Source organism: Lithobates pipiens, unplaced genomic scaffold, assembly GCF_037356315.1.
Source record: "Lithobates pipiens isolate NorthernLeopardFrog02 unplaced genomic scaffold, aLitPip1_a1.2 Scaffold_22, whole genome shotgun sequence".
Classification (NCBI taxonomy): domain Eukaryota; kingdom Metazoa; phylum Chordata; class Amphibia; order Anura; family Ranidae; genus Lithobates; species Lithobates pipiens.
Window position 1 is genome coordinate 27,664,731 of NW_027507784.1, and position 72,089 is coordinate 27,736,819.

General features: G+C 44.1%; 1 protein-coding gene across 1 annotated transcript; it reads left to right on the forward strand.

Moving 5' to 3' along the window:
• Nucleotides 1-4,275: 4,275 nt before the first annotated feature.
• Nucleotides 4,276-36,890, forward strand: LOC143923477 (interferon-induced very large GTPase 1-like). Its single transcript, XM_077447164.1, has 3 exons — nt 4,276-4,366; nt 18,028-18,338; nt 31,728-36,890. The coding sequence occupies exons 2-3, from the start codon at nt 18,047-18,049 to the stop codon at nt 36,452-36,454; spliced, it is 5,019 nt and encodes a 1,672-aa protein (XP_077303290.1). The 5' UTR covers nt 4,276-4,366; nt 18,028-18,046; the 3' UTR covers nt 36,455-36,890.
• Nucleotides 36,891-72,089: the final 35,199 nt, after the last annotated feature.

The window sequence follows — 72,089 nt, forward strand, 5'->3', positions numbered from 1 at the left end:
GGCAAGAACGCGGTGACGTACAACACCTACGACGAGACGAGAAAAATGAAGTTCAATGAACTTCTGCTTGATTCAGAGCATGCATGGACTTGTGTGCGTCAGAATTGTGTACACACGATCGGAATTTCCGACAAGTTTTGTTGTCAGAAAATTTGAGAGCCCGCTCTCAAACATTTTTTGTCGGAAATTCTGACAGCAAATGTCTGATGGAGCATACACAGCTTCACCATATTCACTAATTTCAGTGTAAATTCTTTATTCCTTTATTAATTAAACCCCATTATCTTCCGGTAGTTCAGTTGATGCTTTGCTTGTCCCATTGTGTTATTTGAATGTAAGGGAATGCCTTAAAAAAATTAATCTAGAGGTGGGGCGGGTACCATCATCCTGCTACCACCAAATATTTCACGTTCTGACCCCTCAGTCCAGAGCACCAGCTGCCATTTTCTGCACCCCAGTTCCTATGTTTTCCTCCATAGTGGAGTCACTTAGCCTCGCTTCCACATCAATAGAAAGGCTTTTTAACTACAATTCTTCCATGAAGACCACTTCTGGCCAGACTTCTCCGGACAGTAGATGGGTGTACCTGGGTCCCACTGGCTTCCACCAGTTCTGTGCTGATGGCACTGCTGGACATCTTCCCATGTTGAAAGGAAGTAAGCATGATGCGTCTTTCATCTTATGAATTGGTTTCCTTGGCCAACCACTATATCTACGGTTCTCAGTGTTGACTGGACCTTTGTGCTTCTTCAGAGCTTGAACAGCACATTTTGAAAGCCCAGTTTACTGGAAGCTGATTGGTTTCTACTCAGAACTGCACGGTATTGTGCACTCTCTAGTTTTAGTAAATCAACCTACATATGAAATTGATGATCATTAGCACCTTCTTGGTAAAATTGGTTAATCATACACCTGAATCTAATCCTACAAAATCCCTGACTTTGTGCAAGTGTAAAAATTGTTGCTGGTCTGAAGTCAAAGGGTAGTCACACCAAATAATGAACATTTCATTTAGATTCTCCTTACATTTGCTCACTTTGCATTTTGTAAATTGATTAAAAAAAAAACAACTAAAATACATATTCTTGAATGCATTCTTACTTTACATATGACAAGGAAATCGCATACGGTGCTGGTGTTTTGGATTTATGTGCACTATAAAGTAGAATTAGAGTAAATCTAAAACACCAGCACCGTATGCGATTTCCTTGTCATATGCGATTTTCGATATAATCGCCACCGGTTGTCGCACAAGTTTGAATGGACACATTTTGATATATGTCATTGTGCAATCTATATAATTTTTTTATATTTGTTTATATAGTTTTCAATTATTGTGCACAACCTTTTTGGATTATTTCTAGAGAGATTTTATTTTTTTCCCCTTTCTCTAACACTAATATTGTTTATGCGTTTTTTATTTTTTATCTTCTGCCAATTTTGCACAATTGTATTTGCTTCACCGTACTTATACTATTTATTATATGGTAGAAAGACACCCACACGTATTTATTTTATAACCTCTTCCTAGCACTGGCACTTTATGCGATTTCTGTCAGTCACAATCAACCACTCTCTGCACAAAATTGATTCATTGAGTTAGTGACTGTTTTATGTATATTGTTTTTATTTTATGGTGTAGTAGATATTTCCACAGACCTATTTACTGTCTAGCACTGGCACTTTTTATGCGATTTTGTTAATCTTAACAAATCGCATCAATTATCACTATATATTTTGTTGATTGCTTTATGCATATTATTTAATTCACTTTATGATGTAGGAGACATTTACACGGACCTACTCATTGTCCAGCACTATCACTTTATACGATTATGCCAATTCTAAAAAATCGCATTGGGAATCACTAGGTTTAATTATTAGATCTTTTCTCGTTTATGCCCTTATATTCACTTGATGCTTATTCCAAACACTATTATATTATAGTAGTGAGGGTCTCTTACCATTCCCTCACAAAACACGCACATTGGTTTCTTATACACCACCCTTCCAGTCTGGGCGGTAGTACACTTATCACCTAATAACCTTGGTGCCTATAGAATCTATTAGCCTTTCAGGCTAAATTTCCCAATTTAGTACTGCGCATCACTACTCCTTGCCTTTTTTATCCTGTAATTCGGGTTCAAGTACCCCATTTTCAGTGTGTGCAGCGGTACAAAAACTACATTTCTTCCTGATTAGGCGCAGGGATAACTCCTTTTATACTTATCTCTCATTGCTGGCTTTCCCTCCTCACACAGACAGCATGTGAGGAGGGAGAGATTAGCGGCTACAGCGGCCGTAAGTAATCTGTCCCCAGTGTGCCAATAAATCTGTGCCCAGTGTGCCATCTTTCCCCAGTGTGCCAATAAATCTGTCCCCAGTGTGCCATCTGTCCCCAGTGTGCCACCTGTCAGTGCCATCTGTCCCCAGTGTGCCACCTGTCAGTGCCATTTGCCCCAGTGCCACCTGTCAGTGCCATTTGCCCCAGTGCCACCTGTCAGTGCCATCTGTCATCAGTGCCACGTATGCCATATGTAATCAGTGCCACATCAGTGCCACGTGTCATCAGTGCCACATAGTGCCATCTGTCATCAGTGCTATATCACTGTCACGTGTCATCAGTGCCACATATTAGTGCCATCTGTCATCAGTGCCATGTATCAGTGCCATCTGTCATCAGTGCCACCTGTCAGTGTCACGTGCCATCTGTTGTCAGTGTCACGTGCCATCTGTTATCAGTGTCACGTGTCATCTGTCATCAGTGTCACATGTCAGTGCCATGTATTGGTGCCATCTGTCATCAGTGCCACGTATTAGTGCCATCTGTCAGTGCCACGTATTGGTGCCATCTGTCATCAGTGTCACGTGTCATCAGTGCCACGTATAAGTGCCATCTGTCATCAGTGCCACGTATAATGCCATCTGTGATCAGTGCCACATCAGTGCCACGTGTCATCAGTGCCACATAGTGCCATCTGTCATCAGTGCCATATTACTGTCACGTGTCATCAGTGCCACATATTAGTGCCATCTGTCATCAGTGCCATGTATCAGTGCCATCTGTCATCAGTGCCACCTGTCAGTGTCACGTGCCATCTGTTATCAGTGTCACGTGTCATCTGTCATCAGTGTCACATGTCAGTGCCATGTATTGGTGCCATCTGTCATCAGTGCCACGTATTAGTGCCATCTGTCAGTGCCACGTATTAGTGGCATCTGTCATCAGTGCCACATCAGTGCCATCTGTCATCAGTGCCACGTCGGTGTCACTGTCCTGGTGCTCCAGGGCCTTCAAAAGTGTAATAGGTAGTCAACAATTTAGATGTGTAATTTATGCTCCTAGAACACGTGACGGTGCTCCCTGCATGTTGGGTCTCTCTAAGTGGCCAGGCTGTGGAAAAGTCCCACACATGTGGTATTGTAATACTCAGGAGGAGTAGCAGAATTTATTTTGGGGTGTCATTTGTGGTATACACATGCCATGTGAGAGAAATAACCTATTACAATGAAAAGTTTGTGAAAAAAAAATAAAATAAAATAAAAATCTTCATTTTGCAAAGAATTGTGGGAAAAAAATGACATCATCAAAAACCTCACTATGCCTCTTACTAAATACTTTGGAATGTCTACTTTCCAAAAAAAGGGTCATTTGGGAGGTATTTGTACTTTCCTGGCTTGTTCGGGTCGCAAGAAATGAGATCGGCCACCAGTACATCAGATGTGATCAATTTTGTATGATTTGCACCACAGCTTGTAGACTCTCTAACTTTCACAAAGACAAAATAATATCCACTAATTTGGGTTATTTTTTATCAAAGATATGTAGCAGTATAAATTGTGGCCAAAATTCATGAAAAAAAATTAATAATTTGCATAATTTTATAACAGAAACAAAGAAAAATGTGTTTTTTTAAAAAAAAACGGTCTTTTTTCATTTATAGAGCAAAAAATACAAAACGCCAGAGGTGATCAAATACCACCAAAAGAAAGCTCTATTTATGGGGAGAAAAAAAGGACAAAAAATAAATTTGGGAACAGTGTTACATAACTGAGTAATTGTCATTCAAAGTGTGAGAGCACCGAAAGCTGAAAATTGGTCTGGTCACGAGGGGTGTTTAAGTGCCCAGTTGTCAAGTGGTTACGGTGAAAAAAAATCAGATGCTTACTTACTTTTTATTCAAACCTTTAGTACCACTTTAAGTGTGTATAAGTGAAAGTGAAAGCAGCACTCTTGGCTTGGCTCCTCTGAAAGCCTGCCCTGCCCCGCCCAAAGCCTGATTCTTGTTATAGAACAGTGCCATATCATCATAAAGGAGTTTACCGAGCCTCTGCTAGGAGCTCATAGATGTTCATGGAATAAAAGGTAGGTACAGTGGGGGCATTTATCAATCCTTTTGCAAGGCACAATTAAGTAAACAGGGGCAGTTCGATGGGCTTATTGCAAGGTCTGAGTTATAAATTTCTCTTTTGACTCAAACTCACAACTGCACTGAAAGTTAACAAACAACTTTCTAATTCTGCGTCTGTTTAGAGCAAAAATCTGAACTTATTTTCAGTTATGCCGCGTACAAAAACACGACCGGACTTTCCATCAGATTAAGCTCTAACGGTCTTCCCGACGGAGTGCTAAACGAACGGACTTGCCCCCACACAATCACACCAAAGTCTGTTTCAAACGTGATGACGTACAACAGGACTAGAAAAGGAAGTTCAATAGCCAGTAGCCAATAGCTGCCCTTGCGTCGTATTTGGTCCGTCGGACTAGCATACAGACGAACGGTTTTCCCCCGATAGAAATTGATTCCATCGTAAAGATTTAAACCATGTTCTATTTCTAGGTCCGTCTGAATTTTTGAAGAAAAAAGTCAGATGAAGCCCACACAGGATTGGAATATGATTCTGTCGGATCTTTTCTGCCGGAAAGTCCGGTCGTGTGTACGCGGCATAAGAAATCTGTCTTAGAACTTTGCAAATGACTGTCCATGAACTTAAACAAGCAGGTCTGTTAGGACACTAATCATGTCAGTAATGTGCTTGGTAAATGTCCCCCCAATTTATTGTAGTTCGCTTTGCCTAATATCTGCTAACATCTGTAGTGCTATAATAAGACAGTATTTTTCTGTGTAATACTTACTGTATATTTTGTGTGTTTTGGATGTGATGAAAACTTTCAGGTGTTGAATGGAGAGATTGTTGCGCCTGGAATATTGCTGCAATGTATAGAATTCCAATTTTATAAAGAAGCTTGACATTAATGCGTTGCCAGTGTTCTATCAGAATATTGCTACCCATCAGACTATCCACTTTGGCATTCACACCTGTTTACCCCCTATGGACCAGACCATATTTCACATTTCTGCTATGTGTCCGTTCATGAGTTTATAACTTTGCAATTACTTATGATAGAATTTATACATATATTGTTTTTTGGAAGACTTAGCCCTTGTACACACGGTCGGAGATTCCGACAACCAAATCCGTCGGAGTTATTCCGACGGATTAATTCTGGACCAGGTTTGGAAGTGATGTCGGACAAAGTTGTCGGAAAATCCGATTGTACATAACGTGATGACGTTATTTCGTTACGACGGGACTACGTTCAGGCTAGTAGCCAATAGCTTTGGTCTAGGAATTTGATCTCAGCCTGTGTGGCACTTTGTCCATCGGAGTAGGGTACACATGATCGGAGTATGTCCGATTGGAGCATTTTGTTGGAAAATATTTCCGGCAAGTTGGAAAAGTTGGTCCGACGGATATTCAGACGGAAACAGTCCGATGGAGACCACACACAGTCAGAATATCAGACAAAACGCTCCGATCGGACACCTTGTACACACGTAATCTCCGACCGTGTGTACAAGGGCAAACAGAGCTTTCTCGTGACCCTAAAGTCCGCTGAGAATTGTTTACATTTATTTGCATTTTAAGGAGAGAAAAAAAAGAGTAAAAATTGAAATAAATTTGTATTTTCAAGTTTGATTAGTAATATTTTGAACACAAGTACCATTAATGTGAGGAAAACATATACATTTTATGCTGCTGCTTGTTCCATTTACTGCAACATTTGCATACATTTCATATTTCTTACAATGCATCATTAACCACTTGCTTACTGGGCACTTAAACACCCCTCGTGCCCAGACCAATTTTCAGCTTTCGGTGCTCTCACATTTTGAATGACAATTACTCAGTCATGCAACACTGTACCCAAATGAATTTTCTGTCCTTTTTTCCCCACAAACAGAGCTTTCTTTTGGTGATATTTGATCACCTCGGGGTTTTTTATTACATTTTGCAAATTATTTTTTTTTCATAAATTTTGGCCACAATTTATACTGCTACATATCTTTGGTAAAAATAACCCAAATTAGTGGATATTATTTGGTCTTTGTGGAAGTTAGAGAATCTACAAGCTGTGGTGCAAATCATACAAAATTGATCACATCTGATGTACTGGTGGATTATCTCATTTCTTGTGACCCGAACAAGCCAGGAAAGTACAAATACCCCCCAAATGACCCCTTTTTTGAAAGTAGACATTCCAAGGTATTTAATAAGAGGAATGGTGAGCTTTTAGATGTTGTCATTTTTTTCTCACAATTCTTTGCAAAATGAAGATTTTTTTTTATTTTTACTTTTTTCACAAAATTGTCATTGTAATAGGTTATTTCTCTCACATGGCATGTGTATACCACAAATAATGCCCCAAAATAAATTCTGCTACTCCTCCTGAGTATTACAATACCACATGTGTGTGACTTTTCCACAGTCTAGCCACATACAGAGGCCCAACATGCAGGGAGCACCGTCGCGTGTTCTAGGAGCATAAATTACATCTAACTTATTGACTACCTATTATACTTTTGAAGGCCCTGGAGCACCAGAACAGTGACACTGACATGGCACTGATGACAGATGGCACTGATACGTGGCACTGATGACTAGTGGCACTGATGACAGATACCACTAATATGTGGCACTGATGACACGTGACACTGATGACAGATGACACTAATATGTGGCACTGATGACACGTGGCACTAATACGTGGCACTGACAGATGGCACTAATACGTGGCACTGATGACAGGTGGCACTAATATGTGGCAATGACAGATGGCACTAATACGTGGCACTGATTTAAGATGGCACTAATACGTGGCACTAACAGATCACACTAATATGTGGCACTGACAGATGGCACTAATACGTGGCACTGACACGTCACACTGATGACAGATGGCACTGATACGTGGCATTGGTGACACTGATAACAGATGGCATGTGGTGACACTGATAGGGGGCACTGATGACAGATGGCACTGATACGTGGCACTGATGACAGATGGCACTAATATGTGGCATTGATGACACGTGACAGTGATATGGCACTGATGACACATGGCACTGATGACACGTGGCACTGATGACAGATGGCACTGATGACAGATGGCACTTATACATGGCACTGGGGACAGATGGCACTGACAGGTGGCATTGGGGCAGGTGGCACTGGGGCAAATGGAGCTGGGGACAGATGGCACTGACAGGTGGCACTGGGGACAGATGGCACTGACAGGTGGCACACTGGGGACAGATGGCACTGGCACACTGGGGACAGATGGCACACTGGGGACAGATGGCACTGGCACACTGGGGACAGATGGCAATGACAGGTGGCACACTGGGGACAGATGGCACTGGCACACTGGGGACAGATGGCACACTGGGGACAGATGACACACAGGAGACAGATGGCACACTGGGGACAGATGGCACACTGGGGACAGATGGCACACAGGGGACAGATGACACACAGGGGACATTACTTACGGCCGCTGCAGCCGTTCCTCTCTCCCTCCTCACACGCTGTCTGTGTGAGGAGGGAGAGCGGCACTGAGAGATGATCTCATATGTTTACTTTTGAGATAATCTCTCATTGGGCACGCCGATCGTGCTGTAAATGGCCACTGTGATTGGCCGTTTACAGCGATCTGTGACTGGCTGTGTCCGGGGGACACAGCCAGCACAGAACTTCCCCGATCCGCGCTCGCGGGAGCGTGCATTACGGAAGTAAACAGGAGGATGTCCAGGGACGGCCTCCCGGCAATTGGCATCTGCGCTGCAGGCGTCTTTCGGCTATAGGGCGGACACCTAGTGGTTAATTTATCGTTTTTACCAATTTAAAATAAAACAGATATACCCTAAACCACATGTTTTAACAGTAAATCCTTAAAGATAACAATGCATATATGTGCTGTATAAAAAATGTTTCCAGCAAATAATTTAAAATAGAAACATGGGACAGGAGATTAAACTGTTAAATAGTGATTATACAGGTTGAAATTAAAGGGTTAAGTAGTAAAAACAAAAAAGAGCACATCCTGGTTAATTAAGAGTTAACTCCCTGTGCATTCAATAAAAACGTTCCTTTGTCAGCTGCAGCTCTCTGCCAGAAAATCTGCCTGACAAGGAATGCAGAAGATAAGATAGTTACAGTACTATGTTACTTATTTATTGTTGTTTTGGCTTAAAATGTTACATTGAATTCTCACTGAGATTGTCTGTCTGTCAGAGTGATCATTCAGTGAGGAAGACTTCTGATGAGCTCCCAGTTATAGGATCTCACAGGGCTGTGCCCAGGAGCTGAGCAGAAAGAGATAAGAAAAGATAACAGTGCAAAGCCTCATACACACAATTGGACTTTGTACAAACTTTCCTGTGGATTTTTGTACAAAGGGCGTCGGCCGTGAACTTGTATTGCATACACATGGAGGCAGGGCAGGACTTAGGGTGGTGGGGGCCCCTGGGCTTTAGTCACTTTCGGGCCCTACCATCTATACATTACCGTATTTATCGGCGTATATCACGCACCCCAAGTTTAGGAGGGAATTTTAAGGAAAAAAACTTTTAGGAGGGAAGTTTAAGGGAAAAAAACTTACATTTAAATGCCCATCAATGCAGCCTTATCAGTGTCCATCTGCAGCCTTGCCCAGTGTCATTGCAGCCTTGAATTTAAGAAATTGTGCCGCCGTGATACGGAGTCCTGTGTATCTTGGCGGCCCTGTGGTCCTCTTGGCAGCCCTCTGGTCCTCTTGGTGGCCCTCTGGTCCTCTTGGCAGCTCTCGGGTCCTCTTGGCGACTCTTAGGTCCTCTAGGTGGCTCTCAGGTCCTCTCAATGGCTCTCGGGTCCTCTCGGTGGCTCTCAGGTCCTCTCGGTGACTCTCGGGGTCCTCTCGCAGTCCTGAGTGGAGCCGAGAGTACTCTGCTCGGTTCCGCTCACAGTCCCGCCCTATGATGGACATAACAAAGGGACTGGGCATGACTGTGAGTGGAGCCGAGTACACTTGTCTATGTATCTCTGGGGGGCCCCCTATTGGGCGAGCCCATGGGCTTGAGCCCAGTCAAGCCCAATGGTAAGTCCTGCCCTGCATGGAGGGACTTTTTCAGCCAAATTTCACCAAATCACGTGGTTTTTCTGCTCTTTACCGCCACCTTTGGTCAACTTCTGTATTGCTGTCTGATCTTTTGCATTGGTTCTGAGCATGCCTGTTTGTACTTTGTACAAAAGTCCTATGGTTTTCTATACACACGATCAGACTTTGCTCCATCGGACTTTTGTTGCCAGAAAGTTTGTCCGTTCGCACAGCCAACAAAAGTCCGATGAAAACCAAAAATGTTTGTCCGATGGAGCGTACACACGGTCAGATGTTGCTCCAAAACAGCTCATTTGCATGTTTGTTGTCAAAAAGTCTGATTGTGTGTATAGGCCTCAAGACATACAAGACACGCCCTGTGTACAGAGGAGGGGATTTTATGGGTGTTTGTAAATGCCCATACACACGATCAGACTTTTTGACAACAAACATGCAAATGAGCTGTTTTGGAGCAACCGTGTGTACGCTCCATCGGACAAACTTTTTTGGTTTTCATTGGACTTTTGTTGGCTGTGCGAATGGACAAACTTTCTGGCAACAAAAGTCCGATGGAGCAAAGTCTGTTCGTGTGTATAGAGAACCATAGGACTTTTGTACAAAGTACAATCAGGCATTCTCAGAACCAATGCAAAAGATCAGACAACAATATAGAAATTGACCAAAGGTGGCGGTAAAGAGCAGAAAAACCATGTGATTTGGTGAAAGTTGGCTGAAAAAGTCCTGCTGTGTGTATGCAATACAAGTTCAGGGCCGACACCCTTTGTACAAAAATCCACGGGAAAGTTTGTACAAAGTCCTATCGTGTGTATGTGGCTTAAGACGCCCAAGGTAGGCGACCCATCAAATTTTGTAACGGAAGTGAAGTTCCATCACGGCCATCTTGGTACACCCCGTAGTCGCCCACAGTAAAGATACAGTGAGAAGGCGGCAAGCAGAGATCTTTTTACACCCACCAGATTCTGCCTTTTCCCCCAGTAAACTGAGCCTATATATATATATATATATATATATATATATATATATATATATATATATATTAAATACAGTATTTGGAAATCCGTGACACTGTTTTGATGTTGAATTTTAAAAGCAACAGCAAGCCTGCTGATCTCACAGGTTTGCTGATCTGACAGAACACAGCTACTTTTACAATTCAGCATCAAAGCACTGTATTTATTACAATGTGAAAGTGTGAAATGCACGAGTTTGTGTGTATAACAAGAAGTCCGCTTGCCACTTCCTCACTACATCCTTACTGTGGAGGAGTATGGGGTGTATTAAGATGGCCGTGACAGAATGTAACTTGCGTTACAAAATTTTACGGGTCGCCTAATATGATGGAACACTTGCAGTCAGAAGGTGGCAGCGGACATCTTTTTACATCCAGCCAAGTCTTGCATTTCACACTAAATGCCCATACACACGATCAGACTTTTTGACAACAAACATGCAAATTAGCTGTTTTGGAGCAACATCCAACCCTGTGTACGCTCCATCGGACAAACTTTTTTGGTTTTCATCGGACTTTTGTTGGCTGTGCGAATGGACAAACTTTCTGGCAACAAAAGTCCGATGGAGCAAAGTCTGATCGTGTGTACAGAAAACTATAGGACTTTTGTACAAAGTACAAACAGGCATGCTCAGAACCAATGCAAAAGATCAGAAAGCAATACAGAAGTTGACCAAAGGTGGCGATAAAGAGCAGAAAAACCACGGGATTTAGCGAAAGTTGGCTGAAAAAGTCCTGCCGTGTGTATGCAATACAAGTTCACGGCCGGCGCCCTTTGTACAAAAATCCACAGGAAAGTTTGTACAAAGTCCGATCGTGTGTATGAGGCTTTATTTTTACCAGAAAACTCAGCTTATATAATGAAATACAGGATTCTGAAATCCATGACACTGCTTAAATGTTGAATTTTAAAAGCAGCAGCAAGCCTTACAGGTTTGTTATTCTGACAGAAAACAGCTGCTTTTAAAATTCAGCATTAAAACAGTCTGACAGATTTCAAAATACGTTATTTCACTATATAAGCTCAGTTTACTGGTAAAAATAAGTGTGAAATGTAAGAGTTTGGGTGTAAAAAGATGTCCACTGCTGCCTTCTGACTGTAGGCTTACTGCGGGCGAGTGTGGTTGCACCAAGATGGCGGTGACGGAACGTCACTTCCAGTACATTTTCTGATGGGTAGCAGTATTCTGATAGATCACCGGGTAAAAAGCCCATACACACAAATACAGTACAAAGGAAGAAAAATCTTAAAGTCTCGAAGTGTCTCTTTCTCCCGTCCGGTTCCATGTGGTATAATTCTCACCTACGTTCAATAAAAGCAGTCTTACGCCTCATGCACACAATAGGACTTTGTACAAACTTTCCCTTGGATTTTTGTACAAGGGGCACACAGCAGGACTTTTTCAGCCAACTTTCACCAAATCACGTGGTTTTTCTGCTCTTTACCGTCACCTTTGGTCAACTTCTGTATTGTTCTCTGATCTTTTGCATTGGTTCTGAGCATGCCTGTTTGTACTTTGTACAAAAGTCCTATGGTTTTCTGTACACACGATCAGACTTTGCTCCATCGGACTTTTGTTGCCAGAAAGTTTTTTCGTTCGCACAGCCAACAAAAGTCCGATGAAAACTGAAAAAGTTTGTCCCATGGAGTGTACACACGGTTGGATGTTGCTCCAAAACAGCTAATTTGCATGTTTGTTGTCAAAAAGTCCTGTCGTGTGTATGGGTCTTTACAGAGACTGGGGAGAATTTGGCACTGTTCTGGCTTGACTGTCCATTATCAAGCATGGAAACACTACTTATGTGTCTAGAAGGGTAAACTCGAGACTGCTAGTTCAAACTTTTTCTCCCATATTATAGATTTTTTTTTTTTTTTTTTTAGCAATCCTAGATATCTATTCTGCACCATTGACAGATTATTAAAACCTCACAGCCTCTCCACACTACCTGCTCCAACTCAGCACTGTAACACAAAAATTGACAAAATAAGACACCAAATTCTTACCACACCATATGTTTTATCCACATCACTTCTTGATCCGTCTTGTTTTACTGGCTCTTCTCTCTCCCACTTCTCTCTACTTGACCCTGTATCTCTAACTAAATTGGTCTCTAATATGAAATCTTCCACCTGCATACTTGACCTTATTCCCACCCATTTACTTAAATCTTGTTTTAGTTCTCTATGCCCCATTATTCTCAACATCATAAATGACTCACTTAACACCCGTTTTGTACCAACAATCCTCAAAACCGCCATCACCCCAATAGCAAAAAAACCCAACATGGCTCTGGACAATTTAACCACCTCAATACAGTGCCCTTACACCCCCTTCCTGACCAGACCAATGTTCAGCTTTCAGCGCTCTCACAGTTTGAATGACAATTACTCAGTCATGCAACACTGTACCCATTTGAAACTTGCGTCCTTTTTTCCACACAAATAGAGCTTTCTTTTAGTGGTATTTAATCACTAGTGAGTTTTTTTTTTTTTGTGTGCTATAAATAAAAAAAACTTACATTTTGTGAAAAAATGCATTTTTCTTTGTTTCTGTCATAAAGTTTTGCTAATTAGTAATTTTTCTTCATAAATTTTGGCCAAAACATATCTTTGGTAAAAATAACAAACATTAGTGTATATTATTTGGTCTTTGTGAAAGTTATATAGTCTACAAATGATGGTGCCAATCACTGATCACATCTGATGAGGCCTTCAGTACATCGGGTGTATCTCATTTCTTGAGACACTAACAAGTCAGGAAAGTACAAATACCCCCCAAATGACCCCTTTTTAGAAAGTAGACGTTCCAAGGTATTAAGTAAGTAGCATGGTGACATCTCATTTCACAGCCACCTATTATACTTTTGAAGATCCTGGAGTACCAGGACAATGGAATTGCCCATAAAATTACCCCATTTTGGAAAGCAAACACCCCAAAGTATAATCTGTGGGGAATAATGAGTCTTTTGAATGGTTCATTTTTTTTCCAGAAGTTTTTGGAAAATGTGGAAAAAATTAAAACGCTTGATGCTTGACACAAAGTTGTCAATTTATAAGATATTTCTAACTCGGGTACTCAGATGGACTGGGACAAATACTCGAGTACTCAGATGGACTGGGGCAGGTACTCGGTACTCTGATGGGCTGTGACAGGTACTCTGGTACTCTGATAGGCTGTGACAGGTACTCTGATGGACTGTGACAGGTACTCGGGTACTCTGATGGGCTGTGACAGGTGCTCGGGTACTCTGATGGGCTGTGACAGGTACTTGGGTACTCTGATGGGCTGTGACAGGTACTCGGGTACTCTGATGGACTGTGACAGGTACTCGGGTATTTTGATGGGCTGTGACAGGTACTCGGGTACTCTGATGGGCTGTGACAGGTACACAGGTATTTTGATGGGCTGTGACAGGTAATCGGGTACTCGGATGGACTGTGACATGTACTCTGGTACTCTAATGAGCTGTGACAGGTACTCTGGTACTTTGATGGACTGTGACAGGTACTCGGATGGACTGTGACTGGTACGTGGGTACTCTGATGGACTGTGACAGGTACGTGGGTACTCTGATGGACTGTGACAGGTACTCGGGTACTTTGATGGGCTGCAACAGGTACTCGGGTACTCGGATGGACTGTGACGGGTACTCGGGTACTCTGATGGGCATTGACAGGTACTCGGGTACTCTGATGGACTGTGACAGGTACTCGGGTACTCTGATGGGCTGTGACAGGTACTCTGGTACTCTTATGGGCTGTGACAGGTGCTCGGGTACTCTGATGGGCTGTGACAGGTACTCGGGTACTCTGATGGACTGTGACAGGTACTCGGGTATGTTGATGGGCTGTGACAGGTACTTGGGTACTCTGATGGGCTGTGACAGGTACACGGGTACTTTGATGGGCTGTGATGGGTACTCGGATGGACTGTGACAGGTACGTGGGTACTCTGATGGACTGTGACAGGTACTTGGGTACTCTGATGGACTGTGACAGGTACTCGGGTACTTTGATGGGCTGCAACAGGTACTCGGGTACTCGGATGGACTGTGACGGGTACTCGGGTACTCTGATGAGCATTAACAGGTACTCGGGTACTCTGATGGACTGTGACAGGTACTCGGGTACTCTGATGGGCTGTGACAATTACTCTGGTACTCTTATGGGCTGTGACAGGTGCTCGGGTACTCTGATGGGCTGTGACAGGTACTCGGGTACTCTGATGGACTGTGACAGGTACTCGGGTATGTTGATGGGCTGTGACAGGTACTTGGGTACTCTGATGGGCTGTGACAGGTACACGGGTACTTTGATGGGCTGTGATGGGTACTCGGATGGACTGTGACAGGTACGTGGGTACTCTGATGGACTGTGACAGGTACTTGGGTACTCTGATGGACTGTGACAGGTACTCGGGTACTTTGATGGGCTGCAACAGGTACTCGGGTACTCGGATGGACTGTGACGGGTACTCGGGTACTCTGATGGGCATTGACAGGTACTCGGGTACTCTGATGGACTGTGACAGGTACTCGGGTACTCTGATGGGCTGTGACAGGTACTCGGGTACTCTGATGGGCTGTGACAGGTACTCGGGTATTTTGATGGGCTGTGACAGGTACTCGGGTACTCTGATGGGCTGTGACAGGTACTCGGGTACTCTGATGGGCTGTGACAGGTACTCGGGTATTTTGATGGGCTGTGACAGGTACTCGGGTACTCTGATGGGCTGTGACAGGTACACGGGTACTCGGATGGACTGTGACATGTACTCGGGTACTCTGATGAGCTGTGACAGGTACTCGGGTACTTTGATGGGCTGTGACGGGTACTCGGATGGACTGTGACAGGTACTTGGGTACTCTGATGGACTGTGACAGGTACTTGGGCACTTTGATGGGCTGCAACAGGTACTCGGGTACTCGGATGGACTGTGACGGGTACTCGGGTACTCTAATGGGCTGTGACAGGTACTCGGGTAGACAGGTACTCTGATGGACTGTGACAAGTACTCTGATGGGTGGTGACAGGTCCTCTTTATTGGGTTTAGTGATCGGCTGTGAAACGATCATAGCTGATCACGTGGGTAAACAGCCGACCAATGGCTGTTTACCAGCGTCGGTGACGAGCACTGTTCCCGGGAATCGCGATCACACACACGCGCCGTGCACAATGGCTGTTCACCCCCCTCGGGGGCGAGCGGTGTTTCTGTGACGCGCATTCCCTGTTTAAATGGGAGGACGTCATATGACGCCACAATAGGTGCGCCGCCTGACCGCCATTTGACGGCCGGCGGTCGGCAAGAGTTTAAACAACTTTCGCCCAATATCTAACTTATCCTTCCTTGCTAAGATCCTTGAACAGCCTGTGATATCTGTTACATAATCACCTGACTTTAACCTATTTGAACCCCTCCAATCTGGTTTTCGACAACTCCAAAGCACAGAAAGCACCTTGGTCAAAGTCATTAACGACCTTCTGTTAGCTTCTGATTCCGGATCACTAACTATTCCTATTCTACCGGATCTTAGTTCTGCCTTTGATACTGTAGACCAAAATCTATTACTCTCTCAACTCAAAACCATATTTGGAGTCTCAGAATTGGCTCCGAAATTGATTCAGTCATATCTCACTGATCATTGTCACTTTGTTTCTCTTGGCGGATTTCAGTCTGAAGCTGGTCCAGTCAAGTACGGTTTTCCTCAGGGTTCAATCTTGGATCCCTTACTTTTTAGTATTTATTTTATGTTTCCACTAGGGATGAGCTTCGAGTTCGAGTCAAACTCATGTTCAACTTGAACATTGCCTGTTCGCGGGTTTGCCGAACTATGGGAGAAATCTAAAGTGCTAATTTGAAAGGCTTATATGCAAGTTATTGTCAAGTTATTGTCATAAAAAGTGTTTGGGGACCTTGGTCCTGCCCCAAGGGACATGTATCAATGAAAAGTTTTTTTTTTAAAAACTGAAATTTTTTCGGGAGCAGTGATTTTAATAATGCTTAAGGTGAAAAAACAAAAGTTAAATATTCCTTTAAATTTGGTACCTGGGGGTGTCTATAGTATGCCTGTAAAGTAGCGCTTGTTTCCCGTGCTTAGAACTGTCCCTGCACAAAGTGTAATTTCTGAAGGAAAAACAGTTTAAAAGCACTCGTGGCTATAATGAATTGTCGGTTCCCGGTAATACAGAGAACAGTCATTGAAAGTCATTGATAAAAAAAAAAATGCGTGGTAATCCACTCTCGGTATCCTGCAATGGGTGATCTCCTCCCCGTGGTCCAGCGACGGATGATCTCTCCTCTCCAGGTCCAGGGTCCAACGATGATGTCCAGCGCAGTGCATCCTGTCTCCACCGGAGACACCACGGGAATCTCGGCAGCCTGACATGTCTCTTAGCTGAGGAGGAACAGGGCCACATGTCACGTGACCCCATCCCCCTCTGACGCAAGGGGAAACCCGGGCTTCCCCAGTGACATGCGGGTGACCCCGCCCCCCTCTGATGTAGCCCCCTATGGTGTTCGCTATTCGGCGAACAGGCGAACACCCGGACACTCAGATCTACATCCACACTAAACCAGATTCTACTTTGGCTGCTTCTCTCCTATCTAACTGCATTTGTGATATAAAAACTTAGATGACCCACAAGTTCTTTCAATTAAACTGTGACAAGACTGGAGTGATGTTTATTGCCAATCCCAGCGCCCTCTGCTAAAAGAGCCATAATTGGCCAAAGGCAGGGTGCCTTTGACCAATCATGTCTCAGGAGGACTAAGTCCATGCCTCACACTATATAAGGCTGCCTAAACTGCGGCCCTGTGTAGTGTTGTTGGTGTGGAGGGAGAGATAGCTTGATTTAGATTAAGCAGGCAGGTTATTCAGTTAGTGGCAGTGTATTTGATACACATATATATATATATATATATATATATATATATATATATATATATATATATATATATATATATATATACTCTGCATCCAGTGTAGCCTATATATACAGTGCATTCTGTGATGTGCTATTTCTAATACACTTCAGGCGGTGTATTCAGCATCTCTCCTCTTGGAGATCTGTTAAATCCGAGCCATCGGTGATATTTGATGGCTTGGTTCTCAGTGCAGAGAAGGTAGGTGACAGCTGCAGCATCCACCAAGGTATGTATGCATAAAAAAAAAAATATATATATATATATATATATATATATATATATATATATATATATATATATACTTCTCTTTTAAATACCACCAAAAGAAAGCTCTATCTGTCTCACAAAAATGATAAAAATGTAATTTAGTTACAGTGTAGCATGACTGTGCAATTGTCATTCAAAATGTGAAAGTTCAAAATTGTCCTGGGCAGGAAGGGGGTGAAAGTGCCTGGTATTGAAGAGGTTAAGCAATTGTCAACCAGAACAGGTGATCCCACTGGAAGATATCCTCTCACTCCTGTTTTTGTAACAGTTTAAGATTTTTGGAATTTTCCATCAATTTTTAACAAATAAAAAGGTGAATCTCTGAAGTTCAATAATTGCAGATTAACTGGTTATGTTTTTTTATTTATTGTTTTTTTTTTTTTTAGATTCTGAAATAAAGAAATCATGACTTCTGGCAGAAAGGCCACAGAGACGATGAAACGTCTTAGATGGAAATTGTTGGAAGTGTTTGAGGAGGACGCGGAGGGTCTGTGTGATGAGTTGGGGTCTCAAGGACTCATAACCCCGGATGAGATGATTCAACTCCTACATGATGAAGATCCAAGAGGGAGAGTTGAAAAAATGATGAACATCGTACTACAGAAAGAAGAACACTGTCAGAAATTCTTATGTCATCTTGAGAACATGATCCCCAGATTTCCAGCACTGAATGATCTGTCACAGCACTTTCCAGAAAGTGAGTTATCTCAATTGTAGGAGTATTTGTGGCTGGGTGTTATTCTACTGAGCTTCCAAATTCTACCATTCTATAGCCAACAGAGAAGGTAAAGGTGGCTGAATAGAACTTGCAGAAAGTCTTGCAACTCCACTAAATATTTCTTGTGTCTCCTTTTAGTGCATCTATAATGCACTTATCCTTCAAAGCACCTCACCCGTAATCATTATGTAAGGTGTACAGTAAGGCACTTCTAAGTGCAATGATCCAGCAATTTTATTTAGAACAAATAGTTAAAAACACTTATAGACTCATGTACAGTAGTAAATCAGGCTCATCAATTCCATTCAGTGCTCATGGCATAGTATCCCATGTCTGTGCCGACCAGAGGCTGCAGGGATGGAAGGCCATGGGAGAAAGATGGCTTTTGCACTTCCGGGAACCATCGTGCAGCGCATGTGTACCATGTGGGATTGCAAGCACCGAAAGTGCCATCAGGCAGGGGGGAGGTGACATGTTTTGAAGCATGTGAAGAGGCTCCTTCTTTAAAACGGAAAGCCCCAAGGAGATAAGTTGGCTTATAAAGTGCAGGGGGGCGTGGAATATGCAGAATAAAGGATAGACTGAGGCGGGGAGAGGGCTGCACAGTATAAGGATAGGACTTTGCAAAAGTAACTAAGGCAGGGGAGTGGACGGCATAGTACATGGAATAGGCTTATGACAGTGGTCGCTGCATACATATGCATAGCAAATTTTGCAACAATTACGTAAAATCATTACAAGATGGTTGAGAAACGCACATAATCCCAGTAATAAACATTAGACAAAAAAAATAAAAAATAAAGTATATACCTGTATATGTGTGTTTGTACACACATATGCATATGTGTACATACGTGTGTGTGTGTGTGTGTGTGTGTGTGTGTGTGTGTGTGTGTGTGTGTGTGTGTGTGTGTGTGTATGTATATGTATTATTTATATATATATATATATATATTTATTATTATTATACACGATTTATATAGCACCAACAGTTTACTCTGTGCTTTACAATGTATAGGGGGCGACAACACAATTACAGTTCAATACAAAAGGTACAGGAGGGCCCTGCTCGTAGAGCTTACATTCTAAAAGGATCACCAGAGTATCCTGCCTTCCTAGATTATATTGTCTCTCAGTGACTCCACAAAGTATTCTGTATTTCCTGTGCTTCATATGCCACAACCTAGCCCCAGCTGATATTACCAAATCATGGTCATCCATTTGCCCTTAGTGGGAACAAACACCCATCATTAACATGTTTCTTGAATCACCATGTCTGAAGTACCACAGCACCCAGTGGATCCTACTGAGCATTTTGTCCAAATGCTTATTGCCTATGAGGCCACCCAAGTCTAAATAGTTCACCATATTCAGTTTAATCGTGGATCTAGATAAAATCTAAGCCTCCCTTGCTTCAGCAGTTGGAACCCCAGGCAGCTTCCTCTTTTCCCTTGCTGCCACCTTTTTGCTTCTCTGAAGACTCCAAGGCCTGTTGTGGCTTTGTGAAACAGTGCAACCTTCACTTTGAACTGCACCATTTCCCCATGCTTATGGTATCTTCATGCTCTTATGGGATGTCTTGGCATGGGCTGCTGCACACTGGAAAAAAATGTATTCAGTGACTAACAGCATTGCTGAATTTTTCTTCTCACATTCCCCAGAAAAGTCTTTGATGAGCTTGCTCAACCATTCTCCTCAGCAAATGCTTGTCCTTCTATCCTTGCCAGCTAGATTTCCATAGGAACAGTGGGAGCATTCATTGACTCAGTTGCAACAGGCAAGTTTGTTTCAGCCTCCCTTGTAAAGAAACTAGCTTGGAAATCGAAATTTATCCCCAAATCCTGCAAGTTTCAGAACCATTCTTGCATCATGATGACCTATTCTTTCCCATACTACACCTGTTAGGAAAAGTAGTACACCATAACACCATTTCCTTTCAGGCGTTACCTTAAGCCTCCTCTAAGTTTTGTCTTGGGTATCCCATGGCTTCAACTGCATTCACCTGTGTTCAATTAGTCCTCCTCTCATGTGTTAGCGTGGAGCCTTTCCTGTCAAGCTAGATGTCATGTCAAAGCACTTCCAGTTTAACCACTGACATTGGCTTTCTTCAAGGCCTTCAGTCTCATGCCAGTTCATTGTGGTTCTCTTGGACATGTTTTTTTTTCCCATACAGAAAGCAAACCAGTTTCCATCACATTGGTCTTATGATTGCACCATTAATTTGACCCCTGGATGCCAACATCTCTAGGTCAGGTCTATACTCTCAGCTTCCCAGAGACTAAGGTGATGTCTAAGTATGTAGTAGAAAACCTTAAACATGATTTTATTCTTAAATTCCCTATCTGGTACTGGAGTAGAGTTTTTCTTTGTCAAGAAAAAAATACGTTTTTGTGTCCTAAATGCAATCATGGTTAACATTTTCTACCCATTGCCGCTCATTACAGACCTGTTCGATTGACTTTGGTGGGTCCTAATTTTTACAAAACTTGATCTGCAAGGTGCCTAAAACATTATTCACATAAGGGAAGGTGTTAAAAGTTAAATGGGGTTTATAACCATTCGTGGCCATTATGAATAATTTGTAATTTTGTCTTTTGTAATGCCCCAACAATTTTCCCATACCTTGTGATTCAGATCTTCTGTGAATCAGACCTTCCCCAAAGCACCCCCCATGTTGAGGGCACGCGGCCTGGTACGGCTCAGGAGGTGGGGCACTGGCTCGTCCCCACCCCCTTTCTTGACTGGCGTGCTCGGATAAGGGTCTGCTATGGACTTTGGGGGGACCCCCATGCCGTTTTTTCGGCGTAGGGATTCCCCTTTAATTCCATACCAGGTGACAGGGGTAGCGAGGTGTCATTGACTTCCTTCTACCTGGAGACACGTTCAAAATGAATGGACTTTACTCTGTGTGTGGGCAACTCCGCTCATTTTAAAAGTCCAGCGGGCCTCTGCTGCAAAGTCCGGAGGGTTGTCCGCCGGACTAAGTCTGCCGGATAGTCTGATCGTGTGTACACGGCATTAGATTAACTATCACGACAAAGCACAAATCATGTAGATAATTAAGGAACTCTGGACGACTGCACTCCAAAGCTAAAACAGTGACTTTATTCAAAAATGTACAGGAACACAGCAAGTGACATCACAGCAAAGGGTAGTGACAGATGACGCGTTTCGCACTATGACAAGTGCTTAATAATAGCTATATCAAAGCACAAATCATACTCTGATTTGCATATGGAGACCATGCATTCACATTTTTCAACATATTGCAATTACATAATTCTTCTATTATAGATTAGTTGGAATCAGAGACAGTTTGAGGTGAAAACTAAACACTATTTCCCTTGTTGTCACAGGCATTGATAACACTCCAGAATGGAGAATTAAATAGTTTACCAGGGAATTATCCACATTGTTGTTTTCCTGCGCTTTCAGCTGAGCAAAGTAGGTTCTCAAATATATTGTACATTATAATGGGCACAAACATAGACCAATGCATTCAGTCCATTTAATGAGAGTGGCAATCTTTATATTGCAGGATGTCAATCAATGCAGGAAAAACAGTGGTTATTATGGTTAGTTCAGTAAGTCAAATGGCTAGTTAGGCAGTGTTAACTGATAGCGTTAGCAAATAAACTCAAATAGAGTATCCGTACACAAGGAGAATGTGTGCAAGAACAAAAAGTGAATGACCCTCCTTATGAAGAATAAGTGATAAACCCCCTTGGGAATGTATAAGCACTAAAAAATTGTGTATGTGGTATATACAATAATGGTGTCACCCTCTATAGATGCAAATAGCCAACCTAAATGTATAATAAATAGCCCCTAAAATGCACCAATGTGCAAAAAGATGCTCATTGACACCATTACTGTAATTTCACATTTCTTTGCACATTGGTCACATTGGTGCATGTTAGGGGCCATTTGTTATACAGTATCTCACAAAAGTAAGTACACCCTCACATTTTTCTAAATATTTTATTATATCTTTTCATGTGACAACACTGAAGAAATGACACTTTGCTACAATGTAAAGTAGTGAGTGTACAGCTTGTATAACAGTGTAAATTTTCCCCTCAAAATAACTCAACACACAGCCATTAGTGTCTAAACCGCTGGCAACAGAAGTGAGTACACCTCTAAGTGAAAATGTCCAAATTGGGCCCATTTAGCTATTTTTCCTCCCCTGTGTCATGTGACTTGTTAGTGTTACAAGGTCTCAGGTGTGAACAGGGTGCAGGTGTGTTAAATTTTGTGTTATCGCTCTCACTCTCTCATACTGGTCACTGGAATTTCAACATGGCACCTCATGGCAAAGAACTCTCTGAAGATCTGAAAAAAATAATTGTTGCTCTACATAAAGATGGTCTAGGCTATAAGAAGATTGAAACTGAGATGCAACATGGTGGCCAAGACCATACAGTGGTTTAACAGGACAGGTTCCACTCAGAACAGACCTAGCCATGGTTGACGAAAGAAGTTGAGTACACGTGCTCAGCGTCATATCCAGAGGTTGTCTTGGGAAATAGACATATGAGTGCTTCCAGCATTGTTGCAGAGGTTGAAGGGGTGGAGGGTCACCCTGTCAGTGCTCAGACCATACGCCGCACACTGCATCAAATTGGTGTCATGGTCTGGGGCTGCATGAGTGCTGCCGGCACTGGGGAGCTATAGTTCATTGAGGGAACCATGGATACCAACATGTACTGTGACATACTGAAGCAGAGCATGATCCCTTCCCTTTGGAGACTGGGCCGCAGGGCAGTATTGCAACATGATATCGACTCCAAACACACCTCCAAGATGACTACTGCCTTATTAAAGAAGCTGAGGGTAAAGGTGATGGACTGGCCAAGCATGTCTCCAGACCTAAACCCTATTGAGCATCTGTGGGGCATCCTCAAACGGAAGGTGGAGGAGCACGAGGTCTCCAACATCCACCAGCTATGTGATATTGTCATGGAGGAGTGGAAGAGGACTCCAGTGGCAACCTGTGAAGCTCTGGTGAACTCCATGCCCAAGAGGGTCAAGGCAGTGCTGGAAAATAATGGTGGCACCTGAGGGGAGATGGAGCCACATACAGATGGGGCTTTCCTGCCTGCCTTATCGCAACCAAAAATGTCCGATCCTCTACGCTGAGATTTCCGGAGAATCTCCCTGTCTTCTCTCGAGAGAGAGAGATCCGAATTCCCCCAGTCGACCTACCAGGCTGGCACAACATGCTACCAGATTTTTTGGCATCATTGGATCCTGCCTGGAAAAGCACATCGCTCAAAAAGAAGCGCACCAGCACCGGGATGGGCTCCTCTCAAAAAAATGGGTGAGATCCGCCATGTTTCTTGTCTTCCATACACATCCTGCATTCAGGCAAACATGACATTCCTGTTAGCTGCTCTTTCTGTTTGCTAAGAGATCTTTAACACAGTGATGACAGACTTGGATGCAGTTCTCCCACCAAGTGTGAAATGCGGATAATTTTCTACGTTTTTATTTCATAATATGTATGTATCCCTATCTTTTTAGTTATCTGAACAACATGCTTGTTGCCAGAGGTTCACATGTTTACATTTTTTATAGGCTATTATTGGGCCAGGCCTGGATGAATTCCCCGGTTTTTCCAGGCTTCTCAAAATATGAGTGTTACATACTAATTTTGCGGGCACACCACCCCCCCCCCCCTTTTTTTCTTCTGGGGGAAGTGGTGGAGAGTGACCCTTGTGATTTCACGGGTCCACCCCTTGCAGAGATATCTGGGTCATTCTCCCCCGTGATCCCCCACGGGAACACGGCAAGATTTTGCGTGACTCCAAAAGGTATCCCATTAGTCTGAGTACACCAACTTCAGTATGTTACCTACATGTCTCCTTTTTCCCTCCCCTGCCTTCCCATATTTCTCTCCCCCTTTCCCCACTTTGCTTTAACTTTTGCTGGTACAGATGGCACCGCAGGCTGGAAGCGCACCCTCCAATCTCCCAATGGCTGCCTTAAATATTATTTCATACAATGCTAGGGGCTTAAACCATGCCAGCAAACGACATCAAGTGTTGAAAGAATTGAAACAAGCCTCCGGCTCCATCGTGTTTCTTCAACAAACGCAACGTACCCATAACACTCCGGTCAAGCTCTCTTCTCCTCACTTTCCAAATTGGTATTATAGTCTTTCAGATACCAATAAAGCAAAAGGTGTAGCCATTGGGTTTACTGGTGGTGTGTCCTTTCAGCTTGAGGAAATGATTTCAGATGATCATGGTAGGTTTCTGTTTTTCAGGGGTTCTATAGGCAATACTCAGTGCACACTGGCAAATATTTATAACCAACCATCCATTATGTCTCAAGTCCTATCCAAATTAGCAACTTTTGTAAAAGGTATTACTATATTAGCAGGAGACATCAACATGCCACTAGACCCCATTTTGGACACATCTCAAGGCCGATCCAACATATCGTATAAACGCCTGGCCTTCATCAAGAAGAGATTGCATAAACTCCAGCTCATTGATGTCTGGCACATTCTCCACCCCAAGGATAGGGATTACTCCCTATTAGGGATGAGCCAAACACCCCCCGGTTCGGTTCGCACCAGAACTTTCGAACGGACCGAAAATTCATGCAAACTTTAGAACGCCATTGAAGTCTATGGGACTCGTACGTTGGAAATAAGAAGTGCTAATTTTAATGGCTAATATGCAAGATATTATCCTAAAAAGGGTTTGGGGACCTGGCTCCTGCCCCAAGGGACATGGGTCAATGCCTAAAATGTTTTTTAAAAATGGCTGTTTTTTCAGGAGCACTGATTTTAATGACGATTAAAGGGGAAAAAGTGAAATATTCCTTTAAATATCGTGCCTGGGGGTGTCTATAGTATGCCTTTGAAGTGGCATGTGTTTCCTGTGTTTATAACATTCCCTGCACAAAATGACATTTAATGGAAAAAAAAGTCATTTAAAACTGCTTGTGTTTTTAATGTAATATCTGGTTCAGGCAATATGGATAAAAATCATTGAGAAAAATGGCATAGGAAGCCCCCCCCCCCCCGCCCATTACCAGCCCCTTTGGGTCTTGTACAGATATTAAGGGGAACCCCATACCCATATTAAAAAAAGGAAAGGCGTGGGGCCCCCAGGCGCTATATACTCAGAACAGGAGTATACAGGAGGTGCAAACAAGACAGGGACTGCGTAGGTTTGTTGTGTTAAGTAGAATCTGTTTGTAATTTTGAACTGGTACATTTTTAAAGTGTAGCTCCAGTCAAAAAATCTATTTTTAAGCTGTATAATTTTTTTTGCAGTCCATCTTTTTTCATCTCACTTCCTGTTGTCTCCTTCCATTTGCAAGTAGGAGACGTTTGTAAGTTGGATGTTTGAAAGTAGGGGCCTGCCCTATATGCTCTGCAGAAATGGTGGAACAAGGTGCTGGTGTTGCCACAACACTGTAAGCCCTCAAAGGGACTCTTGGTGGGCGCTGGAGAGCCCTGCTGTGAACGATTATATCAAGAATTACATGCCATTGTTGAACAGTGGTAGAAAAATTGGGCTTTTGGTGGTTGTGGTGGTGGCGCTGGTGCCACAACACTATAAGTCCTCACAGTTACTCTCGGTGGGCACAGGAACGGGCCCTGCTGTGAAATATTATATCAAGAATTGTAATTACATGCCCCTGTTAAACAGGGGCTGAAAAATTGGGCCTTAGGCACTGGTGCCATAACACTGCAACCTTTCCCAGATACTCTATTGCAGGAATGAGCCCTGCTGCAAAGCATCGCATCAAAAATTGTATTACATGCCCCTGTTAAACAGGGGCTGAAAAATTGGGCCTATACACTGCAACCTCTACCATATACTCTAGTTGGAGTGCAGGAATGAGCCCTGCTGCAAAGCATTGCATCAAAAACTGTAATTACATGCCCCTGTTAAACAGGGGCTGAAAAATTGGGCCTCAGGCACTGGTGTTGGTGCCACGACACTGCAACCTCTCTTATATATGCTATTTGTAGTGCAGGAATGAGCCCTGCTGCAAAGTATTGCATCAAAAATTGTAATTACACGCCCCTGTTAAACAGGGGCTGAAAAATTGGGCTGGTGGCACTGGTGCTGGTGCCACGACACTGCAACCTCTCCTATATACTCTATTTGGAGTGCAGGAATGAGCCCTTCTGCAAAGCATTGCATCAAACATTGTAATTGCACACCCCTGTTAAACAGGGGCTGAAAAATTTGGCTGGTGGCATCACCCAGAACCAAAAATGTTCTTCCAAGATATCAGCGGAGGAGGAAGAGGATAGACAGTCAACATAACAGGACAGTCACTCAGCATCAGCATAGGCAGTCTTGAAGGGATGTGATATTTTTAAAAAAAAATATTCGGTTAAATCAGCTTCAGGTGCTTGGTAGCTGGTGGTGATCCAAGACTGATTCATCTTTATGAAGGTCAGTCGATCAACCGAGTCGGTGGACAGGCGCACCCTGTGATCGGTTGCAAAGCCACCAGCAGCACTGAAGGTGCGTTCCGAAAGAACGCTGGATGCAGGACAGGCCAGTAGCTCAATTGCATACTGTGCAAGCTCTGGCCAGTGATCCATCCTCAAGACCCAGTAAGCCAGAGGATTTTCGGTGGGAAAGGTGTCCAAGTCTGAACTTGCCCCTAGGTATTCCTGCACCATGTAAATCAGACGCTGGCGATGGTTGCTGGAACCGATCATACCTTGGGGCTGCGGACTAAAAAATTATCTGAACGCATTGGTCAGACGGCCACCTTCTCCACCGCTCCTTCTGATCGAAGCCTCAGCAACACTTTGTCCAGGACCAGGAGTTTGTAACCTTCCAGTCTCTGGAAACGTGTTGCACAGACCTTTCTGCAAGGCCTCCCGGAGATGTCTCATCCTCTGCTCCCTCTGCGATGGCAAGATAAGGTCCGCAACCTTACCCTTGTACCGTGGATCAAGGAGAGTGGCCAGCCAGTAATGGTCCCTCTTCTTGATCCAAAGAATACGAGGATCCTTCCGCAGGTTTTGCAGGATCAGGGAGGCCATGCAGTGTAGGTTAGCTGAGGCATTCGGTCCGGAGTCCTCTGGGTCACTAAGGACAACTTGATCCGCAGCCACCTCCTCCCAGCCACGTACAAGTCCACGGGTTTCTTGTGACTGTAAATCATCCCTACAAGACTGCCGCTGCTGATGCTGAGTGCCAGGCTCCACCTCCATGCTGACACAATCCTCCTCCTCCTTGTCCTCTTCCTGTGTGATGGGTGGGACAGCGGGAACACTGTCTGGATAAAGGGGGCCTTGAGAGGCAAAGAAGTCCTCCTCTTCCTGCCTCTGTTCTGCCTCAAGTGCCCTGTCCATTATTCCACGCAGCGTATGCTCCAACAGGTAGACAAGAAGTACACTGTCACTGGTGCATGCACTGTCACTGCTCACCATCCTTGTGAGGTGATAATATGCACCTTACCGCTGACCGCCCTGTCCAGCGAGGCAAGGACATTGCCTTCCCCATGTCGGTAGAGAGCCACAATCGCATTCCGTGAGAAAAAGTGGCGTTTGGGGACCTGCCACTGAGGAACCGCACATTGCACAAACTCACGGAAGGGGGCCGAGTCTACCAACTGAAAAGGCAGCAGTTTAATGGCTAGCAATTTAGCCAAGCTAGCATTCAACCGCTGGGCATGTGGATGGCTGGGGGTGAACTTCTTTCTACGGTCGAGCAGCTGGGGCAGGGAAATTTGCCTGCTACAATCGGACGTGGGTGTACTGCTAGCAGAGTGCCTGCAAGCACTTGGCTGTGACACACCTAATTCTACACCTTCATTCCTCTCAGTGCAGGTTTCAGAGAGGACTGAAGATCTAGTGGGGTTGGAGATCCCAGCTGATGAGGAGAAAGGAGAGGTCCACTTTGTTCTTTGGTGTGGGTCTTTAAGGTATGCTTGCCAATGAGCTGCATGGCAGGTCAACATATGTCTGGTCAAGCATGTGGTGCCCAAGCGGCTGATGCTTTGGGCACGCGAGATACGCTTGAGACATATGTTGCAAATAGCAGCAGTGCGATCTGATGCACTCGTCTCAAAAAAGGCCCACACCAAATAACTTTTGGAATAACGCGCAGAGGCAGCGCCCTGCACAGGCGGAGCTCTGCGGTGTGATTCAGTCGGTGTGCTGCCCCTAAGCTGGCCCCTGGAGGGCATCCTGCCTTGTTGGAGATGTACCTCTTCCTCCACCTCCTCCTCCTCTTCTCTCCTACCAGACATCCACGTGGAGTCAGTGACCTCATCATCCCCTCCCTCTTCATCACTGGAGCAAACATGGCAGTATGCTGCAGCTGGTGGAACATGACTGCCAGATTGCTGTCCTTCTTGAGCATCCCCTCTCTCTGTGCTCACGCTACTGCCTTCCTCTAGCTGAGTATCATCATCAGAGCCTTCAAAACACTGGGCATCCTCCTGGAGCATGTACCCAACATTGTGCTCAAACAGTTCGGGGGACTCCTCAGGAGGACATGGTGGGTCTAGGGAAGGAGTGACTGATGATGACATTGAGACGAGGGAAGAGGATGCGTTGGCAGCTGCTTTGCTAGTACCCTGAGCCTGGGTGAGAGATGATGAGGAGGATGAAGAGGGCTTGGTCATCCACTCTACCAAGTCTTTGGCATGATGCGGCTCAACACGTCCAGCTGCCGAAAATAAGGACAAGCGCGTCCCATGGCCACGTGCTGATGACGATGCACCGCATCCACGACTAGCACTGTTGTCTCTAGACACAGAGCCTGCTTGCCCTCTTTTATTGGCTCGTGCCTGTCTGCCTCTCCTTGTTGGCCTTCCAAACATGGTAATGGCCTGCAGGGAGATGGGAAAACCAGCAATTGGGTAGTGTATATTGTGCTGGAGGCACACAACACCCACTAACTTCTGCAGATGCCTGTATGAGAGAACACCAGCAATAAAGGGTAGATACAGGTGTATGCTGTGCTGGAGGCACACAACACCAACTAACTCCTGCAGATGGCTCTATTTGAGAACAGCAATAAAGGGTAGATACAGGTGTATACTGCGCTGGAGGCACACAACACCCACTAACTCCTGCAGATGCCTTTATTATAGAACACCAGCAATAAAGGGTAGATACAGGTGTATACTGCGCTGGAGGCACACAACACCAACTAACTCCTGCAGATGGCTGTATTAGAGAACTCCAGCAATAAAGGGTAGATACAGGTGTATACTGCGCTGGAGGCACACAACACCCACTAACTCCTGCAGATGGCTGTATTAGAGAACAGCAATAAAGGTAGATACAGGTGTATACTGCACTGGAGGCACACAACACCCACTAACTCCTGCAGATGTCTCTATTAGAGAACAGCAATAAAGGTAGATACAGGTGTATACTGCACTGGAGGCACACAACACCCACTAACTCCTGCAGATGGCTCTATTAGAGAACAGCAATAAAGGTAGATACAGGTGTATACTGCGCTGGAAGCACACAACACCCGCTAACTCCTGCAGACGGCTCTATTAGAGAACCGCAATAAAGGTAGATACAGGTGTATACTGCGCTGGAAGCACACAACACCCACTAACTCCTGCAGATGGCTCTATTAGAGAACAGCAATAAAGGTAGATACAGGTGCATACTGCGCTGGAAGCACACAACACCCACTAACTCCTGCAGATGGCTCTATTAGAGAACAGCAATAAAGGTAGATACAGGTGCATACTGCACTGGAAGCACACAACACCCACTAACTCCTGCAGATTGCTCTATTAGAGAGAGATATAATTTTGCCCCTGTTCAAATCATTAGTAAGACCTCACCTGGAATATGCAGTTCAGTTTTGGGCACCAGTTCTCAAAAAGGATATCGGTGAACTGGAGAAAGTGCAGAGAAGGGCAACCAAACTGATAAGAGGCATGGAGGAGCTCAGCTATGAGGAAAGGTTAAGGGAACTACATTTATTCACCTTTTGAGAAGAGGAGAATAAGGGGGATATGATCAACATGTTCAAATATATAAGAGGTCCATATAGTGAACTTGGTGTTGAGTTATTCTCTGTACGGTCAACCCAGAGGACACGGGGGCACTCTTTACGTCTAGAGGAAAAGAGATTTCATCTTCAAATACGGAAAGGTTTCTTCACAGTAAGAGCTGTGAAAATGTGGAATAGACCCCCGCCAGAGGTGGTTCTGGCCAGCTCAGTGGATTGCTTTAAGAAGGGCCTGGATACTTTCCTGAATGTACGTAATATAACTGGGTACTAACATTTATAGGTAAAGTTGATCCAGGGAAAATACGATTGCCTCTTGGGGGATCAGGAAGGAATTTTTTCCCCCTGCTGTAGCAAATTGGAGCATGCTCTGCTGGGTTTTTTTTTTTTGCCTTCCTCTGGATCATTTGTGGGTATAAAATTGGGTATATTGGATTGTATGATTATTTTTTATTTTATTTATTTGTTTTTAAGGTTGAACTGGATGGACTTGTGTCTTTTTTCAACCTGACTAACTATGTAACTATATAATGACTTGGCATTAAAGCACAAAATATAGTGTTGTACATCAATGTTTCTCAACTGCAGTTCTCAAGTTCCCCCAGCAGGTCATGTTTTCAGGCTTTTCATTATTTTGCACAGGTGATTTGATCAGTTTCACTGCTTTCGTAATTACCACAGCCGTTCCATCTGAGGGAAATCCTGAAAACATGACCTGTTGGGGGTTCTTGAGAAACATTGTTGTACATCACCCACCCAGGGACTTGTGACAGTTCAGCTGAAGTGTTTCCACAAGTATGGTACATTTTTTGAACCCTATTGGTTAAAGAAAATGGTGGTAGTACTGGTCCACTCATAGACTCATAATGGTGGAAACATGGTCTATATAGCTCTATGTTCATTGTAAAGTGCTGCATAAACTGTTGGCGCTATATAAATCGTGAATAATAATGTTCTATTTAGACAGCAGCTCATTATAACATTTTACAACAATATCTACTGGTCATTAGGGAACCACTCATACATGATATAGGAGCTGGCCATAAGGTCATGTAGATTTTGCAATAAACATCAACTTGTTAACAGAGGTAATAATTGGAGGACAAGAAGTAGTTGTACATCATGCGACCAGTCCATGCCCACATGGAGCAATAGATTGGTGGAGTTTTAAATCTCTGAAATATTCAGGGTTGGCACTGTGTGCGGTTCAGTAGCACGGCTTTTTTGAAACGTTTCATTGCAAAGTAGAGCCTTGTATTTCTCTAGTGAAATTAATGATTGACATTCCAAGGTAGAAAACTATTCAAACACACATTTATTATTTTAAATAATTAACAACGATAATGCTTAGAGTTAAGTTATTTGTTAACAACGGTATATTCTTTTACAGATAAATTGAAGATTTTCCATGAACTTCTTGTCAGTTTAAATATGGAGCACTTAGTTAAATCCAAACTGACATTGAGTCACATCCTAGGAATTGAAGCAGACACTCTGAGTGATGTCAATCCCCAGACCATTCAAGATGTACCATGGCATTTTCTGAGAAAGTTGATGGCCTTGAACAGAGCAGCACTTAATACTCAGTATGGAAATGATGCACAAATATACAATTTTGATGAAAACTACGTAGTGGTGGACTCCTCAAATATTGAAGAGGAAAGTAGTTCATCTGAATCTATTCACCCACTGGATGTCCTGTGTGCTCTCCTCCATTGTTCAGACAGTTTTCTACAACAAGAGATTGTAACCAAATTGTCCATGTGCCAGTTTTCAATCCCTCTGCTGCTCCCAACTGATGACGGGTCACACTGCACCCTAATGCTTTGGGCGTTGAGGGACATTGTGAAAAAGTGGAGACCTCAATCACTATCTGACAGCAAAGGCTTCAGAGAAGAAAATGTGGTGAATATTTCCATGCCAGTTTTCTCCTTCATCAGATTGGGTGACACCAAACTATCCAAATCTAAAATCCTGAATCAAGTTCTTAATCCAGCCCAACGACACCACAACTTCTTCATACACGATGAGATGGAGGGAGGAAACATTGATAGGAAAATATCTAATGGACTGGTGGAAATGTCCTGGTATTTTCCCTGTGGTAAGTCAGATGTTTTCACAGAACCTATCGCAGTGACCAACCTCCGAGGAGACCTGGAGTCCAACTGGGACCAGTTTATGTTTCTGACTCGAGTCTCATCAGCTGTATTTATATTCATTGAGAATATTTCTGAACAACAGTTCAAACTATTATCATCCTTCAGTAACACTGACACCCAGTTTTATCTTATCGTTACTCCAGAAAAGGGTAAAAAAATAAACACGGAGACCTCAAAGCACATATACAATCTAAAACCAATTTTAGAGATGAGTGCAACAAATATTATTACAAAAACCAGCACAGCAAATGATGCGGTATTGGTGAAGAAAATTCAGAATGTCATTGTCAATTTTTTAAAAACCTGTCAGAAAGAAAGACAAAATTTGTATGGTATTAAATATAACATTGAAGGACTTCGTATCTCTGTTGACGAGGATTCTGACGAATGTCAGAAAGCAAAAGAGAAAGCAAGTAGAATTACTTCTGTAATAAAAGATGTGGAAGGGTGTAAAAAGGAAATGCTAAAATTACAGGGAGATCTGTGGAAAGAATTGTCTAAAGTAGAGAAAGAACTTTGCAGGATGACGAAACAAGGGAGAAAAGATGCACAAGAATATAAATCTGAGCTCAAACAAAAGCGCAATTCACTCCACGAAAAACAATACCAGCATGATATTCCTGTAGGCATAGTGTATTTTACTGAAGCAATTACTGATCTTACCAAGGCTGAAAAACATTATTTCTTGAAATGGATGAAATTTGAATTGGATTCAGTTGCAAGAAATAACATTTCCTTGTTGCAGTCTGAATACAAAGAAAAATGTAACAGTAAATCCGATACCTCAGAACTTAAGCAGCTGGATCAGAAGATCTCAGACAGTTCTTTGGGAATAGAACATTTTCTACGTGAGCTGGGACAGTTTTATGAGGCTGAGTATTCCACGATTGATAAGAAACAGAATAATAAAACCACAAGACAATTCATTAAACTCCCAGAAATTGCTGCTGGTCTCCTACTAGATGGGTTCCCGTTAGAGCTGATTGATGGGGACGCTTCTAATATTCCTTTACAGTGGATAACTGATGTTCTGACCCAGCTAGACAATAAGACAGGAGGACAAAGCAAAATGAGAGTAATAACGGTACTGGGAGTGCAGAGTACAGGAAAGTCAACCCTTCTGAACACCATGTTTGGTCTGCAGTTCCCGGTGGCCAGTGGAAGATGTACACGAGGAGCCTTCATGACTCTTCTAAAAGTGAAAGAGAACTTCCAGGAGGAGCTGGGCTGTCACTTCATCCTGGTGATTGACACTGAGGGGCTGAAGGCTCCAGAGTTGGCCTCTTTGGAGGACAGTTATGCACATGACAATGAACTGGCCACATTAGTGGTTGGGTTGAGTGATATCACCATCATTAATATGGCCATGGAGAACACATCAGAAATGAAGGATATTTTACAGATTGTGGTCCATGCTTTTCTTCGGATGAAACAAATTGGAAAGAAACCCAGCTGCCAGTTTGTACATCAGAATGTCAGTGATGTGTCCGCTCATGAAAAGAACATGAGAGACAGGAAGAAATTTCTGGAACAACTTGATGAAATGACAAGAGTAGCTGCAAATATGGAAAAGAAACGTGGAATCACCTGTTTCAGAGATGTGATGGATTATGATCCAGAGAAACACAACTGGTACATTCCTGGACTGTGGCAAGGAGTTCCACCAATGGCTCCAGTAAACTTTGGCTACAGTGAAAATGTTTTTGAATTAAAGAAATATTTGCTGGAATTTTTAAAATCTCAAAACTCTAACAGAACTCAATGTAAAATCCCTGACTTCATAACATGGATAAAAAGTTTGTGGAGTGCAGTAAAACATGAGAAATTCATCTTCAGTTTCAGAAACAGTCTGGTGGCTGAGGCTTATACCAAACTGTCTATGCAATACTCTCAGTGGGAATGGGACTTCACCAAAAAGATCCATAGCTGGATGATCACCAAAGAAACTTACATCAGAAATCAATCCGCATCCAGTCTCAATGCTGAGATGTACAACCAGTTTAAAGGAGAACTTCAGAACTTACTGTTAAAAGAGGAAGATGCAATGCTGAAGCTACTAGAAAAATATTTTGACAGCAAATGTGAGAACGTTCATCTCATTGAGCGATACAAGGAAGATTTCTTCATGAGTGTGAGGTTCCTGAAGAAAGAACTGGAAAGGAATACTTTTAGTAAGCTCAATGAGGCAGTTTCAATCCAGAAAGGCAAATTCAAGATTCTGGATATTCAGAAGACATCTCTGGAACGGATCGAGGAAGAAATAACAAATCTTCTAAAAAGCTGCAGAGAAAGAAATTGTGAACTTGGTGACATAGAAGCAGAGAAAGAGTTTGAAGAGATGTGGAAGAAAACACTCTCTGATATACAAATAGAGGAGCTACAAAAACGTAACATTGGACAAATGATTCTTCAGCATCTCAAGAAAGAAATGGATATAAAGGGAGGTGGTATTAATGAAAACCTAAACGATGTAATGAGTTTGGATGACTATGGGATCAATCAATTTGTTACTGACAAAAGCCATGTTGACTGGACATTCTTTTCCCTAAGTCACAATGCAATCTATAAAAGTCAGGCATACCTGGACAAGATAGAAGGTCTTGCACTGACTTTGATAGATATCTGTGATACATACATCAAAGAGAAAACAGGAAACACAGGGGATTATGATGATACTTACTTTCAGGAGTTGCTACAAATGATCAACTCTAAACTCAAAGACAAAACTACAAAAAAACTAAATTTTTCTTCCAAATTTGAGCTAGATATAAAGCTTTTTATCTTTGGAAAAGCATCTAGAGCATTTCAGGACTTACATAACGGCTTCATTGAAGAAAATGACCCCAAAATTTGCCTTCAAAAATTAAAACCTCAATATTTGGCTACATTTGAGAGCATATTCCATGAGAAAGATGAGTGTCAGATCAGAGCCAAAAAATTCTGTGAGCTCTGCCTGAAGCCAGCGCTAACTGATTATATTCTGCAACATCTCGGCAAGGAAATCATTGAGGACATTCTGCAAAGTCCTGACAGCCACATATTTAGCAGCAGAAGTGCTTTACAGTTTGTTGTTCTAGAGGACTTGCTAAACAAAAAGGATGTTGATCGCTATTTGTTGTACATTAATAATTATAGGATCTTTTTGAAACGCTGGATCCGTCAGTACATTACCAAGAAATATCAGAATCCATCAACTCTAAAAACCTTAGAAAGAAAAGTTTTACCTCCCATCATTCAAAAAATTGAAGAAGTCCTGAAGAGTGAGGAATGTGTGAAAGCAGAAACCATAGTAACATTTCTGGAAAGTTTCTGCAAGTCACTAGAGAAAGAAATAGTGATTTCACAGAATGAAATGACAGTGATCGCTTTCCACAATACAGCAAATGTCATCCAGTTCTCTGATGACATTATTTTCTATCTTCCCAACATAGAGGATCAAATTTTATCAGACACAGAATTGTTAGACATTGGACGCCTCCTCTCCAGAGTCACACTGAATCCTCAGGAGGAATTGTTGAAAAAAGTGATTGGCTGCAGTAAGCAGTGTCCTTTCTGTAAAGTCCCCTGTGAGAATATCGGGAGTGATCACCAGGAGCACACTGCTTCTCTTCATAGACCTCGTGGACTGGGAGGATACAAATCAGACATAGATGGGGCTTTAGTCACTGACATCTGCTCCACTGCTGTGGTATCTAACACAACGTTTAAAAATGCTGACACAGAAGGAGAATTTCATCCACACAAAGACTATCGTAAATATTATCCAGATTGGGAAATTCAGCCTGACCCCAGCCTCGAATCTTCTGATTACTGGAAATACATTTTTGTACAATTTAATAATAAATTTGCAGAAGAACATATTGCAAAGCCAGCTAACCCTCCAAAAGACTGGTGGGAAATCACAGAAGATCAAGCTCTTGCAAGTTTACGGGAAACTTTTAATACGAAATCAAAATAACATGGCTGCATTTGCATCATCACTCATATATACAATATCTAAATTTTTTTGAACATTCCAGATACATTTTGCTAAACTTTTTTTGCATGTTGACTCTCATTAGCCTAAAATCTTGCTTTTACACTCTATGCAAATAGTAATACGCAAATACGAAAAATAGTAATCGTAGATACCAGTAAACAAATTTAAAAATGGGCATGAGAATGTTGCTGGATTTAAAGGTGATTTTTTATATTTTCCTCGAAGTGTTCATTGAGCCCTAAGAACTCTGTAAATCCAGACTGCATTGTGAAGGAGAACATGAAGATCTAAGGAGTCATTGTTTTGACTATTATGGCAACCATCTCCAACTTTTGCAAATGTTGTCAACTACTCAATGGCGTCACTAAGGGGGGCCAGAGGGGGCCCTGACCCCCTAACATTATGCTGTGCCCCACCATGTGCCCCAATTAAAAAAAAAAGGCAATGTCTTTTTGTTTGCATTCGTAGCGGATGCAACGCATCTTACTTGGGCCACCGCTGGAGTAACACAGTCTCTATTGGGAGGGAGAGCATCCCCAGTCAGCTCCTGTGGGTGATTCCTCCCCCTCTCCCTGCTCGCTGACACTGCATAATGCGAGCGATCACACAACCAGGGCAACCCGATCTGCTCCTTCCCCTGCATCCTCATTGGCAGGAAGAAGAACAAGTTGCAGGAAGGACTCCACCTCTCAGTTACTAGAAAAAGACAGACGGATTTCTCACATCCTTAGGACAGGAGAACCAGCCTGTAAATTGCAAGAGAGGCCAGACCAGGGCTGTCAATAGCAGGGGCAGGACAGCAAGAGGAGGCTAAGGAACTCCACAGTGGCAGAACACCAAGGCCCGGTGGCAAGACAACCTTTGAAACCCTGATAGTTCTCCCACTGCTTTGGACCCTTATATTTTCTTGTTTGCTGGTAACATATATCTCTTGTTTTCTGCCACCCTGGGGGGCCCCAATACAGTAGGAAGGGAGCTCACTGCAGAACATGTGAAAGGGCTCGTTGTGGGATCGTAGTAAAGGGCCCCAGGATATATATAATTACATTTTATAGTTGCCCCCCTACTTTTGTCCCTGTGCCCCCCCAAATATGAAAGCTGGAGCAATAGAGGGGTAGAGGATAAGGGGAATTCAGGTACCTTTGTAGCTTTGCGGGTTAAAGGTATTTCCTTGATCCAGGGGACAAACAGTTTCTTCAAGCTGGATCTAGCAATCACCGGATAGGCCTCTCTCACTGACCTAGCAGCTGGTGAGATGCTCGAACAAAGTCTCTGCCACAGACTTGATCTTGTTATGAAATCCTCTGCCACAGGAAGGCACAATAAGCTTCTGGTTGCAGAATTAAAGAGTTTCCCCACAGTACCTAATTCTTTCAGCTGACCTGGCGATACTGTGTGATAGACATTCCAGAATGCATCCTTCAACTGAGTCCCCAGGCTTCTCCATGAGGCACCAGCCTTATTGCTTGGTCCTCCTCAGAAAAGTCCTCCCCTGGATCCTCCAGTTTCTTGGCTTCTCCCTGCAGGCAAGATAGCACAGGATCATCTCTGGATCAGTAGGCCCCAGAACCTTTGGACCTACTCTTCAGTTCTGAAGCCTCAGGCCAGCCTGCCCCGAGGCATTGATCAAAGCAGCACACACCTCAGGCCAGGAGGGCCACGAGGTCAGGAAAACCAAACCCAAGAAAATGGCGTTGGTACCTTAAGTACCCTTACCCAGAATGCACAGCGGGTAGACCATTCCCACCGGGCTGTTTCTGAGTAAAGAGGTACCCAATACATTTAGCTTGTTGCATTTCTAACACTTACCGGTGGTGACAGCAGCACCCACTGTCAAGTGGAAATTAGCACAACCCAGCCAAACTGGTACAGAAGCCAGAACTTTAGCATAATTAGTCTGAACCAAACTGCAGCTTCAGACAAACTTAAATTTACAAAAATACTAGCATCTGTATTAAAAATACCAGCGCTACACAAATATACTTACAGAACATAGACAAATAGACCTTAACCACTTTCCGGCCCGGCCTATAGCAAAATCATGGCCAGAACGGGTGCTTTCCCATCCTGACTGGATGTCATATGATATCCTGTCAGAATGCGCCGATTGCGCGGCTCCAGGGCTGAGTAGCGGCGCAATCTGTCATCGGCCATGTTTAGCTGATGACCAATCAGAGTAGCAGCTTGCTGCCGGTACCATATGACCGATGTGACGAATCACAGCAGGTCACGTGACAGTTGTTCACAATGGATGGCTTTGTTTAATGCCATTCATTGTGTACAATTGTGTTGTTAGCTGTGATTGGTCAATTTGATCACATGGTACAGACAGGGACAATCGCAGCCCATGTGAACCATGCGATTAGCTTTGAGCAATCACAGCTAATCACAAAAAAAAAAACAGACTGAATAAATGAATTTCATTCAGTAAATTGCTTGCTTTATAGCAATGTAATAGATTGCTACACATTATGTTTGCTTATAGCAATGTAATACATTGCTATAAGCAAACATAATGTGTATTAAAAACAAATCCTGATCACTTCCCCAGAGTAGCACAATGTTAGTATGGTAACATCGTATTGCTCTGGTCACAGTGTGTTTAAAAAAAAAAAAACAAAAAAAAAATAATAAATACATAAATAAATAAAATATATATATTTTTTATACTGTCCCCAGTCAGTGTCCCTGAGCAAAGCCACACCAGATATATGATGACACTGTAGCATTCTGAATCTCTAGGATCAGGAGACCTGCAAACGTATCTATTTATTTTATGTTTTACTGTATATGCTTTATTTATATCCACAGGGGACCCTTATGGTTCTTCCCTTTATTTAATACTCCAGGACCCATAACCACTTCAATATCAGGCACTTTTACTCCCCTCCTGCCCAGGCCAATTCTCAGATTTCAGCGCTGTTGCACTTTGAAAGACAATTGCATGATCGTGCAACACTGTACCAAACTAAATATTTATCATTTTGTTCACACAACAAGAGCTTTCTTTTAATGGTATTTAATCATCACTGGATTTTTTTATTTTTTTGCAGGCAGTATTAAAAAAAAATTGACTTTTTCTTTAATTTCTTAAATTTCCCCAAAATTATGACAAAATAAAAAATAGAACTTAAAAAAAACCTGCCATGCCTCTTACTGAATATATTGGACTGTTCCAAAAAGGGGTCGATTGAGGTGTATTTCTACTGACTCTACTGGTATTTTAGGGCCTCAAGAAATGAGATTGTCCGTCAGTACATCAGGATTGATCATTTTCATATATATATATATATATATATATATACCATAATTTGTAGACTCTATAACTTCCATACAGACAAATTAATATACTTTGATTTGGGCTATTTTTACCAAAGAAATGTAGCAGTATACATTTTGGCCTTAATTTAAGAACAACAATTATTTATTTGCAAATTTGTGTAACAGAAACCAAGAAAACAAATGTCTTTTTCCCAAATCTTCTGTCTTTTTGCATTTATTTAGCAAAAAATAAAAAATACCAATTTTTTTGTCATATTTTTTGGGAAGATTAAGAAATTAAAGAAAAAGTCACAATTTTTTTTCCCATACTACCTGCCTGATTAAATACCACTAAAAGAAAGCTCTATTTGTGTAAACAAAATGATAAATATTTAGTTTGGTACAGTGTTGCTCGATCATGCAATTGTCTTTCAAAGTGCAACAGCACTGAAATCTGAGAATTGGCCTGGGCAGGAGTGGAGTAAAAGTGCCTGATATTGAAGTGGTTATGGGTCCTGGAGTATTAAATAAAGGGAAGAACCATAAGGGTCCCCTGTGGATATAAATAAAGCATATATAGTAAAACAAAAATAAATAGATACGTTTGCAGGTCTCCTGATCATAGAGATTCAGAATGCTACATAAATAGTTGTCTTAGATGTATCTATACACATGTATGCAAACATATATACATGCATGTGTATGCATCTCATAGGTAGAGAGGTATTTTGGTGTGGTCCAAGCTACTATGTGATAGTGGGTGATTTATGATGACAGGCATGACAGAAGGGATGCAGATGCAGATATACACATACTACACGCATGTTATAGCACCGTGTATACCTCTATCTCCTCGTTTAAGCCACCTGGAGTAACGTAAATTCAAAATGTTTCTTGCTGGCATAGCCATTTGAAACATTCTGCGCTAGAGGATCATTTGGGAGTCAATTCAATCAGCCAAACTAACAGGCCAGAGGATGTCTTTTGGTGGTTTTCAGGGAAATGTTTTGGGGCACTGTGTTTATCATCTCCCTCCTCTACAAAACGTCTGTGCTCCCCAAACCTTTTTCTCAGGGTCCTGATCGTCCTCCCAACTTGATGAAAAGGGAGCTGATATGCAATCTTTCATCACCCCCAACCCATTCATAAGCCACTCTGCTGTACCGGTGTGGGGTCCTTTTCTGACTTCAAGCCAGGTGGTCTGCTGAAAATGTTTTTATTTTTTACAAACTGGTCAAATTATAATGAACTACCCAAACAAAATGAATGGCCCTACCAACCCCTTACCTATCTGGAGTCTGTGGTGACTTTATACTCAACTTGAAGATGAACTACAGTCTGCTCACCTAATTTGTAATAAAAACATCTTTGCCATTCTGAAGCTTCGCTCCAACCACTTTGCATATTATTTTATATATACTGCGATTCTGTATTTGCCGAATATGCTGCAGAAATCTCCCTCCACTGAGTGTGGCTGCAGCCATTTTAACCGCTTCCCACCCGCCCTATGGCCGAATGACGGCCTTAGAGCGGGCGGCTTCCTTCGCCTGGCCGTCCCTGGACGGCCTGGTGTTTAATTCCGCAATGCGCGCCGCCGCGGGCGCGCATCGCGGAAGTTCTGTGTTTGCCGTGTCCCCCGGGGACAGGCAAACACAGATCGCTGTAAACGGCCAATCACAGCGGCCTTTTACAGCGTGATCGGCGTGTCCAATGGGAGATGATCTCATATGTAAACATATGAGATCATCTCTCAGCACCGCTCTCCCTCCTCACACAGACAGCGTGTGAGAGGGGAGAGAAGAACGGCTGCAGCAGCCGTCAGTGTACAGAAGAAAAAAAAAAAAAAGTTTAAAAAAAAGTGCCATCCTCCCCCAGAGCCCTCCCCCCCCAGTGCCATGCCCCCCCCAGTGCCATCCTGCCCCAGTGCCATCCGCCCCAGTGCCATCCACCCCAGTGCCATCCACCCCAGTGCCATCCACCCCAGTGCAATCCACCCCAGTGCAATCCACCCCACCCCAGTGCCACCTGCCCGCAGTGCTATCTGTCCCCAGTGCCACCTGTTGTCAGTGCCATTTGTCCCCAGTGCCATCTGTCATCAGTGCCACATATAAGTGGCATCTGTCATCAGTGCCACGTGTTATTAGTGCCACATAGTGCCATCTGTCATCAGTGCCACGTATTAGTGCCATCTGTCATCAGTGCCACGTATCAGTGCCATTTGTCATCAGTGCCACCTGTCAGTGTCACGTGCCATCTGTTGTCAGTGTCACGTGTCATCAATGCCACTTATCAGTGCCATCTGTCATCAGTGTCACGCGTCATTGGTGCCACGTATTAGTGCCATCTGTCACCGGTGGCACGTATTAGTGCCACGTGTCATCAGTGCCACATATTAGTGCCATGTGTCATCAGTGCCACGTATTAGTGCCACGTGTCATCAGTGCCACATATTAGTGTCATCTGTCATCAGTGCCACATATTAGTGCCATCTGTCATCAGTGCCACGTGTCATCAGTGCCACGTATAAGTGTCATCATTGCCACGTATCAGTGCCATCTGTCATCAGTGTCATGTGTTATTGTCCTGGTATTTCAAAAGTGTAATAGGTAGTCAACAAGTTAGATGTGTAATTTATGCTTCTAGAACATATGATGGCGCTGCCTGCATGTTGGGCCTCTCTATGTGGCCAGGCTGTGAAAAAGTCCCACACATGTGGTATTGTAATACTCAGGAGGAGTAGCAGAATTTTTTGGGGGTGTCATTTGTGGTATACACATGCCACGTGAGAGAAATAACCTATTACAATGACAATTTTGTGGAGAAAAATAAAAAAAATGAAAAATCTTCATTTTGCAAAGAATTGTGGGAAAAAAATGACAACATCAAAAAGCTCACCATGCCTCTTACTAAATACCTTGGAATGTCTACTTTCCAAAAAGGGGTCATTTGGGGGGTATTTGTACTTTCCTGACTTGTTCGGGTCACAAGAAGCGAGATAGGCCACCAGTACATCAGATGTGATCAATTTTGTGCGATTCGCACCACAGCTTGTAGACTCTCTAACTTTCACAAAGACCAAATAATATCCACTAATTTGGGTTATTTTTACCAAAGATATATAGCAGTATAAATTGTGGCCAAAATTTATGAAGAAAAATTAATAATTTGCATAATTCTGTCACAGAAATAAAGAAATATGCGTTTTTTTTCAAAATTTTCGGTCTTTTTTCATTTATAGCGCAAAAAATAAAAACCCCAGAGGTGATCAAATACCGCCAAAAGAAAGCTCTATTTGTGGGAAAAAAAGGACACAAAATTCATTTGGGTACAGTGTTGCATGACTGAGTAATTGTCATTCAAAGTGTGAGAGCACCGAAAGCTGAAAATTGGTCTGGGCAGGAAGGTGTTTAAGTGCCCAGTAAGCAAGTGGTTAACTGTGGGCAGCTGAAGCTGCTGCCTGTTCACTTCCTGGATTTACACAGAGGCACACCTCCAGCTTTGCAGTTCTCATTGTCCCTCTTATTACTCATTCCCCCTCCCTTCCTGGCAAATTCTCAAGAGAGAGAGAGTGAGAGAGAGAGAGCTGTGCATGATGCCATAATCCTAGGCCAATGACCAGACAAGAAACGGGAAGTGGGCTGTATAAAGTATTTACTGGCAGAAAAAACTTTCCAAAGTTAAAACAACAACAAGGGCAGAAGATTTAATAGATGGAAAGATAAAAAAATGACTGAAGGTCCGCATTAAGTAGGCTAATAAGTTTCAGATGATAAGCCATTCATCTTGAAAACATTGTATATACTGCCTAGGACATAAATTTAAGTTCACTTCCATGATTAAGTCCATAATTAGTAGAGCCTAATGGATGAGCACTCTAATGCCACATACACACGACCGGAGTTTTCGAGGGACTAGGTCCGACAGACTTTCGACTGAGTTCTGACGGAGTTCTGACAGAGTTCTGACGGACTTTCCGAATGAACGGACTTGGCCACACACAATCACACCAAAGTCTGACGGATTCGAACGTGATGACGTACGACTGGACTAGAATAAGGAAGTTCATAGCCAGTAGCCAATAGCTGTCCTCGCATCGGTTTTTGTCCGTCGGACTAGCATACACACGAGTGGATTTCTCGGTAGGAACTGGGTCCGGCGGAGCTCTGTCGGAAAAATTTGAAACATGTTCTATTTCTAAAGTCTGTCAGACTTTTGCAAATCAAAAGTCCGCTGCAGCCCACACACGATCGAATGGTCTGCTGGAATCATTCCTTCGGACTTTTGATGTTGAAAAGTCCGGTCGTGTGTACGCGGCATTACATTACAGTGGCTCTGTGGTACTGGATGGATGTCTGACTCATGATATTTTAATACACTGACCCATATCAGATTCTAGACATTGCCTTCTTTGACATTGGGGCTTGGGGGGAACCCTAATATTTGCTAAAGAGGACTTCAATTTCTGCCCTGAGTATAATCAGCCTCATGAAGTTGAATGACATATCATCTAAAACTTATTGGCATGTTTAAAGATTGCTTTCTGGCACACTAGTCACCCATTGCAGAAGTTTTCTTGTTATTCTATTATTATCATACCAATAATATATGGAGATAAAAAGAGTAGACTGCGCTCCGAAGCAAATTCTAAATAAAAAGCTGCAATAAAAAACAAAAAATATCCATATGTTGTCAAAAATGTAAAATAAATAAATTGCGCTAATTACTGTGACTACTCTAAATCCCATGTGACATAAAAAAAGAGTGATAAAAAAATAATGAATTCATATATGTGCAAATACAAAGAACACTGACATAAAATTAATCAAAATATATATATGTAGCACTTACCCCCGAAGGAGCTGCTGGTTTGATTGTGCTTACTGCTACCCTCTTCACCTCGATTTGCGTCTAGGGGTTTCCCGTGGTAGATGGCCCAGAAACTTTAGAGACTGACGACAGATCTGTTTAAAGGGATTTCTTTTTTTGCAAATACATAGTTAACGAACAGTCTCTTAGCATAGGATCAGAAGGTTAGGAGAAAAGTCAAGATACTCTTAATGTCAAAGTCAATAATAAAGAACTTTTTCTTACTTTGACTAGATCCAGAGAATAGCCATTCACAACTGGATGTTCACTCAAGAGTGCCTGTCTTCCGGCAAATATCTCCTAAACCGTGTAGTTTTAGGAGATATTTCTTGGACCTACAGGTAAGCGTTAATCTAGGCTAGTATTGGAAAGAACACACTGCTAACAAGAGCAAGAAGGGTGCTGCTCACCCCTATAAATCAGAAAATCAAAACGAATTCCCCCACCAACGGGATTTTTAGGCAGCAATAAACAATAAGCGTAGCATACTATATAAAAAAGATAACTTTATTGTGTGGTAAAAACATGAGCTTCACCCAGGTATTTAAAATAAAAAGATATAACTAGAACCAAGCTTGTACATACAAAAATTAGAATGACAATTGGGCATACACTAAGCAGACCTAACTATAAATATACTGTATAGGATTAGTAACAGCAAAAATAAATTTATAGTTCTAACGCGTTTCAACCACTAGGGTCTTCTTCAGAGATAGTCTGTTGATAGAGAGACAAGATACAACTTAATAAATCTATCGAATAGGATTAGTATTAAACATATTCCAGATTTGTTAGTGTAATTACCCAGTATGGTATTGCCGAGAGGTTCATACAAATTATAGTGCTTAATGGTGGAGTTTACCCAGGTTCATGCTTAGGCGTCCTTCACAAGTTACAAAAGATATATGGTCCATGCATCTCGCCACAGAATCCAGCAGTGGGGTGAGGGTCGGAAGCCCAGAGGCGCGGCTCACGAGCGGTCACACGACAAAACCCTATGCCCCACAAGGATTGTAGGGAATAGGTGCAAGCGTAGGCAGCCTGCCTGTATGGTAGGTCACGCCTGTGATGAGAATCCCAACATAATCGCAATTAGACATATATATTTTTATATTTGTTTTTTATATTCTATATTATATATATATAGACCCACATATGGGGTATGGAGATATCTTATATATGATTTGTGTGCATATAAAGGGAATATCCCCAGATATCTATATTCACATCAAAAAAAAAAAAAAAAGGGGGAGGGGGGGGGGAAAAAGGGGAGGGAAGGGGGGGAAAGAAAAACAAAACTCAAAAGCCAAACACGTATTAAAAAGAAGGAACAGAAACAACAAACGTGGTTGAAATGAAAGAAAACAAACGTGAGAAGACATGTGATAGGAATAGTGTGTGGGATGACAACCCGATATTGGGTAACTGGAGTGAATGAGTGAGTGAATGATGTGCAGGTGAAGTGAATAATGAGGTGAGAGGTGTGGGTGTAGGTGTTATGAAAAGAATTAAAGGGATAACATATTAAGAAATGAGAGTGACAATGGGAAGAGTGCATAGGGGTGCTAGTGACGGATAAAGGTAAAAATGAAAATGCATGAAAATGCTGATGTTGAACTAGTGAGAGGTGACAAAAAAAAAAAAAAAAAAAAAAAAAAAAAAAACCATTCAGATGTGATAAACCATGTTTATACTGAAAGTGATAACAGTTACCTGGATAGCTGGGCTGAACAAAAGATTCCCAAAATGGAAAAGGGGAGACAGTAGCTGGAAAACTATCCCGGGAAGAGTGCCAGATACGGTCAATAACTCCTAGTCCATAGGGGCACCCCCATCTAAGAATGAATAGAATGATAAAGCGAGCTAGCTGTTAGAAAAGCTAGTTTTTCAGAAGTTTATTTAAGTAAAATGGGGGCATGTCAGCCAGGTTAGCAAATAGTCAAACTTACCAACCAGGGATTCAAAGATACGAGAGTCCTTGTTTGTGTACAGGAGCTGGTGTTTGCTACCAAGTATACTGTGTTATATAGAGCCCCGGGATTGCATCACAGGCATGGCCGCCCACCCATTGGCTGGTACCGCCTATTACTGCTTGGCCGCCTAAACAGGTCGACCCCGTGTGAACGCCCCGGCGTCCCGGAAGGTCGTAAAGCGACCCCGAAACGACGTCACTTCCGACGCAAATGCACGACGTGATTGCGTCACGTCCGTCCGTACGAAGGGTCAGACGAACGTGAGGCACGTCCGGAAGTGTTCAGGGACGCCACCGACAAGGAAATACGTGTCTCCAATGGCTGGGCGGGACCAGCCCGCACCAGTCATATAGGGAGACATCTGTGGAGAGAGCCCTGCATGTGCACAGACAGGGGTCCCTCCTACCCTTGTCGGGGAGTCGCGCGAAAAAGGCAAACAGACCCCCACACACCACCTCCTCCACATAAAAGCGGAAGGGCATTGGAAACAATGTGCGGAGGGACCATAAAAGTGGGGGACAAGCGTAAACCCGGGTCAGGTCAATGTGGGGATATGTCGCTACTGTCCAATACCTCCCCTGGCCCCCAAAACAGGGATGGGGTGAAGGTGTGTGGGTAGAAAGCGGGGAGGGGAGAAAAAAAAAAAAAAAGGGGGGGGGGGGGGGAGAGGGACAGGCGACCGATCCCAACACACCATTAGCTAAAAGAAGCCATTTGCTTAACCAAAGACAAGAATAAAATAACATCTTTTTCAGATTATTACATATACACATATAGTATGCATGTCCCGACGTGCAAACGCACGTCTTTATTCAAGGACAGACAGAGTAAATATATAGCTAAGAGAATATATACAAACAGCAAAAATAAAGTGGTAACATAATTATACAGTGAATCACAGAAGAATATGATGTTCAGCTGCGAACACTATACCATGGTACCCTGTTTGGTTGTAATCATAATAATTAGAGATTATCAATAATTTATGAGAGGGGCATGGTCAGGGGGTGTTCCTAGACACTTACTAAAGAGTTAGAGAGGAGAAAAAGAGGAAACATGAAGGAGAGCGGGCTCACAAAGAAAAGGGGCAGGTACACCCGGTTTCTACTGTGTCCTCCCTGAGGAGAACCCCTTTAGGAAGGGAGCAAAAGAGACCGATTCGTTCAGGCCTGGGAAAGAGGTGGCATCCAATTTATGTATCCACCTCTGTTCCCGTTGTAATAGGGTCTTATTCCAGTCGCCCCCCCGGGCAGGTATGTGTATACGGTCCAGGGCAGTAAATGTAAACTTAGGCATTCTATAGTTGTGTATTTGCACAACGTGACGTCCAATCGGCAGGTAATAGTTGCCAATTTCCATGCTGTACACATGTTTAGACATTCGGCGATGGAATTCCTGTTTTGTTTTGCCTACGTAGTACGCCCCACACTCGCATTCTAAAAAGTAAACCACACCCCGTGTCTGACAATTCACGAAGTGTGTAGGTCGAAAGTTGGCACCGTTTGGTAGACGGAAGATTTTATCACGTCTAATATATTTACAACATGAGCAGTGATTGCAAGGGAAGGAGCCGAAAACTGAGCAGTGTTTGGACCTTTTGTTCTCATTCCTATATTCGCTCTGCACCAGTTTATCGTATAGTGAAGAGGCCCTTTTGAAAGAGATAAGGGGGCGTGCTGGAACCAGACAGCCGATCTTAGGATCGTCTTTTAAGATCGACCAATATTTTTGGATAATACCCAAAATAATATTGTGTTGTTTACTGAAGCGCATAATGATCCTCAGTGGGTCCGCTGTAGGGTCACTGCGTTCCTTTTTAGAGAACAAGAGGTCCCTGCGTGGTAACACTGCAACTTTGTTGTAAGCCCTGCGAAGGCAGGAGCGACTATATCCTCGCGCAAGGAATCTAGTCTGAAGTTTCTGTGCCTCTTCTTTAAAGAGACTGTCATTAGAACAGTTTCTGCGGAGGCGGAGATATTGGCCGTAGGGTATAGACCGTTTTAGGGCCACAGGGTGGAAGCTATCTGCGTGCAAAACCGTGTTGCCGGCAGTGCTTTTTCGGTATAGAGAGGTGAAAATGGAATTATCTGGGGTGCGTCCTATAGTGACATCTAAGAACGTAATGCTCTGAGTGTCATATGTCACAGTAAACTTGAGGTTATATGTGTTTATATTCATGCAGGACATAAATTCCAACAGGGCAGCCTCCGATCCCTCCCAGATGACGAGGACGTCATCGATATACCGCCGCCACATAGCAATGTGGCGCGTGTATTCGAGGAGGCCCTCGTCATCCAGGAGGGACTTTTCCCACTCCCCCAGGTACAGGTTGGCGTAGGCCGGGGCACAACAAGTGCCCATGGCCACGCCCTGCACCTGGAGGTAGTGGGAGTCATTGAATAGGAAGAAGTTGTGATGTAGGATGTAATCAAGTCCGTCCACTATAAATTCGTTGACTTCGAATTTATATCTCCCACTTAGTTGGAGTAGATTTTGTATAGCCTTGATCCCCTTCTCATGTGGGATCGAGCTATACAATGCCTCCACATCAATTGCCACTAAGATGGAGTTCGCAGTTAAGGTATGGTTCTCAATGGTTTGTAGTAGATGCGTTGTATCCTTCACATATGAGGGCATACTCAAAACAAATGGCTGTAGAAATGAATCAATAACTTTACTGAGATTTTCAGTTATTCCCCCTTTCCCTGAAACGATCGGCCGGCCAGGAGGTCTTGTTTGGCATTTATGGATCTTTGGTAAACTATAAAAGGTGGCAGCCTTAGGGTATTTAATTCCAATAAAGGCATGTTGGTCCTTTGTGATGCCACCCTGAGCCAAGGCTGCATCTATTAACTTGTAGAATTTGTTGTAAAAAGTCTGTATTAATGTACTCGGGATAGTCCTATACCATTCTTTGTTATCTAGAATCTCTTGGCACATGCGTACATAATTTGAGTTGTCCATAAGGACAACATTGCCCCCCTTGTCGGAGGGTTTTATTGTGATGTTGATGTTGTTTGTCAGCATGTGAAGAGCTTTTATTTCTTCTACATTTAGGTTGTTAGGGTGAGATTTCCTAGGTGGCAATTTGCGGATATCCCTAGATACTTGTTTCACAAATGTATCAATATTTGAGTTTAGACTTAGAGGTGGAAATTTACCTGAGGGTTTTTTTACCATAGACCCAGGGGTGTTGGGGGGTTCATTCGTTGTATCCAATAGCATATCCAGATCTATCTGGTCTATGAGGTCCAGAGTATTGTTTTCCTCGTATAGAAGTGTCAGATCTCTCAAGGCCTTAAATTCTCTCATACTGAGTTTAGGGTAATCAATGGCATTGATATCAGTAGCATTCCTAGTGTGCAGGCTCTTTAGCAGCAGCCTGCGTGCAAAGAGTTGTATGTCTGTGATGGTCCCAAAGGGATCACAGTTTTCTTGTGGGCAAAATGTTAAACCACGCGCCAGAACCGCAGTTTCCACTGGTGATAGCGCGTAGGACGAAAGGTTGATCACACTAAAGGATTCGCTTGGATCCGTGTGACAAATGCGTCCAAGTTTCCTACTCCCTTGTTTAGTCGGGGTGAGGGAAATCCCCGCTTCGGGTTTAAAGAGTTCTGACCAGTTTCCAAATCGGATACATGGTTTTCCCTATTCTTGCCACTGCTTGTCCCATTAGTATTGGTGACGTCAGCCTTCTGGCTAACTTCCATAGATGATAGCATGATTTCCCTTCCTCTCTCATTACATGTCCCATTGCTGCGGACGGGGTCGGCCATCTCATCAAAATATGTGTATGGGGGGTCTAATGGTGCCAACACGGCATGTGATATAGCTTGCAATTCCTTATATGTACTTGAACTTTCTGTTGGAATGTTGTCAGTGATACGTTTTTTGCTATTTCCTTCCGGGGAATCCTTATTGCTTCTATTTCTTTTAAATTTGCCCCGAGGTTTCTGCATAGATTTAGCTCCTTCATTGGAGTTGGGCATGGCTTTAAATTTAGTGGTATTTCTTGTAGCGGGATGCACTTTCCCACTAGTATTATTATGAGCTGGTATATTCGTATTCCATTTGTATGCCCGTCCTTCTGAGAAGGCAAACTTGTCCCTCCAATATTTGGCCTCCTTCTTGCCCAAAATGCTCTTATTGTGGGAAGATAAATCAGCACGGAGTTTAGTCCGGGATTCCACAAATAGAGCATGAGAGGCAAACGGTTGTAAGGCCTTTTCTAGGATACAAATCTCCTTGTCTAGGAGTGCAATTTGCCTGGTATACTCTTTGGTGAGGATAACCATCATTTGCTGTGAGCAAGCATTCAAGTTTGCCTCCCATTCAGTTTTACATTCACTGCTAATTGAATCTACATTGGGAAAGATTTGGACCCGAAGGCCCAAAGGGTTAATTTTCTCCTTGTTGTATCTATCGAAAGATTTTATGTGCCAGAACAGTGCTGATTTTTTCTCAAGTAATTTCATCAATTTAAAAGTGAGAGTGATAATCTCCGTGTCAGCTCGATCGTTCTTCTCAAACTCAGTTTCATACCCTAACATCAAAGTGTCCCATTCATGACCTTGAAACATATTCATATTTACTGTGGACATATTGTGTACATAAACAGAATATATATATATACACCTCAATCACATCAAAATACTACTAAGTCAAGCTCATGTTTAAACCCTTGAGTGTTCAATTGCGGGGGAGGGAAGATCAGGGAAAGAAAAAGGAGTATGAAAGAAGAGTGAATAAGGTTAATCTAGGCTTACCTGTAGGTCAAAGTTGGTTGTAAGGGTTTACAACCACTTTAATAACAACGTTTTTCTTGTTTTTGTTTTTTAATAGTAGTTGTCTTACTATTAGCAATATGTCTTTGATGTTAAACATTTACTAACCTGATTTCTTTCTCAAAGTTTCTTACCTATCTTTTGTAATTCTGGAACAATACCAGTGTTTATTTTTATGTATTTTACGTATTTTTTTTGCCTTAATACTAGAAGTAACCCACAATAATTTGTTCTTTAATCTTTAAGACTATTGCGCATATCATTAAATTATGTAATGTGTTCACAATAAAGTTAAATTGGAACCTTCTAATGTGTGTTGGATCTTTTGTTTACAATTTTATTTCCTAATCTTCTGTGCTGAAATAAAAACTCTAAAAATGGGTCATTTCTGAACTCATATAAAATAACATAATTTAATGCATTTATGTATTCAGTAAAAAGGATTTCATTAGGCTCAGTTTATAAGGCTGACAAGGAAAGGGATACTTATTAAAAAAAAATATATATATATTTTTATCAAATAAGATTTGAAAATACGGTCATAAAGCTAAATTTTCAATTGTTATATTTGTGTTTAAAGTTTTGTGAATTGGGCCGTATATATTTAACATGCAACTACTTTAAGTACCAGTATTTGTCTTCATATCAGCCTCCTGTAATAACCTGTAGAGCAGCAGTCAGAGCGTGAGAGGGAGGGGCAGAACTACAAACCAATCAGGCAAAGCTGCACATACATGTGTTTATGGCTCACATGCTTACAGAATAGAGAGAAGAGGGAGGAGCTCATTTGTGTGCTGCTGCTCCTTCACTGCCCAGTTGGCAGGTGTGTCAAGGTCCGGAATAAGGCTCAGAGGCCAGCGACTGAAGCAGTAGGTGAAGACCTGGTCTAAAGAGCATGCATGCTCCGAACGCAACCCGCCACGCCTACTGCCTTCCTCCCGGTGATGTCTCAGCTGTCAGTCCTGTGTCTCTTCACCAGTTCTGGAACTCTGGAATCCACCAGCATGGTCATGACTAAGGATTACACATATCAGGATTACACAGATCAGGTCTACTGCTTGATATTGTCACAAATGTCACGTCTACCCCAACACAGGTGGTCAGACACTATAGCAGGCTACTGTGTGCTTCACCTATAGCAGCCCCCTTTCCCTTAAGATAAGCAGGCCTAGCCCCCAGGACTTATACCCAATGCTATAGTGCCCTGGCTACCACGCCAGGGCAGATGCGAACTGAGCAAAGCAAACAGGTACTTGCAGTTTAGCAGACAGATATCATGGTTCAAAGGCAGTTCAGGTCATAAGGCAGGCTGAGTTCAGGGGATAATCCAATATCCAATCCGGGTCATACACAGGAGATCCAACAGCAAGCAAGGCAGACTGACGGGAGACATGATCTAGAAAAATGCAGGTAAGTCTGTCTCTCTCGCAAGCAAGGGATAGAGTGTTTGGTTTGCTTATATCAGGTGCCTGATCAGATCGATCAGCAAACAGATGAACACATACAGGGAGGAAGCAACAACCAACACCCGGGTGCTAGAATGAGCAATAGGGGCACTAAGTAATCATGAAATTATATGTTTTTATCCTGTGAATTGCTTACCCTTCATTAACCACTTGACCACTGGGCACTTAAACCCCCTTAATAACCAGACCAATTTTCAGCTTTCGGTGCTCTCACATTTTGAATGACAATTACTCAGTCATGCAACACTGTACCTATTTGAAAATTTTTGTAAAATTTTTTCACACAAATAGAGCTTTCTTTTGTTGGTATTTAATCACCACTAGGTTTTTTATTTTTTGCGCTATAAAAGAAAAAAGACCGAAATATTTATTTTTCTTCGTTTCTGCTATAAAATTTAGCAAATTTGTAATTTTTCTTCATATATTTTGGCCAAAATTTATACCACTACATATCTTTGGTAAAAATAACCCAAATTGGTGTATATTATTTGGTCTTTGTGAAAGTTATAGCATCCATAAGGTATGGTGCCAATCTCTGAAAACTGATCACACTTGAAGTACTGACGGCCTATCTCATTTCTTGAGACCCTAAAATACCAGGAAAGTACAAATACCCCCAAACGACCCATTTTTGGAAAGTAGACATGTCAAGGTATTTAATAAGAGGCATGGTAAGTTTGACGTTGTAATTTTTTCCCCACAATTCTTTGCAAAATCAATATTTTCTTTTCTTTTTTTTCTTTTTTCACAAAATTGTTATATTAGACAGGTTATTTCTCACACATAGCATATGCATAGCACAAATTACAGCCCAAAACACATTCTGCTATTCCTCCTGAATATGACAATACCACATGTGTGAGACTTTTACACAGCGTGGCCACATACAGAGGACCAACATGCAGGGAGCGCCATCAGGTGTTCTACGGACATAAGTTTAAAATCTACTTTGCCTACCCATTACACTTCTGTGAGGCACTGTAGTGGCATGGATGAGCATGAATGGGGATGGCTGAGCATGAATAAGTATGCCCGGGTATAGATGGGTATGGCTGAGTATGGCTGGGTATAGATGGGATGGCTGGGTACGGCTGAGTACGGCTGGGTATAACTGAGTACGGCTGGGTACGGCTGAGTATGGCTGTGTACAGCTGGATACGGCTTAGTATGGCTGGGTACGGCTCGGTACGGCTGAGTACGGCTGGGTATGGCTGGGTATGGCTAGGTACGGCTGAGTATGGATGGGTATGACTAATTATTGATGGGGGTTGATGGGATGGCTGAGTATGGATGGATGAATGAATTAGTATTGCAGAAAATGGATGGATGGATGAGTATGCTGAGTATGGATGAGTATGTATGAATGAGTATGCAGAGTATGGATGGATGGGTATGCAGAGTATGGATGGATGGGTATGCAGAGTATTGATGGATGGGTATGCAGAGTATGGATGGGTATGCAGAGTATGGATGGGTATGTAGTGTATGTATGTATGGGTATGCAGAGTATGGATGAATGGTTATGCAGAGTATGTATGGATGGGTATGCAGAGTATGGATGAATGGTTATGCAGAGTATGTATGGATGGGTATGCAGAGTATGTATGGATGGGTATGCAGAGTATGGATGGGTATGGATGATTATGCAGGGTATGGATGGATGGTTATGCAGAGCATGTACGAATGGGTATGCAGAGTATGGATGGGTATGGATGGTTATGCAGAGTATGGATGGATGGTTATGCAGAGTATGTATGGATGGGTATGCAGAGTATGGATGGGTATGCAGAGTATGGATGGGTATAGATGGGTAAGGATGGGTATGGATGGGTATGCAGAGTATGGATGGGTATGGATGGTTATGCAGAGTATGGATATATGGGTATGCAGAGTATGGGTGGGTATGCAGAGTATGGATGGGTATGGAGTGTATGGATGGATGGTTATGCAGAGTATGTACGGATGGGTATGCAGAGTATGGATGGGTATGGATGGTTATGCAGGGTATGGATGGATGGTTATGCAAAGTATGTATGGATGGGTATGCAGAGTATGGGTGGGTATGGATGAGTACGGATGGGTATGCAGAGTATGGATGGGTATGGGTGGGTATGCAGAGTATGGATGGGTATGGATGGTTATGCAGAGTATGGATGGGTATGCAGAGTATGGATAGATGGCTATGCAGAGTATGGATGGGTATGCAGAGTATGTATGGATGGGTATGCAGTGGATGGATGGTTATGCAGAGTATGTATGGATGGGTATGCAGAGTATGGATGGATGGTTATGCAGAGTATGAATGGGTATGGATGGTTATGCAGAGTATGGATGGATGGGTATGCAGAGTATGGATGGATGGGTATGCAGAGTATGGATGTATCAGCTGTGTACGGCTGGGTACGGCTGAGTATGGCTGGGTACGGCTCGGTACGGTTGAGTACGGCTGGGTATGGTTGGGTATGGCTAGGTACGGCTGAGTATTAATGGGTATGGCTAATTATGGATGGGGTGGATGGGATGGCTGAGCATGGATGGATGAATGGATTAGTATTGCTGAAAATGGATGGATGGATGAGTATGGATGAGGATGGATGGATGAGTATGCTGAGTATGGATGGGTATGCAGAGTATGGATGGATTGGTATACAGAGTATGTATGGATGGGTATGCAGAATATGGATGGGTATGCAGAGTATGGATGGGTATGTAGAGTATGTATGGATGGGTATGCAGAGTAAAGATGGATGAGTATGTATGGGTATGGATGGTTATGCAGAGTATGCAGAGTATGTATGGGTATGCAGAGTAGGGATGGATGGGTATGCAGAGTAGGGATAGATGGGTATGCAGAGTATGTATGGATGGGTATGCAGAGTAGGGATAGATGGGTGTGCAGAGTATGGATGGATGGGCATGCAGAGTATGTATGGATGGTATGCAGAGTATGGATGGGTATGGATGGGTATGCAGAGTATGGATAGATGGGTATGCAGAGTATGGATGGGTATGGATGGTTATGCAGAGTATGCAGAGTATGTATGGATGGGTATGCAGAGTAGGGATGGATGGGTATGCAGAGTATGGATGGGTATGGATGGTTATGCAGAGTAGGGATGGATGGGTATGCAGAGTAGGGATGGATGGGTATGCAGAGTAGGGATAGATGAGCATGCAGAGTATGTATGGATGGGTATGCAGAGTAGGGATAGATGGGTATGCAGAGTATGGATGGATGGGCATGCAGAGTATGTATGGATGGTATCCAGAGTATGGATGGGTATGGATGGGTATGCAGAGTATGGATAGATGGGTATGCAGAGTATGGATGGGTATGGATGGTTATGCAGAGTATGCAGAGTATGTATGGATGGGTATGCAGAGTAGGGATGGATGGGTATGCAGAGTATGGATAGATGGGTATGCAGAGTATGCCTCCGACATGGCTGGTTTGTACTATCAGAGAAGTACTTACCGAGGCCAAGATGCCGAGAGCGGTTCACCCTTGCAACTAAGTGCAGTTTGCCCCCTGGAGGTGATAGAGGGAGCAAATCTCACAAAGAAGTACAGGTAACCCAGGTGGCAGGGGAAGCCTTGCGTGAAGGTCTGGTAGAGATGGACACCTTGTGTAGCAACTGGCTAGTAGCTGTAGAGGGCGGAACGCCCGGCTGGGGGTCAAACACTGACAGTCCTAGATACAGGCACAGGCTCAGGTAAGGTGTCTTAGGGAGACACAAGCAAGTCCGGGTCACAGGCCGTGGGTCAGGGCAGGAGACTAGAGGCAAGTTCGGGTCACAGGCAGAGGGTCAAAGACTGGAGAGAAGCGGAGTCCGTATAGCAAAGTGAGGGTCAAGTCCAAGAGATAAGCAGCAGTGTCAAAGAACAATCTGGGTCACAATGGGTAATGAGATGCACAAACAGGTTTTCAGGTAACAGGAGCTGAAGACAAACCAGCAATTGATGTGTGCGCCAGAGCAGCTTTTATAGCCCGCCAGGGGGATGCTAAACGTGCGCCAAATCGCACAGGCGTGCGCCTGAGCGCCGCACTGCAAATTTGCATGCACCAGAGCGCCGTTCCACCGCGCATGCACGCAGGGACACAGGTGAGGCGCCTGGATGGCCTAAACCCCTGACAGTGCCCCCTCCCCCTGAGGGGTGGCCTCTGGACACCCAAACTGGACATCAACTCTGGATGAGCTTGGTGGAACGCCTGGATCAGGCGTGGGGCATGTAGATTCTTAGAGGGTTCCCATGAGTTATCCTCAGCGGGATACCCCTTCCACTTAATCAGATACTGCAGTTGTCTGCCCACCTTCCTGCAACTCAGGATCTTCTCTACTTCGAACTCGGTTTCACCATCAATAAGAACTGGCTTCTCTCTGTCCAGAAAAGCGTTAGGCACAACAGGTTTCAGAAGGGATGCATGAAAGACCGGGTGTATTTTATAGGATTTGGGTAGATCAAGTTCAAAAGCTATGGGGTTAACCATCCTCTTGATTCTGAAAGGACCAATGAATTTAGGCCCCAGTTTCCGTGACGGAATAGGCAATTTAAGGTTAGCGCGTTAGTATGCAGAGTATGGATAGGTATGGATAGGTATGCAGAGTATGGATGGGTATGTAGAGTATGGATGGGTATTGATGGTTATGCAGAGTATACAGAATATGTATGGATGGCTATGCAGAGTATGGATAGATGGGTATGCAGAGTATGGATGGGTATACAGAGTATGTATGGATGGGTACGCAGAGTATGGATGGATTGTTATGCAGAGTATGTATGCATGGGTATGCAGAGTATGGATGGGTATGGATGGTTATGCATAGTATAGGTGGGTATAGATGGTTATGCAGAGTATGGATGGATGGGTATGCAGAGTATGGATGTATCAGCTGTGTACGGCTGGGTACGGCTGAGTATGGCTGGGTACGGCTCGGTACGGTTGAGTGCGGCTGGGTATGGCTGGGTATGGCTAGGTACGGCTGAGTATTAATGGGTGTGGCTAATTATGGATGGGGGCGGATGGGATGGCTGAGCATGGATGGATGAATGGATTAGTATTGCTGAAAATAGATGGATGGATGAGTATGCTGAGTATGGATGGGTATGCAGAATATGGATGGATGGATATGCATAGTATTGATGGATGGGTATGCAGAGTATGTATGGGTATGGATGGGTATGCAGAGTATGGATAGATGGTTATGCAGAGTATGTATTGATGGGTATCAGTGGCGGTGCGTCTATAAAGGGCGCAGGAGCGCCGCCCCCCTCTCCTGTCACTCTCTAATCACCATAGATAGATTCATGCATTGCATGAATCTATCTATGGTTGCTGCTGACACCCCCTATTCAGGTGCCCGGCCCCTTTTCGGTCACCGGGCACCTGAATTACAGCGGTGGGGGTGTTTTTTGGAATCAGCTGATTAAAGCTGTAAGCTCTAACAGGCGTCCAAAACAGTGACAAGCGGGCGCAACGCTGTGCGTTCCTTGTCACTCAGCTCAATGTTAGCCAAGCCAAGGGAATTCGCTTTGCTAACATTGACCCGCCTCTCAGCCAATCAGATGGCCAGGTTTGTTACTGGTCGCCTGATTGGCTGAAACGTCAGGCGCTGTGATTGGATGCCTATCTGGCATCCAATCATAGGAGAGGACTGAAGGAGAGGAGGATGGGAGAAGACACATGGAGGGAGAAGAAGTGTGGAAGACAACGCTCGCCGTCACCAGCTGCTCTGCCGAGACAGGGTAAGTGCCCAGCAGGGGCGAAGGAGGATCACATTGGCAGCATTGGATGAGACAGTGGCAGCATTGGATGGCACAGTGGGAATATTTGATGGCACAGTGGCATTACTGGGAGCATTTGATGGCACGTGATAGCATTGGATGGCACAGTGGGAGCATTTTATGGCACAGTGGCAGCATTGGATGGGACAGTGGCAGCATTGGATGGCACAATGGGAACATTTGATGGCACAGTGGCATTACTGGGAGCATTTGATGGCACAGTGACAGTATTGGATGGCACAGTGGGAGCATTTTATGGCACAGTGGCTGCATTGGGAGCATTTGATGGCACAGTGGCAACATTGGATGGCACGGTGACAGTGTTTGATGGCACAGTGGCACCATTTGATGGTTACAGTGGCTGCAACTGAGCGGCACAGTGACTGCGTTTGATGGCAAAGTGGCGGTATTTGATGGGCACAGTGGCTGCGTTTGATGGCACAGTGGCTGCATTTGATGGCACAGTGGTACCGTTTGATGGGCACAGGCACAGTGGCTGCATTTGATGGCACAGTCGCGGTATTTGATGGCACAGTGGCGGCATTTGATCGCACAGTGAGGCTGCAATTGATGTTTTTTTTTTTCGAATTTTTTAATTTGTTTGCGCCCCCCCCAAAAATTTTGAGCACCAGCCGCCACTGATGGGTATGCAGAGTATGTATGGATGAGTATGCAGAGTATGGATGGGTATGCAGAGTATGGATGGGTATGGATGGTTATGCAGAGTATGCAGAGTATGGATGGGTGAAGAATATTAATATTGTCTAATATTCTATATCTCAGAGGCGTTTCCGAATCAATAGCATTGATAGTCAAACTGACTTAAAGAAAGTGTGTGTTTATTTGTCACACAGTTGGCATCATAAATACAATGTAAAAAGTATAATAGTTCAGTTCAGTGTAGGTAAAAATATATGAAAAATAAGCTTATGAAAACATGTGTTTCAATGGTGCTGCCTTCTGTCCATATTGACCTCGTGTGTGTTCTCCAAGAAGAAGCAGGAAATGACGTTCTTAGACTTCTGGCAGAATTCAGCTGTCCCAAGTCATCAGTCTCTGTGTGAATATGTCAGGGTGTGTGTGTGTCTGTGAGAGTATGAGGGTACGTGTATGTGTCCGTCAATGAGTGCCCTCCTTCTATCTCGAAACATCTCGGCTTTTATGCTACATGTGAACGTCATAACCTCACAAATTTAGTACCTTGTATGGCACACATTCATGTCTGCTAACTTACGCAATGTGCGATCCAAAAGTAGATACTCAGAGTCATATGGAGCTTGATTGACAAGCTCACATGTAACACTCCATACGTGACATAATGTGCTGTTCATATAATGTCATATAACCATACATTTACATAATATAAACACATATTAGCAACTTTACATTAAATAACTATATACTAATATGTATTAACATGACTGAGACTACTCTAAACTTATTTTAACAAGATATAATCATTGCTTTAGCTACGTAGACACATGTCTATTTTTGTCTTCTCATGACATTCTGTACCAAGATACCATATATGTCATGCTCAAACTGGTTTCATTCAGAAACGTATTAATAACTCTGCTTTCGATGAGGATATGTTTCACTGAACACTTGATCAAGGTCATTCACACATACTATTTATTATGATTAATCATAAAACCAAATATGTTTTGCAAGCTTGCCATAAATATATTATAATACCTATAAGTGCCGAATTATGAATTTGGAATAATATTCTAACAATGGGTATGCAGAGTAGGGATGGATGGGTATGCAGAGTAGGGATGGATGGGTATGCAGAGTATGTATGGATGGGTATGCAGAGTATGTATGGATGGGTATGCAGAGTATGAATGGATGGTTATGCAGAGTATGTATGGATGGTTATGCAGAGTATGGATGGGAATGGATGAGCATGCAGAGTATGGATGGGCATGCAGAGTATGGATGGGAATGGATGAGCATGCAGAGTATGGATGGATGGGTATGCAGAGTATGGATGGATGGGTATGCAGAGTATGAATGGGTATGGATGGGTATGCAGAGTATGCAGAGTATGGATGGGTATGCAGAGTATGGATGATTACAGTACAGATTTCCAACTGACCTGGTAGCACTGTGAAAACCCTGAGCAAGTAATTCAGGCTAATATACTCAAGTGAAGTTTATACAGACCGAAGGGGTTCTCATTGGAGCATTTGTGAACAATAGAAGTGAAACAACCCTGTCAACCATGGTCAGTGTAAAACATACTTGAAGCAAGACAATGGATCTTCTCTACTTCGAACTCGGCTTCATCATCAATAAGAACTGGTGGAGGAGGTGGCTTCTCTCTGTCCGAAAAAGCGCTAGGCACAACAGGTTTCAGAAGGGATGCATGAAAGCCCGGGTGTATTTTATAGGATTTAGTTAGATCAAGTTCAAAAGCTGTGGGGTTAACCATCCTCTTGATTCTGAAAGGACCAATGAATTTAGGCCCCAGTTTCCGTGACGGAATAGGCAATTTAAGGTTAGCGGATGACAGCAAGACCTCTTCGTCAATTTTAAAAGCTGGATTTTCCTTCCTACCTTTATTGTAGTATTTGCTGTACCCATCCTGGGCCTATTGCATAGTCTCCTGTATTTTTCAAAAGTTTGATTGTACAGAAGCAATGCGGTCTTGAACAGAGGCCTCAGGGAGGGATCCTGGAAGAAACGAGGGGTGGAAACCAAAATTAGCCCACAAGGGTGCCTGTTTAGTAGCAGTATGAACCGAGTTGTTATATGCGAATTCAGCGTATGGCAGAAGAGTGGACCAATCATCCTGGGACTTGGAACAAAGGTAACGGAGATATTGCTCCAAGGTTTGGTTAGTTCTTTCCATCTGGCCGTTACTCTGAGGGTGGTATGCAGAAGAGAGGCACACTTTAATTTCCCTGGGATTTACACAGCTCTCTCCAGAACTTAGAAGTAAACTGGACACCTCTGTCCAAGGTGATGCTTTTGGGGACACCATGGAGTCTAACAATTTCTTTGAGAAAGACATCAGCAGTGGTTGAAGCTGAGGGAGTCCCCACCATGGGTATGAAATGTGCCATCTTGGAGAGCCAGTCAATGATGACAAAGATTGTACTGAATCCCCCCGATGGTTGCAAGTCTACAATAAAATCCATGGAGACCTCTGCCCAAGGCCTTTCAGGGATAGACAAGGGTTTAAGCAGACCCCATGACTTGGCAATAGATCCTTTGCTGCGTTGGCATGGGATACAGGAAGAAACATACTCTCTACAGTAACGCTTCCCGCCTGGCCACCAAAAAGAGCGGGAGACGAGTTCCCCAGTCTTTAGAGACCCAAAGTGACCCGAAGCTAATTTATGGTCTAATTTATGGTCATGAAAAGTCCTGAGGATCAAAGGCCTTACTTCAGAAGGAACAAAGATTTTATTTCCAGCCCAGAGTAAGTCGGGATGATGGTTGGAGGCTGCTTTGATGGTGGACATGAGATCGGCCTGGGTAATTAGACAGAAGTTTTGTGGGGATAGGATGGTACTGGGTTCAGTCTCCTGGGCGGCCTCGCTAAACATCCGGGAGAGTGCATCCGCTTTACCGTTTTTTGAACCGGGTCCATAGGCAATATGAAAATTAAATCGGTAAAAGAAGAGGGCCCATCAGGCTTGCCTGGGTTTCAAACGTTTGGCCGTCCTAAGATATTACAGGTTCTTGTGATCGGTCCAGATCATGACAGGATGGGCTGCCCCTTCCAGCAAATACCTCCACTCCTCAAGAGCAAATTTGATAGCTATCAATTCCCTATCACCCACATCATAATTCCTCTCTGGAGGACCTAGTTTCCAGTAAGCGAAAGCTACTGGGTGTAAGAGAGCCTTGGGCCCCTGCCTCTGGGAAAGAATAGCCCCGGTGGCTGTTTTGGAGGCATCCACTTCAAGTATGAAGGGCAAGGCAGGATCTGGATGCCGTAGGATTGGAGCAGACGAGAACAAGGTCTTTACCTTGAGGAAGGCTTCTTGGGCCTCCGGGGGTCAGTGGAAACAACAGTGCTGGCGTGTCAGCTGGGTAATAGGAGCTACAATAGACGAGAATCCGACAATGAATCTCCAATAGAAATTCGAGAAACCGATGAATCGTTGGACCCCTTTTTTGGCCACGGGAGCTGGCCATTCCTGGATGGCTTTGATCTTTTGGGGGTCCATTGCGACCCCATTGGTGAAAATGATGAACCCAAAAACTGTACTGTTGTTTTTTCAAACTCGCATTTCTCTGCTTTAAGGTAAAGTTTGTGCTTTCTGAGGATTGTGAGAACCTGCTTAACGTGCACTTGATGGAGCTCCAAGGTAGCGGAAAAGATAAGGATATCATCCAAGTATACTACTAAGAAGTCATCAAGATATTCCCGAAAAATGTCGTTTATCAGGTGCTGAAAGGTTGCTGGGGCGTTGCAGAGCCCGAAAGGCATCACCAGGTGCCCGAATCTGTATCTGAAGGTGGTTTTCCATTCGTCTCCGGCTCGGATCCAGATGAGGTTGTAGGCCCCTCGGAGATCTAATTTAGAAAAGATTTGGGGCACTGGAACAATTCTGGGATGAGAGGACGCGGGTACCTGTTTTTGATGGTGATATTGTTCAACATTCTATAGTCAATACAGGGTCTTAACGAGCCGTCCTTCTTTTCTACAAAGAAAATACCGGCTCCAGACGGTGATGAGGATGGACCAATAAACCCCTTCTCCAGGTTTTCATCGATGTATGCTTTGAGAGCTTTTAGTTCAGTTTCCGAGCAGGAAGATACGGCCAAAAGGGATTTCAGAGCCTGGCAAAAGATCAATGGGACAGTCGTAGGACCGGTGGGGTGGTAGACGGTCAGCCTGCTGTTTATCAAAGACGTCCCTGAATTCCAGGTAAGTAGGAGGCACATGTTTCAGACTGTCAGGTATAGGTGCCAACATGGAGCAAGAAGCAGGAGCAGGTCGGAAGCAGTGTTGGGAGCAATACTGAGAAGGGAAGGAGACCTCTTTACTTTTACAACAGATTTGTGGTTCATGTACCTGTAACCAGGGGAGCCCTAAGATGATGGGGAACATGGGAGAAGGGATAATATCAAGGCGCAGGAACTCCTGGTGGCCAGAGTCTGTGGAAATGAAGATGGGTCTGGTTTCCTGCTTAACAAGTCCAGAGAGAGGGATGGACCCATCCGCAAGGTGTACCTGGAGACTTTGGTTCTTGAGGACAAGAGGGATGTGTAGTCGGGTAGCGAGTGAGGCATCCAGAAAGCAGCTGCACACTCCAGAATCAATTATGGCTGGCAGGCGGATTTCCTTTCCCATTAACTGTAGAGAAACAAAGAGGGTGATGTAAGTTTGAGAAAAGCCAGAGACTTGATAGTTCATAATAAATTGAGAAGAGGACTTACTGGGCCTCGCATGGCAGGTGCGGAGAAAATGTCCTGAATCCCCACAGTAAAGGCATATGTTGGCCTGTCACCTGCGTAAGCGTTCTTCTGGGGTGAGGGGAGCCCGTACTAGTCCTAGTTGCATGGGCTCAGCCTCAAAAGTGGAGACAGGTGGAGCCGTGTATGAAGGATGGACGGGAACTGGTTTAGGCAACATCCAGCTGGGACGAGACGCCTGAAAGCATTCTGAACGACATTCTCGCATACGCCTTTCTAGTTTAGTGGCTGTTTGTATTAAGTCTACCAGGGTGGCAGGAATGTCCATCCGGGCCAGCTCGTCCTTGAGGGCTTCCGACAACCCCTGACGAAACTGGTATTTGAAGGCAGGTTCATTCCAGCCGGTATCGGCCGACCACTTTCGGAATTCCACAATATAATCTTCCACCGGCCTCTGCCCTTGGGACAGATTATGCAAGGTGGCTTCAGCCGTGGCTACCCTTTGGGGGTCATCGTACAGTTGTGCCATACTTTCGAAAAAGGTATCCACAGAATTTAGTACGGGGGTTCCATTAGACCGTGGGCCCAGGCATGTGGTTCTTCAGCCAAGAGGGAGATGGTGAACCCTACTTTTACCACCTCGGAGGAGAAGGTTCTAGGCTGGAGAGCCAGGTACAGGGAGCAGGCTTTTTTAAAGGCTCTAAATTTTTTGCAGTCGCCAGAAAACCACTCTGGAGTAGGGACCCTGGGTTCCGAAGAGGCCATGATCACTGTAGGGCTGGAAGAGGCTGCAGAAGAGGAGACCCCACTGGTGGGATCGGAGGTTGTGGTAACTGGCGTGGACGGCCCAGTAAGCTGCTGGAGGTGGCTGTCAATTTGAGTATAGCCTGCTTGCAGTTTCTGAAGTGCATCGGTGAGAGCAGATACTTGTTGACAGAGGATTTCTAAACGGAACACGCTCTGTCGGCCTCCGACATGGCTGGTTTGTACTATCAGAGAAGTACTTACCGAGGCTGAGATGGCGAGAGCAGTTCACCCTTGCGACTAAGCGCAGTTCACCCCCCGGAGGTGATACAGGGAGCAAATGGCACAAAGAGGCACAGGCAACCCAGGTGGCAGGGGAAGCCATGCGTGAAGGTCTGGTAGAGATGGACACCTTGTGTAGTAACTGGCTGGTAGCTGTAGAGGGCGGAATGCCCGGCTGGGGGTCAAACACTGACAGTCCTAGATACAGACTCAACTTAAGTTTATACTCAAATGCCCTTTTGCCACCAACTCGTATAAACGCAAATGCTCACACAATAATTTTGTGTGTGTATATTGGAAGCCGTAGAATGTCCAATCTAGCAGCTGCTTATATTTATTCCTCACAGGGGAAAATTTCATTAACCACTTGCCGACCGCCGCACGACGATATACGTCGGCAGAATGGCACGGGCAGGCATATGGGCGTATATATAAGTCCCTGCCTGCCCGCGGGTGGGGGGCCCGATCGGGCCCCCCCCCGGTGCCTGCGGCGGTCGGCATTCCTTCGAGAGCGATCCGGGATGAGGGGGCGGCCATTCATTCATGGCCACCCCCTCGCGATCGCTCTCGACGAATGGAAATCCCCGGTGACATCACTTCCTCTCCTGTAATGTAAACACAGGAGAGGAAGTGATGTATTCTCTCCTCCGTGTCGGTATTTTTCGTTCCGACACGGAGGAGAGCGGATCGGTGAGTTGCACCAACACTCTACACACACAGTAGAACATGCCAGGCACACTCACACCCCCCCTTTACCCCCCGATCACCCCCCCAATTACCCCTGCCCCCCAGTCACAGTGACACCAATGTCATTTTTTTTTTTTTTTTTTGCATTGGTGTCATTTGTGACTGTAATAACTGTTAGGGCAGTTAGAGTTAGCCCCCTTTAGTTCTAATGTGCCCCCCTAACCCCCCCCAATAAAGGTTTAACCCCGTGATCACCCCCCGTCGCCAGTGTCACTAAGGCTGGGTTCACATTGCAGCGGTTTATGAGAACGAATGTGATTCGCACCGCACTGCAGTGCAAATCACATCCGATCTCTGTGCGATTCGAGTTCAGCCATTCGCCGCACCCGCCGCACCCGCCACACCCGCCGCACCCGCCGCAAATTCGCACGGGACCCTTTTTTTGGTCCGCAGCAGAATCGGATCGCATGGGTGTTCACACCATGCGATCCGAGTTTGCAGATCGCACTGCGATATGCGAACTGATCTGGGGGTGTCAGTAACATTTCACTGACACTCCCAGCAGTTCGCATAGGGCAGTGTGAACTGCCGCCGGGAGGCATGCGATGCGGGAACCCGCCGCGGATTCGCGGCGTTTCCGCATCGCTCCAGTGTGAACCCAGCCTAATAAGCGATCATTTTTCTGATCGCCGTATTAGTGTCACAGGTGACGCTAGTTAGGCAGGTAGGTATTTAGGTTCGCCGCAGCTTTTTATAGCGCCAGGGACCCCCATATACTACCGCATAAAGCCCCCTGATTGCCCCCTAGTTAACCCTTTCACCAGTGATCACCATATAACTGTTACAGGTGACGCTGGTTGGTTAGTTATTTTTTTATAGTTTCAGGGCACCCGCCATTTATTACCTAATAAAGGTTTAACCCCCTGATCACCCGGCGGGTGTCATTTGTGACTAATAACTGTTAGGGCAGTTAGGGTTAGCCCCCTTTAGTTCTAAGGTACCCCCCTAACCCCCCCAATAAAGGTTTAACCCCGTGATCACCCCCCGTCGCCAGTGTCACTAAGGCTGGGTTCACATTGCAGCGGTTTGAGAACGGATGTGATTCGCACCGCACTGCAGTGCAAATCACATCCGATCTCTGTGCGATTCGAGTTCAGCCATTCGCCGCACCCGCCGCACCCGCCGCAAATTCGCACGGGACCCTTTTTTTGGCCCGCAGCAGAATCGGATCGCATGGGTGTTCACACCATGCGATCCGAGTTTGCAGATCGCACTGCGATATGCGAACTGATCTGGGGGTGTCAGTAACATTTCACTGACACTCCCAGCAGTTCGCATAGGGCAGTGTGAACTGCCGCCGGGAGGCATGCGATGCGGGAACCCGCCGCGCATTCGTGGCGTTCCCGCATCGCTCCAGTGTGAACCCAGCCTAATAAGCGATCGTTTTTCTGATCGCTGTATTAGTGTCACAGGTGACGCTAGTTAGGCAGGTAGGTATTTAGGTTCGCCGCAGCTTTTTATAGCGCCAGGGACCCCCATATACTACCGCATAAAGCCCCCTGATTGCCCCCTAGTTAACCCTTTCACCAGTGATCACCATATAACTGTTACAGGTGACGCTGGTTGGTTAGTTATTTTTTTATAGTTTCAGGGCACCCGCCATTTATTACCTAGTCTCACTAGTGTACCCCTAAATTTAGGGGTGTCTACTTTCCAAAATGGGGTCATTTGGGGGGGGTTTGTGCCATCTTGGCATTTTATGGCCTTCAAAACTGTAACGCCCTTAGAAAGCCTGAAGGCGGTGCTTGGTTTTCGGGGCCCCGTACGCGGCTAGGCTCCCAAAAAGTCCCACATATGTGGTATCCCCGTACTCAGGAGAAGCAGCAGAATTTATTTTGGGGTGTCATTTCACATATGCCCATGGCATGCGTGAGCAATATATCATTTAGTGACAACTTTGTGAAAAAAAAAAAAAAAAAGTTTGTAATTTTCCCGCAACTTGTGGCAAAATATAAAATATTCCATGGACTCAACATGCCTCTCAGCAAATAGCTTGGGGTGTCTACTTTCTAAAATGGGGTCATTTGTGGGTGTTTTGTGCCATCTTGGCATTTTATGGCCTTCAAAACTGTAATAGGTAGTGAGAAGTGAACTCAAAAATTTACGCCCTTAGAAAGCCTGAAGGCGGTGCTTGGTTTTCGGGGCCCCGTACGTGGCTAGGCTCCCAAAAAGTCCCACATATGTGGTATCCCCGTACTCAGGAGAAGCAGCAAAATTTATTTTGGGGTGTCATTTCACATATGCCCATGGCATGTGTGAGCAATATATCATTTAGTGACAACTTTGTGAAAAAAAAAAAAAAAAGTTTGTAATTTTCCCGCAACTTGTGGCAAAATATAAAATATTCCATGAACTCAACATGCCTCTCAGCAAATAGCTTGGGGTGTCTACTTTCTAAAATGGGGTCATTTGTGGGGGTTTTGTGCCATCTTGGCATTTTATGGCCTTCAAAACTGTAATAGGTAGTGAGAAGTGAACTCAAAAATTTACGCCCTTAGAAAGCCTGAAGGCGGTGCTTGGTTTTCGGGGCCCCGTACGCGGCTAGGCTCCCAAAAAGTCCCACATATGTGGTATCCCCGTACTCAGGAGAAGCAGCAGAATTTATTTTGGGGTGTCATTTCACATACGCCCATAGCATGTGTGAGCAATATATCATTTAGTGACAACTTTGTGTAAAAAAAAAAAAAAAATTTTTTTTTGTCATTATTCAATCGCTTGAGGCAAAAAAATAAAATATTCAATGGGCTCAACATGCCTCTTATCAATTTCTTTAGGGGGTCTACTTTCCAAAATGGGGTCATTTGGGGGGGTTTTGTACTGCCCTGCCATTTTAGCACCTCAAGAAATGAGATAGGCAGTCGTAAACTAAAAGCTGCGTAAATTCCAGAAAACGTACCTTAGTTTGTAGATGTGACAACTTTTGCGCAAACCAATAAATATACAATTATTGACTTTTTTTTTACCAAAGACATGTGGCTGAATACATTTTGGCCTAAATGTATGACTAAAATTGAGTTTATTGGATTTTTCTAATAACAAAAAGTAGAAAATATCATTTTTTTTCAAAATTTGCGGTCTTTTTACGTTTATATCGCAAAAAATAAAAATCGCAGAGGCAATCAAATACCATCAAAAGAAAGCTCTATTTGTGGGAAGAAAAGGACGCAAATTTTGTTTGGGTACAACATTGCATGACCGCGCAATTACCAGTTAAAGCAGCGCAGTGCCAAAGTGTAAAAAGACCTCTGGTCATTTACCAGCAAAATGGTCCGGTCTGAAAGTGGTTAATCACACAATCTGACCCATAAACACTTAAATATCTAAAAATAATTAATATCTAAAGACATTCAGTGCTAGAGATGGACCAACTTCCGATGGGACGTTTCGCGAACGCGAACCGCGAACACGGCCAAAAGTTCACGAACTGCAAAGTTCGCGGCGGGCCCCATTGACTTCAATGGCAGGTGAACCTTAAAAAACTACAGGTCATATTTTCAGCCACAAAATACTTACTAGCTGTGCACACATAGTCCAACCACATGGCCACTGACATAAAAAATGTATGAAGTGAATCTGGGATCGACAACGACAAGCATTCTTTTTTTATCTGTGAAATTTTGACAATTCAGGACTCAGAAGCGCATGAAGGCAATGGAGGAGAGGAAAGGTCAGGGTAGGCTATGAAGAGGGTGCAGGAGATGATCACCAGCACCGTGATAGAGAGCACTGACACCAGCACCGTGATAGAGAGCATTGACACCAGCACCGAGATAGAGAGCACTGACACCAGCATTAGCACAGAGATAGTGAGAGTGCACTGACACCAGCACCATGATATAGAGCACTAACACCAGTACCATGATATAGAGTACTTGTCACGTACCTAGTGGTTTTGAGCCCGAATTGCAGAGGGAGGCCTCCCTTACGGCTCCCACTACCGGTTCCCTGGTAAGGTAACAGGGGACACAGCAGTAAGGAGGGGCACGGGTGCCTGGCAGGATCAACAGACTGGAAGGGATGAACAGACTGGGTCAGCTCCGCAGACAGAAACAGCTTGGCAGACAGGATCAACTCAGCAGACTGGATAAGCTCAGCAACCTGGTTTAGCTCAGCAAACTGGATCAGCTTAGCAGATAGGATCAGCTCAGAAAACTGGATCACTTCAGCAGATGGGATCAGCTCAGCAAACTGGATCAGCTTAGCAGATGGGATCAGCTCAGCAAACTGGATCAGCTTAGCAGATAGGATCAGCCCAGCAAACTGGATCACTTCAGCAGATGGGATCAGCTCAGCAAACTGGATCACCTTAGCAGATGGGATCAGCTCAGCAAACTGGATCAGCTTAGCAGATAGGATCGTCAAACAGGCCAGGTCAAGTATTAGGCTGGAAGCGAGGTACAAGGGAGCGGGCAGAAGAGTAGTCACAGACAGGCCAAGGTCAGGTATCGGGCTGGCAGCAAGGTACAAGGGAGCAGGCAGGAGAGTAGTTACAGACAGGCCGGGGTCGGGTGAAGGCAGATAACAGTTAGGTCACAGAGAAGCCGGGTCTAAATCACAGGTAAGTACTTCGGGTCAGGTTCTCAGGCACATAACGCTGTAGAGCAGACAGCAGGGACCTTCTGTGACAGACAGGCTTAAATAGCCTGTCTGGCACCAACAGGGGCGCGCGCACGCGTTCACGGGCCTGGGGCACAGATTTCTGGCAGGATCTCCATGATCCTGTCAACTGATCCTGCAACTGTCAAATTGAGCGGTGTTAGCCACTGATCTGCCTGTGAATGCAAAGCTGAAAGGAGTGCAGGGCCAGTGTGGCTCTTGGCTTCCAGGCACAACAGACGCAGCACAGCATGGCAACGCCTCACCTGACATGACGAATAGGTTCTGGGGAGCTTGGGCAGCGCAGTGGAAGAGACGCTAGCAGCGGAAAAAGAAGGAGTCAGCCAAGGAGGAGAAGGAGGAGGATGGAGTAGGAGGAGGAGAAGAAGAGCCAGGCCTGCATGCAATCCATGTAAAACCAAATCTACATGGGTGCCACGGGTTACATGCTTGACAGCCGTCAGAAGGTTCACCTAGTGGGCAATAAAAGTGATATACCTTCCCTGCCCGTGTTTGCTAGACCATGTGTCTGTGGTCAGATGTAGGGATGAGCTTCGTGTTCGAGTCGAACATACGTTCGACTCGAACATCGGCTATTCGCCCGTTCGGCGAAGTCTGAACGTTTTGGTCCGTTCGCGCCAAATTCGTGTGGCACTCACGGCCCACAATGCACTGCGATGGCGCAGTGCATTGCTGGCTCATGATTGGCCAAGCATGCACTGTGACCCCGCATGCTTGGCCAATCGCAGCGCCAGCAGCGAGCAGAGCCATGATTGGCCACAGGCAGGATGCCTGTGGCCAATCATAGCTCAGGCTGTGTAGTGCACGCCCCACACTATATAAGGCCGCCAGCGCAGCGGCCTTGTGTAGTGTGTTGGCGTCTGAAGCAGTGGGTGTTCTGTGTACCTTCAACACAGTACACACCGATCATTTTTGGCTGATTTTCGATCTTGCTGTTGTGTAGTGGTTGTTGTCTGCGTGCCCTGACCGCAGTATACACCGCTATATTCACCTCACCTATATAGCTAGTGATCTATCTTTTATAATAGAGCTTGCAGTCAGTAGTGTTAGGAGCTAGTGCGTGCTGTCTGCGTGCTCTGTACCCAGTAACATACCGCTATATCCACCTACATAGCTCTTCTCTATTTGAGCCCACTTGCCATCTGCAGGAGTTATTGGAAGTTGTGTGTGCCTCCAGCACAGCACAGTATACATCTGTATATACCCCTTTATCTCTGGTGTTCTATAATAAAGGCATCTGCAGGAGTTAGTGGGTGTTGTGTGCCTCTAGCACAATATACACTACCCAACTGCTTTTTTACCCAATTCCCTTCAGGCCATTACCATGTCTGGAAGGCCAGCAAGGAGAGGCAGACAGGTGCGAGCCGATAAAAGAGGGCAAGCAGGCTCTGTGTCTAGAGACAACAGTGCTGGTCATGGACGCGGTGCATTGTCATCAGCACGTGGCCATGGGACACGCTTGTCCTTCTTTTCGGCAGCTGGACATGTTGAGCCACAACATGCCAACGACTTGGTAGAGTGGATGACCAAGCCCTCTTCATCCTCCTCATCCTCTCTCACCCAGTCTCAGGGTACTTCCCTCCTCTCAATGTCATCATCAGTGACTCCTTCCCTAGACCCACCACGTCCTCCTGAGGAGTCTCCTGAACTCTTTGAGCACAGTGTTGGGTACATGCTCCAGGAGGATGCCCAGTGTTTTGTAGCCTCTGATGAT

Coding starts and splice junctions, on each gene's coding strand:
- LOC143923477 (XM_077447164.1), top strand. CDS start 18,047: ATGACTTCTGGCAGAAAGGCCACAGAGACGATGAAACGTCTTAGATGG. Junction 18,339..31,727: donor GTCACAGCACTTTCCAGAAA/GTGAGTTATCTC, acceptor ATTCTTTTACAG/ATAAATTGAAGATTTTCCAT.